General features: G+C 41.7%; 1 protein-coding gene across 1 annotated transcript; it reads left to right on the forward strand.

Moving 5' to 3' along the window:
- The first annotated feature begins 19,431 nt into the window (after nt 1-19,431).
- Nucleotides 19,432-47,878, forward strand: SAMD7 (sterile alpha motif domain containing 7). Its single transcript, XM_025914083.2, has 9 exons — nt 19,432-19,677; nt 25,023-25,128; nt 27,816-27,942; nt 29,204-29,328; nt 33,148-33,226; nt 34,368-34,990; nt 36,021-36,142; nt 42,767-42,877; nt 46,217-47,878. Exons 2-9 carry the CDS (start codon nt 25,026-25,028, stop codon nt 46,382-46,384), a joined length of 1,458 nt encoding a protein of 485 aa, XP_025769868.1. The 5' UTR covers nt 19,432-19,677; nt 25,023-25,025; the 3' UTR covers nt 46,385-47,878.
- Nucleotides 47,879-53,035: the final 5,157 nt, after the last annotated feature.

Genomic DNA, 53,035 nt, shown 5'->3' on the forward strand with positions numbered 1-53,035 from the left:
AAAGAATGAAATCTTGCCATTTACAATGTGGATGGAGCTAGAGTGTATTATGCTAAGTGAAATAAGTCAGAAAAAAACAAATATCGTATGATTTCACTCATATGTGGAATTTAAGAAATAAAACAAATGAACATAAGGGAAGAGATGCAAAAATAATATAAAAACAGAGAGGGATGGGGAACCTGGGTGGCTCAGTCGGTTAAGTGTCCGACTTCAGCTCAGGTCATGATCTCACAGCTCGTGAGTTCAAGCCCCGCATCGAACTCTGTGCTGAGAGCTCAGAGCCCGGAGCCTGCTTCGGATTCTGTATTTCCCTCTCTCTCCCTGCCCCTCCTCTACTCTCTGCCTGTCTCTCTCTCAAAAATAAAAACATTAAGAAAAAAAAAAACAGAGAGGGAGGCAAACCATAATAGACTCTTAAATACTGAGGGTTGTTGGAGGGGTTGTGGGTGGGGATATGGGCTAAAGGGGCAAGGGACATTAAAGAAGACACTTGTTGGGATGAGCACTGGGCATTATATGGAAGTGATGAATCACTAAATTCTTTTTTTTTTTAATATTTATTTTTAAGTGACAGAGAGAGAGCAGTAGCAGGGGAGGGGCAGAAAGAGAGGGAGACACAGAATCTGAAGCAGGCTACAGGCTGTGAGCTGTCAGCCCAGAGCCCAATGCAGGGCTCAAACCCACAAACTGTGAAATCATGACCTGGGGTGAAGTCAGACGCTTATCTGCCTGAGCCACTCAGGCACCCCATGAATCTCTAAATTCTATTCCTGAAATCATTATTACACTATATGTTAACTAACTCGGATTTAAATTTAAAATAATAGGGGCGCCTGGGTGGCGCAGTCGGTTAAGCGTCCGACTTCAGCCAGGTCACGATCTCTCGGTCCCTGAGTTCGAGCCCTGCGTCAGGCTCTGGGCTGATGGCTCAGAGCCTGGAGCCTGTTTCCGATTCTGTGTCTCCCTCTCTCTCTGCCCCTCCCCCGTTCATGCTCTGTCTCTCTCTGTCCCAAAAATAAATAAACGTTGAAAAAAAAATGTTTTAAATTTAAAATAATAATGAGGAGGACGAAAAAGAGGGAGAGGGAGGCGGAGGAGGAGGAGAAAATAATAAACTCATTGGTCACCACTGAAGGATATTCGTAAACCAATTATTCTAAAATGAATCAAGCATTGAACTTGTCTTTCCTGTGTGAGCTGTACCCTCACATTCAAGGAATAATAGAATTAGAATACCATCATTTGGCAAATCTCAAATGAAATAAAATCTAGGTTATGGCTCTCAATAGCCACTAACATCAGAGGAGAGAACTGAACAGGTTGTACCTCCTGATGGAAAATCCAGCACCACCTTTAAACAAAATTGTCTTGCCAAAATAGCAAACCTAAATCAGATCAAGCATCTAAATCTAATATTTAGGAAACATGAAGGACTGGGGAACACGTTAACAACACAAGGAGAATACAATAATCAAAACAGAAAAGACAACCTGTTTTCTTAAATATATTTCAGGGAAAAAGAAGGGAGAAGAGAACCAAATGCAACACAGGAATGTTTTTTGGATTCTCAAACAAACCAACTTTTTAAAATACTATGAGACAATCAAGGAAACTTTTACCTTAACTGGACGATACACGATGTTTAGAATTGCTGATGTTCTAGGTAGGGTCATGGTCTCATGATAATTTTTTAAGGGTCTGTCTTTCTTAGAGATATATACTGAAATATTTGTGGATAAAATGAAATTATAGCTGGCATTGGTTTCAATACAATCCAGTATGGGGAAAGAAAGGCAGAAGGCCAAATGAAACAAGAGCAGGCAGGAGTTTGTAATTGTAGCTACATAATTGGCACGTTCAGGTTTACTGTTCTTGTCTATCTCCTTTAGTGTATGTTTGAAATTATCCATAATGAGTTGTTTTTTTTTTTTTTTAATTTTTTTTTTTTTCAACGTTTTTTATTTATTTTTGGGACAGAGAGAAACAGAGCATGAACGGGGGAGGGGCAGAGAGAGAGGGAGACACAGCATCGGAAACAGGCTCCAGGCTCCGAGCCATCAGCCCAGAGCCTGACGCGGGGCTCGAACTCACAGACCGCGAGATCGTGACCTGGCTGAAGTCGGACGCTTAACCGACTGAGCCACCCAGGCGCCCCAGTTTTTTTTTTTTTTTTAAGGTTATATCCAACCAACATCCTCCTCTGTATTCCTAGACTACACAACAGAGAAAGTGTTCCTCAGTAACAAGAATTTCAAATGCTCTAGTGGAATCCAACAAAATTAATTTAAATGAAACTAAGATCTCTGTTCTGATCTCCCGTCTAAGGAAAAGCCAAGCAAAGGAGGCCATGATTATCTCAATGATTGTTCCATACAGCATTTCTACTCTACAAAGGTAAATCCTGTAGCATTTAGTGTGTTCAAGTAAACATTCTGATAGGGAAAAATCTGTTATAAGATGGCCGACAGGACTGATAGGGGAATTCCAGTCCTTGCCCGAAGACTCCCCTTCCTGGTTTTTCTTCCCACCCGGCTTGCTGTGCGAACAGACTACAAATTGTCTCCTCTGCTTATGCTCGGGACTCAGACCTCTGGAGAATGATATCCTCTGAGCACACCAGTGTAAAATAAACCTCCCGCCTTCCAAGATCTCCAAGTGCCACTTGGTTCTTCCGCTGGGTGATCCAGACCAGTTTCTGTACCTATTCCATACAGGGACCATGAAGGGTTGTTGAAATAAATGACACCTTGTTGCATGCCCAGATGTGCTAAGTCAGTTCTCCTTTCCATCCCACCTTACTTCTGGAGAAGTGGCCAGGGTAGCAGTGTTAGAGATGGGTTTCAATAAATCTGTTCATTTAAATATTTTTTAAAGGAGGGGCACCTGGATGACTCAATCAGGTAAGCGCCTCACGATTCATTGTTGGATTCTGTCTCCCTCTCTCTCTGCCCCTCCCCTGCACACTCTTTCTCTTTCTCTCAAAAATAAACCTAAGAGGGGGCGCCTGGGTGGCGCAGTCGTAACCGACTTCAGCCAGGTCACGATCTCGCGGTCCATGAGTTCGAGCCCCGCGTCGGGCTCTGGGCTGATGGCTCAGAGCCTGGAGCCTGTTTCCGATTCTGTGTCTCCTTCTCTCTCTGCCCCTCGCCCGTTCATGCTCTGTCTCTCTCTGTCCCAAAAATAAAAATAAACGTTGAAAAAAATAAATTAAAAAAATAAAAAATAAAAATAAACCTAAGAGATATCTATTAAAAAATGCTTTTAAAAGGAGATGAGTGTTTAACCTAATTTCATTTGTCATGTTTTAAAATCTGCAAGGTTGCTGGGCATACAGTGGTTGCCTATAAGTGTTCTTCAAACGAGTATTTGTGCATACGGTGTTTTAAAGGATTTACACTTACACCACAAGAGAGGTCATTCTGGTCATTCATCAGAACATGGCCTGGATGGAGAACACAATTTAAAGGGAATAACTTTATTGTGAGAGGGGGACCTGCCATCCCTTTGGTTCCCCGATATTGTAACTTAAATATTCCAATACCTTGCTCTGAGGGCTTCACTGGGAATGTTAGTTATCTAGGGATGCTCTAACAAAGTTTCACAGCTGGGTGGCTTAAACAACAAAAACTTTTAGTCTCATAGTGCTGGAGGCTGAAGTACAAGATCAAGGTGTTGGCAGGGCTGTTTCCTTCTGAGGACTGTGAGAAAAAGTTAGTTCCATGCCTTTCCTCTAGCTTGAGATGGTTTGCTCCCAATTTTTTTTTTTTTTTTTTGAGAGAGAGAGAGAGGGAGAGGGGGAGGTGGGAGAGAGAAAGAGAATCTTAAGTAGGCTTCATGCTCAGCCTGGAGTCCAACATAGGGCTCAATCCCATGACTCTGGTTTCATGACCTGAACTGAAATCAAGAGTTGGACGCTCAACCAACTGAACCACCCAGGCACCCCTGCTCACAGTCCTTATAATATGTTGGCTTGTAGAAGCATCATTCTGGTTTCTGCCTTCAGGTTCACATGCCATTCTCCCTGTGTGTCTGTGTCCAAAATTCCCATCTTATAAAAACACCAGTCATTAGATTAGAGCTCATTCTAATGACCTCACTTTAACTTGATTACTTCTGTAAAGACCCAATCTCCATGTCAGGTCATGTTACGAGGTCCTGGGGGTTAGAACTCAACATATAAACTTTGGAGTGACACAATTCAACCCATAACACTAGGAGGCCCATATCTTCCTAGGCCTCCCTATCCTTGAGGACAACTGCACTATCTTGGACTGAGTTTTCCAAGGAAGTCACCAGGCTACCAGACCTCAGCTCCCCTTTTCCTATTGGCTCCACGGTCTTCTCAGTCTTGCTCCTGAAGCTCTCTCACTATGGCTGTGGTAAATATTGCCTGTTCTGGCTCTTGGTGGCTTGGGTTTGTGGTTGTTACTTCCCTATCATTGGAATATGGTTCCCCACTCCCTCTTCTTTGACTGTAATGATCCTTAAAGCTGAAGAAGAGTTTCTTCCCTACCAGCAAACTACTTTTTTGGCTTAACTTCCTGTCGCCTGGCCTTATACTGGCTATTCTATTCTTTGAGCTCTCTTTGAAAGGTAGCCTGCTCCTTTTGGAGGAACTTGGGATATATTTCCCAGGTCTAGAGAAATGTGGGCAAATAGACTATTTCTCTCCTGTTGACCTTGAGCTCTCCTCTAGGATCCAATTTTCATTCCCTCATTCAAGACATGGTACATGCTCTGCTTTTCAGGGTAGCCATGTCCCCCTAAATTGAGGGCAGCCTTCTTCACATCTTTGAGATTCCTCATCTTAATGTTTCAGGAGTTTATATCTTCTCAAAATTCACTGCCCCATTTTTCCAAGACCTTGAAGGGTTCTCATGCAACAGGAGTTCCAGTAACCTGCCATGATACACCAGGTTTCCCATGGCCAATGTACAAACCAGTGTCCGTCCAGCTCTCACTATATGATTACATCTTTGTATAACTAACATTCTTGCTGTTTGTAGTCTCTGCCCAGAGCAAGCAAGCAAAGGAAAGCCTTATCCTTTTAGATATATAGACTTCCAACGAGATTGGCTACATTCTTAACTACAGTGCTTCCAAAATTAGAGCTAGAAAGATGACAGCTGTGGACTCATGTTCCCTTAAAGAGTGCCAAGCATCATTAACATGGAACTTTAAGAAACATATACTTCCCTTGTGTTTTCTGAGAGTGGACAGTTATACTCCAGGGCACAGACAATAGTAATCATTGTATGCTGAGGTTTCAATTGCAAGAAAAAAAAAAATGAATAGCTTGGAGACACAGGTCCAGGAGCAGAAGAACCAAGAAAAGGCCCAGAGAGTTCCTTGACACAGACCTGCGGATGGGGAATGGGAGGGAAGGCTTTCGGCTCCAGTCCACTCACTTCCAACCTAAGGCCGTGTGTGAGGGTGAGAAGCCTGTGGAGCCAGACAAATGTGGGTTCAAATCCCAGTTGTCTCTGGCAGTGGGAACCTACCTGTATCTGTGCCTCAGCATTCTCCTTTACAAAATGAAAGTCACAATAGTACCTTCCTCACAGGTTTGTTGTGATGAAAACATGAGACAATGTGTGAGAAGTACGAGGCATAGGACTTGATATAGAGTAAGGACTCAATAAATGTTTGCTTATTCTGCTGAAAGAACAGAGATGACTCCTTACAGCTGATGAGGGAGCATAAGGCAAGCTGACAGTCGCAAACACCCCCAGCCACCCCCACTCTCAGGTGGGATATGTGTGATATTCCTCAGGCACTCCTGGCTGCCCCCCCCCCCCCAAAAAAAAAGGAAAGGGGGAAAACAAATGGTTACTGATAAGAGTTGTAGTCCCGCAGGACCTAAGTCTCCATCACCCCTCCATAGTGATGTGGGAAACAAAGGCAGAAGGAAATGGCAGATCGAACTAAATTTCCTTATAACCTGCATCCCATTGACAAATACTTGAGGCTAGCAGAGTAAAATGTTCCTCCAGGAAGTCCCTACTGTCTTAATGCTAATGCTTTGTAGAGGGAAAAACAACCTCAGCTAGACAACAACTAGGCCTCCAGTATCCTGTGAGTCTTCTTTAGCATATGAAAATCTCACTGGAAACTTCCCCCGGACTTTACCTGCCCCAACCCCAGAGTATATAACTAGTCTCTCCTCATGGCCCCGGGGCAGCTCTTTCTGCCCACAGGTCCTGTCCCTGTGCCTCAATAAAACCATGTTTTTTTGCACCAAAGAGGTCTTCAAGAATTCTTTCCTGATTGTTGGCTCTGGACCCCACAAACCCCACAAACCCCACTATCACCCCCAAGAAAAACCTCATCATAGCCTGAGCCACCTGCATTTATGGATAAAGAATTTCCTCTCTAAACTAATCAGCACCATGAGGTCAGCGTCACCCTGTGAAAAACATGCTGGCACATTTCTCCCAAAGGCCAGTGCAGAACCACCCAACTTCTTTGGCATTTTGTAAGGTGTAGGTTCATCTTCCAAAGTTACATTTCATCATCTCCCTCTCTCTATTCCTTGGACAATTCAGAATGTGGCTAGCTCATCAATCTCACCAAAGAAAATGAAACGTGTGCAAAATAGAGAACTGTGCCAAAAGGCATGCCTGGAAGGTCATGAACCTGTAGAGAACTGTCCCAAAAGGCAGGTCTGGAAGGTCATGGACTGAAGGAGTGCTCTCTGAAGGAAGGCAGCAACACAGGCAGCCTTGTCCCGAGTGAGGAGAGGGAAACTCCAGCTGCAGGTGCCCAGGTGGAAAAGCTGTTGCCATGGTTTCAGACAGGGGTAGAGGCAGCAACACCATTTTTGCACCAGTAGATGGAAAAGATAAGAACTCTCTCTGGTTCATCTTATTGCGTCATTGGAAGGGTAACAGTAGATGAACAAAAGAAAAACTAGCACCAGGAAAAGATGACTAATCTTTAGGAACAAAAGGAAAAAGTTATTATTTTTTTTTTTCTGTCGTACCTAAAGCATAAGTCATCACAAAATTACCTGATGCACTCGCAGTTGCTCATATCTACAGATGACTTCTCTCCCGGCTTCTCAGGCAGGTCCACTGATTGCCTCAGTTGTCTCCAGCCGGGGGCTAAGAGGAGGAAGCCACGCCCCCTTAGGGAACCAGCCGCAGTTTGCTTTTGGCTTAACAACGTGTTTCTCGCATCCAATCAGAATAACCTAAGTTTGCAGCATCGAGTATGGGCCTCTGCGCGCGCTTGCATCTGGTCAGCCTCAGTCCCTGTTACGCCAAGGGTGATTTTGTTCAGTTAAAAATTGGAGATATCTGATTATCAGTTTTTTGTGTGAATTTCTGCAGCACTTTTGCCCGGAGATCTAAGAGAGGGACACTACCAAATAAATGAAAACGCAACAGTACTTGGGTGAAATGGGGACTGACGTGTTTAAGTGTGTGAGTTGGTGGGAGAGCGGGGATGCATGGGAGGAGGCTGCGTGCGATGCCTCTGCCGAAGAGCAAGTCCGGGGCTGTTTTTCCTCGGCGCTTCCAGTACATTTTCAGGCATTTCGTCTTTCTTTTCTACAGACCTTGACTCAAAACCACAAGGTTCTTTAGGCCTTTCCTTTAGGCGATGGGTTTTTAGAGCTCCAATATGGGGTTGCCTGGTGGCTCAGTCAGCCGAGTGACTCTTGGTTTCAGCTCACGATCCCAGGGTCACATGAGATGACTTCCGTGGGGCTTTGTGCTGACAGCGGGGAGCCTGCTTAGGATTCTCTCTTCCACTCTCTTTCTGCCCCTCCCCCGCCTGTACTCTCTCACTCAAAATAAATAAACATTTTTTTTAAAGGATAAAACCTCCATGATTTAGCTTGATTCCCCTGGGGTTTGAACTCTAGCTCTTAGAACTACACCCAACACCAGAAACATTATTTCCTTTTGTCATTATTAGCTTTTCCAAATACCATCCTTATGAGCATCTTTAAAATTACACTGTAGGGGGGCACCTGGGTGACTCATTTGGTTAAGCTTCCGACTTCCGCTCAGGTCATAATCTTGAGGTCAGTGGATTCCAGCCTGTGTCCAGCTCTGTGCTGACAGCTCAAAGCTTGGAGCCTGCCTCAGATTCTGTGTCTCCCCCTCTCTCTCTCTGCCCCTCCCCAGCTCACACTCTCTCTCTCTCAAAAATAAACACTAAAAAAATTTTTTAAGTCGTAAAATTAATAATTTAATTTTTAAATTAAAAAAATTTTAATATGCAAATAAATAGCACGGAACTACCCTGTAAGACATGAAAAGTCAGCTGCTTGTATCTGCTTATATTGGAAATGTTTAATTTTTGTGTGTTTATATTACTTTATTTAATATTTTAATGGATTATACATTAATATATTTAAATTGTATTTAATATAATAATATGTTGTTATTAGTATCCAATGGAATATTTTTGACTTTTAAAAATACTTGACATTTTGGGGGCAACTGGCTAGCCCACGGGTAGAGCATGTGACTCTCAGTTGTGAGTTCGAGCCTCACGTTGAGGGTAGATATTCCTTAAAATAGAATCTTAAAAAAAAACAAAAAACTCGACATTATGAAATCAGGACTAAATTAGGACTAATCAGTACTGTACATATTGGTATATTATGAGATTTTATATAGATTGGTATATAATGACTAGGACTACAGAATGATATCAAGTATTGATTTGGTGACTTGAACAGCATAAATGGCATTGCTGTTCATGATGTGTTTTTCTTTTTTCTTTCTGTGATGATGAACAACTTTCAATAAAATTTGGTGCAGAAGAGAACATTTTTTTCTCAACTTAGTTGAATACCTGGAAAATTCAGTGTATTTCAAAAACCACACAAGAGAAAGCTTTATGTTTCATGTAAAGTGGAGTTCTAGTTCTAAGGTTTGCTAATTATAATTTATCTTCATGAATTCCCAGTGAAACACTTAAAAATTATGTGTGAGGTAATACAGTTCTTTGTTGAATGGAACTGTCCACACATTGCCGGATGTCCGCTATCCCCAGAAGCACCCATAAATCCCATAATATTCTCAAAACAACTGAACGACCAAAAACTTTCAACGTGGCTCCACAAAGTCTCTGTGGAGATATCATTGTCCCCAGTGAGAATGCCTGGCCTAAGATCCCTGCTAGCTCTAAAATTTCATGGTTCTGTTTATATACTTTATTCCAAAACTTAATTTAATTATTTTTAATGTCTAGTGTGTACTTTTTAAAAAAAATTTTTTAATGTTTACTTGTTTTTGAGAGAGAGAGAGTGAGCAGGGGAGGTGCAGGGAGAGAGGAAGACACAGAATCCGAAGCAGGCTCCAGGCTCTGAGCTGTCAGTACAGAACCCGATGTGGGACTTGAACTCATGGACTGCAAGATCATGACCTGAACTGAAGACAGGCGCCTAACCAGCTGAGCTACCCAAGCGCCCCTCATGTGTGCTTTTTCATTGAGGTTGGCAAAGATAGACTTATGTCTTGTTCCTTTACAAAGACTTACAAATTTATCCCTAATGTCTGGCACAGCCCTTGATACACAGTGGGTGCTCAATAAATAGTTTTGAATGTATGAATACATGTGGGGAGGGTACTCAAGCAGTATGAAACCCGAGTCTTTCCCTGACATTCTAACTGGAAATGTCAGACATTGCTAATACATTCTAGTTGGAAAATGAAGAATGGCATGTGCCAACAAAATAATGTCAGTGCGAAATAATACTTCATGAAGGATGTAGCTTACGGTAGAAGCCGTCAGTGCAATAAAGCAATATGAGAAATTACTGAGGCACCCAGGGAAGGTTCTGTACAGTCTGTGGAATCGGAGCTGGTCCCTGAAGGGTTGAACTTGGGTGAGAAGGGACGAAGGCTTTCCAGAGAAGTGGAGAGGAAGCAGGACCGAGAGTCAAGAATGAGCAAGGTGTGGGTGAAGAGCCGGACAGTGAGGTCGCCTAGAAGCACAACTAGGTTCTCTCCTTCACGAGGTGTGGAAACATTGTGATAAGGTGTGCGGGGGCCAGATGTAGAAGGACTTTGAGCAGCAATCAGCGGACTCTTATTTAAAAGGTTTCAAGGAGGGGTGCCTGGGTGGTGCAGTCGGTTAAGCGTCCGACTTCAGCCAGGTCACGATCTCGCGGTCCGTGAGTTCGAGCCCCGCGTCGGGCTCTGGGCTGATGGCTCAGAGCCTGGAGCCTGTTTCCGATTCTGTGTCTCCCTCTCTTTCTGCCCCTCCCCCCTTCATGCTCTGTCTCTCTCTGTCCCAAAAATAAATAAACGTTGAAAAAAAAATAAAAAAAAAAATAAAAGGTTTCAAGGAAAGGCCAAAGTGATACACTATTTGGGGAACCCAAGCAAAATGTTGGGGGGTGGAAGGAAGGTGGACATTTCAGGGCAGAAGTGGTCTAAGCAGTGTTGTGCTGGGCCAGCTGAAAACACTTCACAAAAGCTGATTAAAAGAGTTTTAGGAATTTTGCAAGCTGGTTGTTAAACATAGCCACTGTTAAAAACTGAAATATGTAGACTCACGATTGATTCCATTATCTTAAAAATAAACGTAATACAAAGCCTATCACTTCTTAATCATTTTACCATGTTTTACTATTTTCTATGTTTCTGAGGTTGTTGACATCTATTTACCAGAATGATGGAAACAACATACAACCACGTCCTGCTGTGTGTCTCTTGAGAGATGGTGGTGGCTTGAGATCTGTCATGTGGGAGTACAGATGCCACAGAAATCAAAATGTTAGGAATCAGAGACATAGATTGTTTTGTTGATTGCGGACTTAAGAAGGTGGTAGAGAAAAGGTTAATAATCCAGATGTCCTGCCTCTAAGCCATTACTTCGAGAATAGCACAAAAAATTGAGGAATTAGCCTTCTAATATTTATACACTTTTTATAGAGGCAGAATTGACAAAATTATAAGATCTTTAAGTGTACAATGTGATGATTTGACATGCACACCTGTTGTGCAGGTATTCTCCCCATCGAGTTCCTTAATATATCCATCATTTCGCATATTTACCTTTTCTGGAGGTGGTGGTGAGAATATTGGAGTTCTACTCACTCAGCAAATGCCAACTATACAATACAGTGTTATTAACTATAGTTGCCATGTTTTACATTAGATACTCAGATCTTATTCATCTTAACTGAAAGCTTGTACCAAACTTTGACCAAACTCTCCCTATTTCTCTCATCTTCCAGCCCCTGGCAACTTTTCTACTTTCTGTTTCTGTGAGTTTGATCTTTTTTTCTTTTTCAATTCTACATCTAAGTGATACTATGCAGTAATAGGAGAGAGTCATATATCTTACAGGCGGCTAATATCCAGAATATAGAAAGAACTCTTCCAACTTAACAGCAACAACAAAAAAAAAAACACAAGCAACTTGATTGAAACTAGGGAAGGGAGGGGCACCTGGGTGCCTCAGTCAGGTAAGTGTCTGATTTCGGCTGAGGTCATGATTTCACAGTTCCTGAGCTCCAGTCCCGCATCAGGCTGTCTGCTGTCAGCAGAGTCCAGCACGGAGCCCAGTGCAGAGCCTGTTTCCGATCCTCTCTCTCTGCCCCTCCCCTGCTGGCGTGCTGTCTCCCTCTCTCTCAAAAATAAACATTTAAAAATATGGGCGAGAGGGGCGCCTGGGTGGCTCAGTCGGTTAAGCGTCCGACTTCAGCTCAGGTCACGATCTCGCGGTCCGCGAGTTCGAGCCCCGCGTCGGCTCTGGGCTGATGGCTCAGAGCCTGGAGCCTGTTTCCGATTCTGTGTCTCCCTCTCTCTCTGCCCCTCCCCCGTTCATGCTGTGTCTCTCTCTGTTTCAAAAATAAATAAACGTTAAAAAAAAGAATTTTTAAAATATGGGCGAGGGACTCGAACAGACATTTCTCCAGAGAAAACAAACAAATGGCCATCAAACACATGAAAAAATCGTTCAACATCACTAATCGCAAGAGAAATGCAATCAAACTACAATCAGATACCACTTCACACCCAGTAGGATCACTATTGTAAAAAACACACACACCTCTTCACACACAAAACAGAAATAACAAGTATTGCATAGTCTTGAAGAGATATTTGCATACCCATTTTCATGGTAGCATTATTCATGATAGCCAAGGGGTAGAAGCAACCCAAATAGACAAATGAATTTGTTAACGTTTATTTATTTTTGAGAGACAGAGTGCGAGCGGGTGAGGGACGGAGAGAGAGAGACATACAGAATCCAAAGCAGGCTCCAGGCAGGCTCCAGGCTCTGAGCACAAGCCTGATGTGAGTCTCGAACCCATAAACCGCAAGATCATGACCTGAGCCGAAGTCGGACACTTAACTGGCTGAGCCACCCAGGTGCCCCTAATTTTTTTTTTTTTTTTACATTTATTTATTTTTGAGAGACAGAGAGAGACAGCGTGAGCAGGGGAGGGGCAGAGAGAGAGGGAGAGAGACACAGAATCAGAAGCAGGTTCCAGGCTCTGAGCTATTAGCACAGAGACCGATGCGGGGCTCCAACCCCCCAACCGTGAGATCATGACCTGAGCCGAAGTCAGACGCTTAACCGACTGAGCCATCCAGGTGCCCCGACAAATGAATTTTTTTTTAATATTTTATTTATTTTTTGGAGAGAGAGAATAAGCAAGGGAGGAGCAGAGAGGATTCAAAGCAGGCTCTGTGCCAACAGGCTGAGAGCACCTGGCCTGAGGTGGGGCTCGAACTCATGATTGGTAAGATCATGACCTGAGCCACCCAGGTGCCCCCAAATGAGTTTTTAAAAGATGGAAGGGGCGCCTGGGTGGCGCAGTCGGTTAAGCGTCCGACTTCAGCCAGGTCACGATCTCGCGGTCCGGGAGTTCGAGCCCCGCGTCGGGCTCTGGGCTGATGGCTCGGAGCCTGGAGCCTGTTTCCGATTCTGTGTCTCCCTCTCTCTCTGCCCCTCCCCCGTTCATGCTCTGTCTCTCTCTGTCCCCCCCAAAAAAATAAAAAAAATAAACGTTGAAAAAAAAAATTTAAAAGATGGTATATACATACAATGGGATTTAATTCAGCCTTAAAAAGGGAGGAAATTAAACTTGACGACATTATGCTAAGTGAAATAAGCCTGTCACAAAAGAACAAATACCGTACTGACTCCACTTATATGTGGTACCCAGAATAGTCAAAATCGTGGACACAGAAGTAGAAAGGAGGTTGCCAGGAAATGGGGAGAAGGGGCAGTTATTTAACGGGTACAGAGCTTCAGTTTTGCAAGATGAAAAGAGTTCTGGCAACTGGTTGCACTACAATGTGAATGAACTTGCTACTGAACTGTATGCTTAAAAATGGTTAAGATGAGGGGCGCCTGGGTGGCTCAGTTGGTTGAGTGTCCAGCTTTAGCTCAGGTCACGATCTCACAGTTTGTGGGTTCGAGCCCTACATCCATCGGGCTCTGTGCTGACAGCTCAGAACCTGGAGCCTGCTTTGGATTCTGTGTCTCCCTCTCTCTCTGCCCTTCCCCCACTCATGCTCTGTCTCTGTCTGTAAAAAATGAATAAAACCTTAAAAAAATGTTTTAAAATGGTTAAGATGAGGGGCGGCTGGGTGGCTCCTCAGCTGAGGTTATGATTTTGTGGTTTGTTGGTTCGAGCCCCCCCCCATTGGGCTCTGCGCTGATGGGCAGATCCTGCTTGGGATTCTCTCCCTGTCTCTGCCCCTCCCCTGCTCATACACACACACTCTCTCTCTCAAAATAAATAAAAACATTAAAAATTTTTTAAATTAAAAAAATGGTTAAGATGATAAACTTTACGTTATATGTATTTTACCACAATAAAAAAAAAGATACGTCATGCCATGTGGCACTCATAGAAGGGTGATTCATTCTTTAGATACAAAATATGGACATCCAAGATTTCTTTGCAATAGGACGAGTCAGAGCACCAAGCTGGAGGAGTGAGGGAGCCTGGGGCCACTTCTGATTTCTCCAATGCATGTGAAATGCAGTTTTTGCATTATTGTACCTTTTGAGGATTGGATCAAATGCTATTATTGCTTTCTTAAAAACTAGGTGTTTTAGGGGCGCCTGGGTGGCGCAGTCGGTTAAGCGTCCGACTTCAGCCAGGTCACGATCTCGCGGTCCGTGAGTTCGAGCCCCGCGTCAGGCTCTGGGCTGATGGCTCAGAGCCTGGAGCCTGTTTCCGATTCTGTGTCTCCCTCTCTCTCTGCCCCTCCCCCGTTCATGCTCTGTCTCTCTCTGTCCCAAAAATAAATAAAAACGTTGAAAAAAAAAATTAAAAAAAAACTAGGTGTTTTAGGTATGAATAGGATAATATTTATAAAACTACAGAGATGCTTTACCAAAAAGAAGACATTAAGTAAAGAAAAAAAAATACATCACTGGTGTTATTATGCTACTTCTGTAAACATTTTTACATTGTTAAAAAGAAATATGTCCATTTAACTAGTCAGGGCTAAATAACTATGAACGATAGGCTCTTTGTCCCAGCAAATAATATTTAGTTTCCAGAAACCAATCTTTAAAAGCCTGCTTTGTACAACTGTTGAAGTCTATCATTACAAGGATTTATTCTTGGCACTGAATCCTGGAGCTTTGGCTAATAGCAGTCAACTGAGGTAATTCTAGCTTAATTTTGCAAGTGTTCTAATGGCAGTAAAAATGTGTTACTCATGAATCATAGTGACACTCAGCAAAAGAGCTCAGTATTTTGTAAAGCCATGAGAGCATGGCAACTGTAGTGCCATTTTCCATGATCATCTTTTGTGGGAAATGTTTTTATTATTTAGAGAAATGCAAACAATTTTTTTGAGATCAAATTCCATTATAACTAATACCCATGTACCAACAATGCGTTCAATTCCAGAAGTTTTGTGACATGGCCAAGTAGTCTAGATCCAAATTCCCTGGAGGAGTTTTCAATCCTATAATCGTGGTGCCAAAGAAAAACAAATTGTTAGCAAAAACCAGTTTACAAGTGCAATTGTTTTAATGACCCTTCCAAATTAATTTTCCTGTTTGAAGATAAAATGTCACCTCTCTCTGTTTGCTAGTCTACTCTTTTTTTCTATGCCTTGCCAATTATTTTCTGTACTTGGTTTTTATGCTATGTCTATAGTGAAGAGGGAGGAGCAGGGAATCATGTAGGAGAAACGAGTCTTTAACAAAAAGAGGGGAGGGGCATACATATGCTAGAAGCAAGAACCACGTCTTTGGCATACAGTTCTCCTGGTGCTTGGCTTTTTATGGCCATGAAAAAAGCATTATTGAAGATCAAATGACCTTTTTTTTAAAGCACACTGGCATGCAGAAAGTTTTTTAATAATATTTTTATTTTCAGCGTTCATGGCCTTCTAAATCTTAGTGATTATTTTTTGAAGGGGATATTAAGGAAATTTAAAAATTGATAAAATGAAGGAAAATGGAATTAAAACTAGTATCTGAAGAAATGAAAACCTCTGTTGATTATCTTACCTTACTGTTTCCAAATTGTTGTCCACTTATAAAAATACATAAGCAAGAATGGAATTGCCATTATAATAATAATATATTTCATAGTCTTCAATATTTGCACATTGGTGTAAAGTATGTTTTCGATTTCTAGCTCAGTTATTTGCATAAGCAAATACTTTTATTCATACAAGGCTTATACCAAATACAGTCTTAGGTTAATTTTTAAGCAACTAAATTATGAAGCATTAAAAAAATAGCACATAACAATTTCAGAAGAATTTATTTAATGCTATCATATTTTTTTAAGTTTATTTATTTTGTGAGAGAGAGAGAGAGACAGAGAGACAGAACACATGAGCAGGGGAAGGGCAGTGACAGAGGGAGAAACAAAATCCCAAGCAGGCTCCGTGCTGACAGCACTGAGCCCAACACAGGGCTAGAACTCGTGGACCGTGAGACCGTGACCTAAGTGGAGATCAAGAGTTGGATGATTAACCGACTGAGCTATCCAGGCACCCCAGTGCGACCATAGTTTCAATTAATGAATCACAATCTCATAAAGCTAGGGATCTCAATTTTTCACAATTTCCTTAGACCATGCAATAATCACCAGCTACATTCTGGGCAAGGAAAGGGAAGGACAGATAAAGAGAGAATATTTCCTATTCTTTCTCTGGAAGTCTTTGGTTTGCATGGAAAACATGTCTTTAGAAAACTTCTATTACATTCCACTTCTGTGCTCACATATACTATTACATATACCTTCCTTATCTTCCAGAAAAAGAGCTGTCATCGCTATAGAAGAAAACAATTTCAAGTGCATGGTGGATCAGAAGTGCATCAGTATCAAAACAAATTATATAAAATAGTTCTAAAGCAATCTTTACATTTCAGTGTATCCTTTCCGCATTTAGAGAGAAGTCACTGATGGTCAGTCAGTAAGAACTTTAGTCATCAACAAAGTTTGAAAGCTAACATCATTTTTTAAAAAATAGATGGCGATAATACAAACATGTGATGATATAAAGGCAGCAGCCACTTTTTAAGGTGGCTCAGAGGCAGAGCCATGAGGTTTGTGGAGGGGGAGACCTCCCATCATCAGAGCCTGGGGCGACTGGTTTTGAGTTCCACACTGCCTTTTTCCCCCTGCTTTGTTGAGACGTTTGTCCTTTTTTTTTTTTTTTTTTTTTTTAATTTTTTTTTCAACGTTTATTTATTTTTGGGACAGAGAGAGACAGAGCATGAACGGGGCAGGGGCAGAGAGAGAGGGAAACACAGAATCGGAAACAGGCTCCAGGCTCTGAGCCATCAGCCCAGAGCCCGACGCGGGGCTCGAACTCACGGACCGCGAGATCGTGACCTGGCTGAAGTCGGACGCTTTTACCGACTGCGCCACCCAGGCACCCCGAGACGTTTGTCCTTAAAATTAGAGTTTGTGGAGAGAGAATGGATAGCCTAATTCCTGATCATCCGCATTGGCTAGCATATCAAGAGGGAGCACTGGGGACCCCAAGCACAGTTGCACCTGAGGGAAGTCCCAACAAGTAAGGAAGAAGGTGGCCTACACTTTGATTCCAGGGACCTGAGTTAGCTTTCGTGAGTCACCCTGAGTGGTGTGGAAGGCAAGACCTAGAAGTGCCTGCCTCCCCTCAGTTGATATAAAAGTAGCAGAGACTCTGGGAAGCTTGCTGGAGTGGGTCACCAATCCCAGGGCAAAGATAACTCTGTGGTCAAGCAAGGGCTTACAGGGAGGACCACCTAAGCCAGAGGATGAACTGCCAAACCTCAGAGGCTCTGCTGTGTCAGATGCTGAGTCAGCAGGTAGGGCCTCCTGGCGAGCCCTAGGATGTCTGCATGGGAAGCCAGCTGGAGAGGCAGAGGGCAGGACCTGGTCCGTTGACACTCTCTGGGATCCCTTCCCCCACTAGGACACTGCCCACACCCAGCCCATGCGCCATCTCAAGGAAGAAAGGGAGATGGAGAAAAGATCCAAAGGAGACAATTTAGTCTTGGAAGGGACTAAATTCCCCAAGAAACACTGTCTCTTTACATTGTTGGGTAGCTTTGAATTTACCAGATTGGACTAAACATAGTGTCTCAGCTCTTATTGAGAGAACAGGACTTTTGAAAGAGACTAGACCAACTGCAAGGAAACAACGAGGCTTTTCTTCACCCTGGGCATGCAAATTTACAATACTTGTGAACACTTCACAAATAACTTCCAAGAACATTGCTGGTCTTACCCTCACCTGTTCCTCTCTGCCTGTGGAACTTCTTCCAGCCATTCCTCAAATAGCTGGGGCCCTGCCATTACTCCTTTTCTCTCTCCTTTGCTTTCAGAGAACCTGCTCCTGGTGTGGCTGATGATACCAGAAGTTGCTACCTGTTCTCTCCCCCTTCCCATCAGGCCCCAGACTCTCCAGAAGCCACTGTTTCTCCTCCTTGCCACATTCCACCTGTCAGACCTCCTCATCTTTCTTCCTTCCTTAACATAGCAGGAGCTGGTGTTAGGAGTAAATGGAGTAACAGCTGCTAGTGCGGTACAGGCACGCATCCAGGGGAAACCGGGTCATTCGTGAACCCTCCTGGGACTCTGATCATATTTCCAGAGAACAGGACTATAAACGGTAGCTCTATATTGGAACACATACTGCTGTTACCCTGTTAGATGGATGTTTATGGGCTGGCCAGGAACTGAATTCTCCTTTAGGATGTTGCTTGTAGCAAAGCAGTGTTTAGTGATATTTCGGCAAGCCAGGCTTTTCTAATTTGAGGCCTATCAGAGTGATGAAAATCTATATGCATTTATTATTTATTGGCAGAGACTTCAATATACACATACAATACAAAGAGACAGACAGTTTAGTAAAGAAATCAAGGCAAAAGGAAAATAGCATTAGGAAAACTGAGATGAAACCATAGAATATTTGTAGTTTTAAAATGCATGCCTAAAGGCAGGCCATAAATTTGGCCCTGAGCTTCCTACTAGCCAGTGCAAAGCAATTCACTAGTTATGTGATTCCTGAGATTTTGTTTTCACTGGATTTCTCAGGGAAAAGTCCAATTATTCCTAGCGCTGCAGGCTGAGAAAAATTTTGCCCATAGCTTTTCAACAGAGGACTCCATATGATGTAATTATCTAACAAAATAATTAGCAATTGGTGGAAACTATCCAAATACTTTGTCTACACGTTGCCTTCATGTCTCAGAAAAGCTCTATGAGACTCTGAGAAGAGGTAACTGAGGCTCAGAGAAGTTCAATAACTTGGCCAGGTTGTAGAGGTCACACACAGCGGGCCTGGGACTTGACGGGGCCTGTTAGCCATTAAATCGCTGCTGCTGACCACTGTTTCATGAAAAATAACCCCAGAGTGAAATCAATACTTCCCATATGGTATTTTTTTAATGACCTCAATAGCTAACAATAAAAATGTGTGTCGACAAAGAAGAAAGTTATCTTCAGACGAGAAGCCTAAAGAGTTACTTGTAACACAACTTTAGTTTTTTGTATTGAGTTCTTATTTTGCACTTTCCATTAGCAAATTACTAGGAATACAAATGATTGAGGTTCTTTTTTAAGGCTACAAATGTTTCACTAGTAAATAAAACATCACATCTTCAGAATTCCATGTTTTCTCTTTTATATAATTCGCAGTTCTCACACAGACCATGAAGGGCTTTCCCCCTGTCAATTCTAGAAGCTTCTTCCTTAAACAGACTGCCATCTTTTGTTTAATTTTGCAGCTCTGTGAAAAATAACTTAGTTTTTTTCCCCTACTTTCAAAGGAATCTTCCCACTCAAAACCTGTTGGAAATATGAAATAGGTCATATTCCCATCAAAGAAAGCTTATCATTCTCCTAGTATTTTCCTTTTGTGTCAACTTGAAGAGCGGCATTAAGTGAATGCCCACAAAGCATCTTAGAGGCTAAGGAAGGATTAAACTAAAGGCTAAACTCTGAGACAGGTTTATATACACTGCAGTGCACTTTCCTAGGGCTTAGCGTCTTTTCGCCTATCTGTAGAGGATATCAGAGGGCAACGTTTCTGCCATGAAATAGGACTAATCAACTTAGTTGAATTCGTATTTAAGGCAAGGTGAATTAATTAAGACGGTTTCTGAAACAGTCGTCAGATGTGCTTTTAAATCTGCATCCAGAGGAGCTTCCGCAATTGAAAGAAAATCTTTGGATGGTTCTTCCACAAGCAATGTCAAAACCAGGAAGACTTCAGAGAGGATGTAAGTATATATATCTACCCTTAATGAGTCCAAACTCAGGCTAGTTACTTTTAATAAAATGTTTGCACATATAAAATAAATGGACACTTTCATCTTAAAAGGAATGCGTGTCTACATGGATTGAGTGCACAATGGAGAAGTAAGGAAATCATCTTGTATAAATACCATCAACAGCATTCCTGCCAAAGTCGCTGGGTACATTATAAAAATAAAACACATTAGACTTTGGAAAAATGAATTTTTATAAAGAAAGGCTTAGATTTATCTACAAATTTGGTTGGCTCCCTTATTGCTAACAACATGTTAGCTAATAAATTCTTATTTGGCTGAAACTACTGAAGCGTTGCTAATGATACACTGCTCATGTCAAATAAATAAATACTATCTGTCACACCTTAATTGTATTTTAAGTAAAAGGAAAGGGAAATTTATTTAAAATAAAGTCGGCTCAAAGTTGTATATAAATTTATCAAGTGTTTTCTTATCTTCAAATAGATTAAGTACCTGCCTCTGTGTGTTGCTCCTATACATTTACTAAGCGTTATTCTTCTAATGGCCTTTTGTTACTGCAGATAACTATATTCCAAAAAGAATTACGATGTGCGGACTATGAAATGTCAGAGTAGAAACTTTGAGAAAAAAACATTGAGGAGCAGTCAATGATAATCATGAAAAAAACCCTATGTTAACTATTTCTTAACTCATTCTTTCGAACAATCTCACTAAAATATCTAAAATTCAGTTTAGTTATACGGGTACTACTAGATGTCACTTTGACCTACGTACAAATTTATATACAATGGGTTTTGCCTCACGATCATTTGGAGAAAGTGAACGTAATTTATTCAAATTATAGCAGTGCATAAGTTATATTGAATTCAAGTAGTGAAGATATTACATAATCTCTACTTGCTTAATGATGAAAAGGTTTAGTCTTTTTCATTACAGTATTTGCAAATGTGTCTAGAACTTTACATCTCAAGGAAGCATAGGTGGCTCTAATGACAACGAGCTTCCAGAATGAAAAGAAGTGAGAGGTGAGGGAAGCATGCACACCCCATATGCCTTCACCGACACTTTCCAGGGGTCGCATTGTGACGCAATGCATTTAGAACAGTGCTTTAATAAAGTATATGCCTTTAGGGAAAGTGAAATATATTTCAGGGCCACTGCCAAGTGCTTCAGTACTAACTGCCTTTGTGGACAGTGATGCTTACTACTACAGTGATACCTCATTTCATTTATATTGTGCTTGTGTATGCTTATTGTTATTTAAAACAAAAATTAAGTCTAGCTGACCTCCAAAGTGGGCTGTTAGTGACACAACTCAAGCCAGTAGAAAAGAAGCCTCTAAGTTCCTTCCCTACCCTCGGCAAGGCTGGGGAGGGGCGGGAATATGCAGAGACCCAGAGTCAAAGTCCTCTTGAGGAGAGGCTCAGAGCGGAGTCAGGAAGAGGGTACAGAGGCCCTCTGCAAAACTAGGTGGGAGGAATGTTTTGCAATTATTGGGGGACCAACTGAGAGAAGGTCAAGGAAAAGAACAAGAAGCCTGGGCTTGAAATGTCAAAATTCCCCCAAGGGGATGTTTCACAATGGAGAACTTTAATGTTCAATTTGAAATTGTTTTTGACACTGCCCCCTCCCTCCCAATCTGATTGGCCAATTCTCAGTCAAGTTGGCTACACAACACGTTTGCCTTGTGTGAGTGCTTTTTTGTGGATATTGAGGGAAATGGATGGCATTCGGAGTCAATGTAGAGCAGAGAGGAAGGAACAGCTGCAGGAGGTGGGCTGTCGGCCAGACTGGGAACCCCGCAAGAGCAAAAAGTCAGTGCCTGACCACCCATGAGGATGAAATCCTTGAGGAAGAGGTGGGGTGGGGCTGATGGAGACATCAGCCACTCAGATTTTTTTTTCAATATATGAAATTTATTGTCAAACTGGTTTCCATACAGCACCCAGTGCTCATCCCAAAAGGTGCCCTCCTCAATACCCATCACCCACCCTCCCCTCCCTCCCACCCCCCATCAACCCTCAGTTTGTTCTCAGTTTTTAAGAGTCTCTTATGCTTTGGCTCTCTCCCACTCTAACCTCTTTTTTTTTTTCCTTCCCCTCCCCCATGGGTTTCTGTTAAGTTTCTCAGGACCCACATAAGCAGCCACTCAGATTTTAAGGAGCAATGTCTTTTGTCTTTCTTTCTGTTATAAATGGCCATGATGCACATTTGGGGTAAAGATGTTTTAAATGTAACTATTTCTTCCACTTGAAATAGGGCTTGGATAATTTTAGAATCACCTTGTAATCTCAGGAAACTATGTATTTGGAATATCAGTACAATTATTTACATTTCACAAACTGTTTTATGTAATTATTTTCTAAGCTTTTTATTATTGGATATAAAAATAAACTTTTCACACTTCTAACTATAACTGTGAAATTAGCATGATCTCTTTTCTCACCGTGAATTTTTCTGCTAGGGGTATTGATAATGAAATACTTTTGGACAATTTATTGGTCTTCCTACTTTTTTTAATGTTTTTATTTATTTTTGAGAGAGAGAGGGAGAGAGAAAGAATGCAAGTGGGGGAGGGGTAGAGAGAGAGAGGGGCACAGAGAATCCAGAGCAGGCCCTGTGCTGAGAGCAGACAGCCGGATGTGGGGCTCAAACTCACCAACTGGGAGATCACGACCTAAGCCGGAGGTGGCCACTGAACTATTTTTTTTAATGGTCAGGCACCCCAGCCTTCCTATTTTTTTTAAAAAAATTTCCTATTTATTATTTTTCTAAACTGAAAATGTACTTAAGGAAGTGTGAATTATGCTTTAGCACTAACATGCTTTTCAGAACCCAGATTAATATAGGACACCTAGAATAGCGAATGTGTGAAGCTACTAAGGATTGTTTTATACCTTAAATAAAAGATCTCTGTAAATATCTCCCACTAGTTTTCATTTAAGAATTTATATTTTTTTCTCAAGATTGTAGAAACATTTAATTCTACTGATCTACTCTTAGAATGTAAAAACTGTATTTGTAAAAACTTACAAATACAGAAGTTATTTAAAAACTAATTTATTTCAATGAGTACAATCCCAGAAGTCATGCATCATAATGCAACACAACAAATATTCCATATGTAATTGCTCAAATTCAGGCTTGGCCAAACTCAGATTGCACCGACTTTAATAAATGGTCACAGTATAGCCAATGAGAGACTGAAATGGAATCAAACTGACACCTGGCTACTATGCACCAGGCAAGCATTCAGTGAAAATCTGCTGATTTGGCAAGGGCTTTAGTTCATGAACTTCATGTCTTACTACTACTGCCCTAATCAGTTGAGACAGAATTAGCACTACCTAAATCGTCTGTGTGCTGCCTGGAGGGGTTTGTTGAGGGTAAGAGTCTGAAGATAGAGATTAAGGAATCCTCATCCTCCTAAAGTGCTGGCCATCCAGGATTAGAGCTCTGGGTCAAAGAAATCCACGCTGAATGCAAACCTAAGCACCGTTACACTCCGCACTTGGGATTACCAGACTCACTGCATTTAAAATGGATATCCCCGTCTGCATTTTGACTCAAGAGCATTTCGTCTGCCGTGCCAAAGTGACCTTGGTTCACTTCATTTGTCTAGATGTTTCTAAAATAAGAGGATACCCTGAAAATGTAAAAGTTGATATTTAAAGACTCATGGGTTGATCCTATGACTCCCCAAATGGTGAGATTATAGACACCTAGATTTGGAGCCCAAGCATCTACCTTGCTGATGAAGGGAAAGATCTGGCCAACCCCAGAACGTTTCCTTGGAAGTCTCCTGATAGTATTTGCTTTGAAATATAATTTGATTTAGAGCCGGGAAACCATTCTGTGTGACTATAGTGGTAGATGCATGGCATTCTACGTTTCTCAAAACCCATAGAAGGTACCACGCTAAAAGTAGGCACACAGGTAAACTGTGCACTTTGGATGATAGTGACATGTAGGTATAGGTTTACTGATGTGCCACATTCACAAATGTACCGCTCTGGTGCCAGACATTGATAGCGAGGAAGGCTATGCGTGTGGGGCAGAGGGAAATATATGGGAGCTCTTTGTACTATCTACTCAATTTTGCTGTGAACCTAAAACTGCTCTAAAAATAAAGTCTATTAAAAAATAGACTGCATAAAAATTTGGCACATTCAAAATATAACAACAGAACACAAAAAGGGTATCTTGGTCCATTCAGGTTGCTATAACAGAATACTATAGTCTGGGTGGCCTATAAATGCAGAAATCTATTTCTTGCAATTCTGGAGGCAGAGAGTCCAAGGTGAAGGCGCCAGCAGGTTCGGCAGATGCAGTCTGCGAACCAGATACGGTCCAGTGAGGACCTGCTTCCTGGTTCACAAATGACCACTTTCTTGCTGTGCCCTCACATGTCAGAAGGGGTGAGGGAGCTCGCTGGTAACTCTTTTCTTTCTTTCTGTCTTTTTTTCTTTTTTTTCTTTCTAAACTTTATGTATTTTGAGAAAGAGAGAAGGGGAGGGGCAGAGAGAGAGAGGGAGAGAGACAGAGAATCCCACGTGGGCTCCGCACCATCAGCACAGAGCCCAACATGGGGCTCAAACCCACGAACCGTGAGTTCATGACCTGAGCCGAAACTAGGCACCCCTCTCTAGTGTCTCTTTTCTAAGGACACTAATCCCATTCGTGAGGGGGTAGACCCCCTCGTGATGTAACCACTTCCCCAAATATTTACCTCCTAATACCATCATATTGGGTATTCAACATATGAATGGGAGGAGGCATAAAAATCCAGGGTATAGCACCAGGCAATTAAACTTCTAGAAGAAAATTTGGGCACCAATGGATATGATGGTGGTAAGTTAAAAAGCACTCGCTTACAAGTATAAGGATGAAAGGAAACAAGGGAAGCCAAGTGGAGCCCAAAACCGTAACACTGAGATGTGGCAGATGTCACTGACTCATCTTTCCTGGGGACCTTCATGGCGTACATAGAGATACTTCTCTAGACCTCGGAAATAAGCTTACATTTTAGGTGCAAACTTGGAGGATTGATTAAAAAATAATAAACTACTATATCAGATGTGTAACAAAATTTTATAGATCACATTCAATCTCCTTGGCATTACAAAAAGAAAAAAAAAAAACCACACCCAAGAACCATAGGATCCAGAACAGTTATGTTACCAAGAAGAGTTTTAAGCAGATTTAAATTAGATCAGACTTGTCTTTGATGCTCCATTTCTTCATCTCTGTTAACCTGATAGCCTTGAGTTCCCTGCTTACTTCACTAAACGCGTGACTAACAGTAAAAAAACAATCCTGCTGTGTTGTTGCAGACAATGGACCCTACAGAACCTCGTAAATGTATTCCTCTGTCTGGTGAACCTGGTTCTCCGGAAGAAAGGCATTTGTGCCAGCTCTCTACTGGAATGACATTAGAAGGTAATCACCTTGCCTCAACAGCCCCAGACACTGTTGCTGCCAGTGGGGCAGAGGGAGATATATGGGAGCTCCCCGTGGCCCCCTTCCAAGTTCATCTTCAACCATGGGGAAGTCCTTCCCCATCTCAAGCACCTGCCCCTCTCAGCTTCTTGGTCTGAAGGCTCCCTCCCACACCACAGGAGTTCCTTGCATCTAGAGGAGGCATAATCCAGGGGCTGTTTACCCGTCTCTTTGTCTTTCATTGGGACAAATCCTGAGGTGTGTTCCACAAGATGTCTTAGCAGCATTGATCCCCAGTTGCCCAGAGTAGTAATCCACACATTAACTCTCCCTTTATCAGCTTTTCCCTTCCTGATTTCACTTCCCCACTCCCCCTTGTGAGCTCCTTGGGACCACTACCTGCATTCAAGTCCTTGTCTTAAGGCCTTCTTAGGGGGAATGCCAGAATAAGACAGCCTCATCTGTTTTTGGTGACTAATTTTTATGGCATTTCCCTCAGGTGACGTGTGTGAGGAAGAGGGGTGGTCCAACATCTAGGCAATCCTTGCTCTGGAGGGATTCTGCACCTCTCCCTTTCTTCCTTCTTTTTCCTCCTCCTTCCTCCTGATTCGTCTCCAGCATCACATAAAATGCAAGATAAACATTATATTTTATAATTTTAAAGGTGCTATCTCATTCGTGGGTAAGGTCAAACTTCTGCCAAAGACAGTCTTTTTATGACACAAATGAAAGTTCAATAACACCCAGTTGTGTCCCACATTGTTCTGTTGTGTAATGGACTAAGGGGAGGAAGGGGGCTGTGTGCCAGATTGCACATGGAGGACCTGAGATTTCAAGGCACGATAGTGTCCTTGCCAGAATTGCAAGCCCATGTCTGACATATACCCAACCTTTGTTCTTTGTTGGCATTCTCACCGTGGCTGGCAGTTACCTGGCAAATATTTTTATTTTAATCCTGACTAGTCATAGACTCTCTGAGGTCACTATCAGAGAGGAAACTATACTGACCTCACAGAAACCCAGTGAAAAGAAATCAACATAAAGACATTTTTTAAATATATGAATGGCAAAAGCCAATGTTAGGTGAACTATGGACTATGATCATTAGGTTTCAGTCTTAAAAAGAAGCTAAAAAAGGGATTGTTTATTTAAATACCATTATATTTTTAGTTTTTGGTCTATATGAGTGTATTAACTGTTTTAACAATCAAATCAAATATACAAGAAAGGAAAAAATGAAGATCACTACTTTGAAAAGCAGAACATTTTCTTCCCAATTTCCTAATTTTTCAAGTTTATTTCTTTATTTTGAGAGAAGGTGTGCACAAGTAGAGGAGGGATAGAGAGAGAGGAAGAGAGAGAGAATCCCAAGCAGGCTCTGCACTGTCAATGTGGGGCTTGAACTCACCAACCGCAAGATCATGACCTGAACTGAAGTCAGACACTTAACTGACTGAGCCACCCAGGGGTCCCTCCTAGTTTCCTTTTTTAAAAAACACAGTTGTAGGTATCTGGGTGCTTGGGTGGTTCAGGCAGTTAAGCATCTGACTCTTGATTTTGACTCAGGTAATGATCTCACAGTTTGTAGGATGAAGCCCCCACTTCAGGGATTCTTTCTCTCTCTCTCTCTCTCCGCCACTCCCCCACTAATGCGTGCATGCACGCACACTCTTGTTCTCTCTCTCAAAATAAATAAAATAAAATATTTTAAAACCATACTTGTAAGTATCTTGAATTTTTTGAAGTGACAATGGAGGATGAAGGAAAAGCGACAATGACCTGCTTGACTAGTATTTGTTTAATATTTAAAATTACTCAAAAGACATGAATAATTAACAGGAAGATGTAAACCAAAATATTATCCTTTTAACAACAGTCCCTATTTCTGGTCATTAGGTTCTTCAGATAAAGTTATGCATCCTGTGTTTATGTATATTTGGATACAACTTGCTCACTTGTTCTAATTAAACACAGTCCTAGTCTATATCTACTTTAACTAGATGTATTTTTAGTCACTATGATTTTCCCCTTTTCTATTTTAATCTTAACAATTAAAAAGGAAGATTTTGGGGCACCTGGGTGGCGCAGTCGGTTAAGCGTCCGACTTCAGCCAGGTCACAATCTCACGGTCCGTGAGTTCGAGCCCCGCGTCAGGCTCTGGGCTGATGGCTCGGAGCCTGGAGCCTGTTTCCGATTCTGTGTCTCCTCCCTCTCTCTCTGCCCCTCCCCTGTTCATGCTCTGTCTCTTGTCCCAAAAATAAATAAACGTTGAAAAAAAAAATTAAAAAAAAAATAATAAAAAGGAAGATTTTTCTAAAGATTGAACATATGGGAAATAGACACATTCGTACCCCTGGAAATATAAAAATCAAAGTAAGTTGTAAGAAAGGAGGTTGGTATTTCTGGAATCTTGCAAGGCTGGTTTAATTTTATTATTGCTTGTAATATGGTGTGGTATTTCCTGTGAACTCATCAACGAATTCCAAGGACAAGCTGAAAATCACTGAGGTCTGCAGTTGGGTCGGGGAGCTCACAGTGAAGGGGGTTTTGTGTAACTGAAAGTTTGGTATAGCTGGTCTCCCCAGATGTTGGGGAAATACAAAAGGTGTTCGTTGTGTTCAAGAAAAATTCAAATAGTTCACTAAAAATGTAGTTTTTTGTTTATATATTTATCTGATTCTTTTTAGAACTCCATCAGTGGCGAGAGATATTGATGATAAATCCAACGATGGCCATGAATCCTTTACTGACGGCACCGGGGCAGCAGAGGATGCCATTGGTTCCTTCATCATTTGAACCTCCAACGGTGGATCGGTATTTCTTTCCAATATACTATTCTGTTCGAAGGAGAAAATGGGTGACCATTAATGTTTCAAATGATGGTGACTCCAGTTTTGTGTTCTTGTCTAGTGTCACTTCCATGAACTGTGGCGCACAAATGCATATCAAGATGCTCTGCTGGCCACACGTTCAACACACTTCCCATCACCTCCCATCTGGGGCCTGCTTGACAGACACACTCCACACATAGCTAACAAGCACTTACTATGGGACAGGCATCATACAGGTATAAACATTGATGTAATCTGCAAGGACTGCCCTAACAAAATACCACAGACTGCATGGATTCAGCGACAGAATTTTATTTCTCCTAGTTCTGGAGTCTGAAAAGCCATAGATCACGGTGTCGGCAGAGTTGATTTGTGATGAGGCCTCTGTCCTTGGCTTGCAGACAGTCGCCTTCTTGCTGTGCCCTCACCTGGCACTTTTCTCTGTGCATGCACTCCTGCTTCCTCTTCCTCTTCTTCTTCTAAGGACACCTGTCCTATCGGATCAGGGCTCCGCTGTTATGGCCACATTTAACCTTACGTACCCCATGAAAGGCCCTATCTACAAATATAGTCACAGTGGGAGTTTGGACTTTAACCTATGAATTTGGGAGGAACACAACTCACTCCATAACAGTTGAGTACCCTGGTTTTCTCATGATAGAACAATTTTTTTCTTTCAATAAAAGTGACAGTATCAGTACTTAGGTTGTACACTCTGGTAGTTTCTTATTTTCCTCTCTTTAGAATATTTTGACATTCTGAGAGGAAAGTAATGTCCATTATTATTGTTGTTGTGGAGTGTGAACAATAAATTTTGACTTCTCGAGACCACTGAAGTTTGGCAAAACAAACAAACTGCCCACAACATAGTCAAACACTGATCCCAGATGGCAAAACCCAAGGCAAAGTGTGTCCATTACATGAGAAAAGAATGTGGTCAGAATAGTATGTTGGTCATGGGAAATCAGAGAGCAGTATTAATTTGATTAGATTTTTTCCAGACATTTCTAAAACATTTTTTTTTCTTGATGTTTCTGTTGTGTTGTCAGCTGGGTCAATCCTTCCTTAGTAGATGTTTCTCACCACATTTCTACTGAAACCAAGAGGCTGCAGGATTTTTGCATCTTATTTTTGGAAGAGATGATAGAATCTCATCTGGCAATTAGAAAATCTCACTGCCTATGCAATGGAAAATTTGTACTGTTCCATCCTCATTGTATCTATTTTATATCTTTTTTTCCTAGAGATTTATTGTCTTCCACTGTAGCTCCTGCTGACCCAAGACAGTTTTGTGTTCCTTCCCAATTTGGATCCTCTGTTCTACCAAATGCAAATATACCGAACGTGCTATCCAATCATGTCTACTCAGGTATGAGCAATAGATGGTCTGTGGCACCAATGTGACCTGGATGGCTGCATTAAGTTCTGCCATTGTGCCATTGCATTTACTGCTAAGTTTGGCAAAGCTGTGTGGCAGGTGTGCTTGTAAGTTCTGCACTTGCTACCTAGGTTTCAATCATGGTTCCACCACTAAGTGACCACGTGTAAGTTGCTTAACGCCTCCAACCACCAATTTACTGAGGAATAACATGAAAAGTTGCAATATCTCTGTCTTATCTTACACGTGAGGAACTAAAGGGGTCATGAGGAGATGAGATCTGAGAGTTAAGGGGGCTTGGGGCTGTTTATCTCTGGCCTGATAGGTCAAAGTGGAGGCTTTCCTTTTATCCTGAGTAGGAGGGGAAGCTTTTGAGGAGTTTGCACAAAGGAGCGACATGGTCTGACTTACATTTTACCAGGATCGCTCTGGCTCCTGTATTTGAGACAAACTTGATAGGATCAAAGCTCTGAAGATAAACTGATGGGAGTTAATGGGCTATCAGAAGAGCCAAAAGATTATGATGTGTTGGCTCTGGGTGGTGGCAGTTGCATAGTAACATGTAGTTGGATTCTGTAATTATTTTGAAGGTAGAAATAACAGATTTTCTCACAGTTTAGATATGAGCTGTGTGAGAGAGAGGTCTTAAGGAGGATAGCAAAAATTTTGGTCTGAACAATAGGAGAGGTAGAGTTGCTATTCACCGTTGAGGAAGAGTGTGAGAGGAACAGAGTTCTTGGGGTGGGAGAGATGTTATGGGCTCTGTTTTGCTCCTGTTACGTTTGAGGTACCTAACAGATAATCAGTGGGAGATGGCAGGAAGGCAGCTAAAGTGAAGAGAGGACTTCTGGAGACAGCTTGGAGATATAATTTTGGAAGTCATCAGCACAGATGAGACTAAATGAGATCATCTTTAGAGTGAGTGTTGATAGAGGTTAAACGAATGATATCTAGGACATACCAACAAGATCCAAAAGATGAGAAGGATCAAACAAGGGAGAAACAGGAGAAAACAGTGTGATGGGAGGAGACCCAGGAGAGCCTGGTGGCCTTGAAAGCAAGGGACGAAGTTTTAAGGAGAGAGTGAGCATCTGGGTCAAGTATGCCTCTCATATGGGGCACCTGGGTGGCGCAGTCGGTTAAGCGTCCGACTTCAGCCAGGTCACGATCTCGCGGTCTGTGAGTTCGAGCCCCGCGTCAGGCTCTGGGCTGATGGCTCAGAGCCTGGAGCCTGTTTCCGATTCTGTGTCTCCCTCTCTCTCTGCCCCTCCCCCGTTCATGCTCTGTCTCTCTCTATCCCAAAAATAAATAAACGTTGAAAAAAAAAAGTATGCCTCTCATAGATGAAGTAGACGAAAACTAAGAATATATGATTAGATTTAGCTGAGTGGAGCTCATTGGTGATCTTGATAAGAGCAGTTTCAGTAGAGGGCTATCAATGAAAACATGACTGGTGGGGGCTCAAGAGAGATTAAGAAGAGAGAAATTCCTCATCATATAGAAGATCAAACTGATGTATCTTATCCCCCAAAACTGTATTCATGAGTTTCTGTTTGTCCCTGCTCTCCAATTCCAACAACTCTCAATAGATAAGAACAAGTAGGAGTGAAAAGCCTGGCACAAGAAAAAATATGATTGGTGCCAGGGCCAGTGAAGACACCAGTCTGCCTGGATCTGAGCATGTTGTGCATGGATCCAGTGCAAGGGGATAGGGCGTAGAAGCCAGGGCCTGACTGAAACTGGACACACCCACTAGAGTGTTCCAAGGACCAAAAAGGTTGTCCCAAAGGCTAATCCTGGATGAAAACCCCATCTGGCGTCAAGAACCCAGTAAATCTATAGCCCATGGTTACAGGCAACACATAAATAGACCAGTGAAATAGTTGCATTGCTGACTCAGAGCCCATCTTAGTGATAAAGAATCTGGAAGCTGCCAATGTTTGGATACAAGCAAGCAAATTCACCACCCATCTCAGGGACAGAGGTCAGGTCTCCTGCCTCAAGGCTGATGTGTAGGAGAGTAAGCAACGGAAAACTAGGGCCTCAGTTCTATAGAAACTGAGCTACTAAGTTAGCAAAATAGAAACCAAGACACAAATCTATTTCAAAAAATTGGGTATCAGGAAGAAAGTAGGTTATTACAGCTGGACTAGCACTAAGTTTGATGTCATCTATTTAGGAAAGAGAAAGAAACTTGGAATAAGTTTGGGGATTCCAGATTTCAGAGGGCCCTAAAATCCAGGTAATTAAAATTGTGCCCTCTAAACTGGACTTCTCATGAGAAATTTCTCAGCATTCTTTTGCAGTCAGTACCTCATGGGTTGATAGTTTCACCCATGCTGGCTCTCTAGAGAAGAATATTTTGACCCCCCACTGAATTATAAAAAATATAAAGCGTTAGCATTAGGAGGATTTTAGAGGTCACCTCATCCAATCTCTGAATTTTACAAATGACAAATAATCTCCCTTAAAAAAGATATAGCATTATTTATTTTAAGATGGGTTATTAATAGGAGTTAATGAGCTCTTCTAACTTAGTACAAAGCATGTGCAAGAAGAAATTCTCTCATGATACTGACCCCTGTGTTAGGGAGAACAGATTTTCACATGTAAAACTACATAAAACAAGTACAATTTGTATGTCTATTATTGTTGAAGAATTCTCTGTGGACCTGTGCTGGTCTATGAAGAGGTTGTGCAAATAAATGCATAAATAGATAAACTTTTGCAGCAATTTGACAGGGTAATTCTATGTCTGTTAATCTGATCATTTTTTACATTACACTTGTATTTGTCCTTGTTTTCATTTCAATTTTATAAAAGTTTGTTTTATTGTATTTTTAAAAAAAATTTTTTTATGTTTATTTCTGAGACAGAGAGAGACAGAGCATGAGCAGGGGAGGGGCAGAGAGAGAGGGAAACCCAGAATCTGAAGCAGGCTCCAGGCTCCCAGCTGTCAGCACAGAGCCCAGGGTGGGGCTGGAACTCACAAACCGTGAGATCATGACCTGAGCCGAAGTTGGTCGCTCAACCAACTGAGCCACCCAGCCTGTTTTATTATATTTTTAAAAATGTTTTGGCCCATGATAGGCGGAAATTTTAAAAGAAAAAAAAATACTGCTTTACCATAGATGGTTTAAAAAGCATCAGTATAGACTTTAAGTGCATTAGGAGTACAGAGAAAGAAAAAAAAATCAATAGAGCATAAAGTTACCAGGCAAGAATAGAGCCTTGAATTCCATAATGCTGCTGTTATTTCAAGACACTTCAGAAGATTGACACAAAGAATGTAATTTCTACCAACTTCATTGAAGGCATTTTGCAAAAAGTATCTTCCTCAGACACACCACGTAGAGAGCTTTATATCTTATCCATGAAATCATTGCATTTATTTCCAGGGGTTTTGGTGCACAAGAAGCACTTAGTTACTTTTTTTTTTTTTTAAGGTCAACTGATTTCTCTTGCAGCAAAAGAAAAGAAAAGAAAAATTATCAGTTTTTGCTTCAAAAGCTAGAAACAAAGAGATCCACAGTTCATTTCATTTTTTTTTTCCTTTTCAAGTATGGCTTCAGGAAAATGTCACCAATCATGAGACCCATACTTAAAGAAAAATAAAATTATCTAGTGTTTTATCATTCCATCACCAAAGTAACTCTAAGATGCTGAACAGCAATTATCTGATATTGTTTCCAACACTGTGCTCTACTGGTGGGTGGATGTTCTTTTAAATCATTGTATTTTATTTTTGTTATCTTTAAATGGACATTGTTAATTTGTCTGTGGGGTGGGATGGTGGTTTTCTTTTTTAAGGTTGGGGCATTTTACCACCTGAATCCATAAAGGCAATGGCAAGAAGGAATGAAATGATTCAAAGGCAGCATACTGCCAGGTAACATAATGGTGTTGTTTTTTATTTATTTTCTATTCACTTGTTCATTGGTTTTAGATGGATAGATAGATAGATAGATAGATAGATAGATAGATAATAGATAGATATAGAGATACTTTTCATATGCATTCATTATATTTGTATTTTGTGTTGTATACATATACAAACTCTAATTATATACATATTAGATAGATAGATAGATAGATAGATAGACAGATACCTAATTACATACAAAAAGCACTTCAGGAATATTACAGAAAGAAATATATACAAACATATATTTAAGTTAGTTACAGATAAAAGTAAGATTAGAAATTACATAGTGAATCTATGTCTGTAGATCTTAAGAGTTTAATAATGTCTCATAATTAAAATGCCTAGTTGTGAGTCCCCTGAAATTCATATTTGCACTTCTGTTTTAAAAGACTTCAGTTCTGCCCAAATATAGGAGCTAAGCTTGCCAACCCCACTTCGGACTCTACAAGCAGAGCCCAGGCAGCCCCATGTCAGTGGCCCCAAAAGTGGACTTCAGCTGTAGCAACTAGGAGAAAGAAAAGACAGCAATAATGACTAGGGCATGGCCCCGGGGTACAAGAAGGCCTCAGACTCAGTTTTCCATCACTGAACCCTAATGAGTCCAGGTGATAACCAATAATCAAAATAAATTAAGCAAAACCCCCAACAAATCCTCCCCCACAACTCCTGCCAATTGCATTGATTTGTGACAGTTGAGACTTGCGTTGACTTCCTTGAGTCCCACTAAGATTATACTTTGGGGTTTAGAAAAGTCTTTCCAGAACTTTGATTTCTTCGAGGATTAATTTCTGGCAAGAAACTACCCTGTGCTATGTTATTCCCATTCCTGCGAAATTTGCCAGATCTATTAGAGCTAATGCTTTAAAGACAGGCCTTGGACTTCCATTGTGAGATTCGGCCAAACCTTTCATCCTCAGGTCTCATTCCAAACTCTCCTTCCCGGTGATTTTCAAGGGAATTCGTGTTTCCACCCAACAAACTTCTGACAAGTAGGGGGAAGACCTGGGAAAAGCAGAGGTTCCATCGCAAGGAACACAGAGAACCATTAAGATTATATTTCTAGCAGTTTTCTTGGGGTGTATCAAATATATTGTTTTGTTTTTAGGATGGAAATGGAAATGCATGCATTTTACCAGCAAAGGAGAATAGAAAAAGTGAATCCCAAGGGACTAGCAGGACCAGGGATACCATTCCTCTATACCTCCAGCATCCCTCCTGGTCCAGCCAACTACCATGGCAGGAGCATGCTCCCTGCCAGTGACCTGCATTTTCACAGAAGCACCCTGAGAAACCTTCAGGGAACCCCCACGCTAGTGGCAGCTGGTCCACATTTTCTAGAGAGCTGGGGTCAGAAATGTCGTCGTCTCAGGAGAGGTGCTGGGAATCAGAAAGTTCTAGACAGCGATATTGAGAGCTCTAAAAGTCAAGGAGAAGAAAAAATCTTAGGCCAGACTCATGTGATTCCCTACGAAGAGGATGAATTTGCAAAAGAACCAGAAACCGAAGCTCTCAACAATCAGAAGTCAAGGGAAACCAATGAAAAGCCAGCTCTTGGCAACACCTGTGGGGAGCTCGAGCCCACCCATAAAAAACCTTGGGGAGCTCATGGTGCTCCCCTAGAAGCAAAGGCCTGGGATGGTGCAAAGGAGAAGACTTCAGAGCAAGGCTTTGCAGCCTGTGGTGAAAAGAATGGGGTTTGTCCCCCAATTCCTCGACCGTCTCTGCCAGGTGGGTGTCAGGGGCCAATGGCAGATTCTAATGAGCCACAGGTCACCACGTCTTTAAGTTATTACATAATGTACCATTCCCATCGTGTTTCCTTTTATTCTTCTTTTTCTTAATCCTATTTAGGACTATGTCTTCTTGAAGTCCCTTTATTATGTTTGTTCCAATAAGCCACATTAGTGAGACTTGTCTCTATTTATATATTGCTGTATAGAGAATTTCCAGCCAAAGCTAGGAAGGCAAGAATGAGGAAGGATGGGGAAACCTACCAGAATTTTAAATTAAACTTTTAATTTAATTTGCTATTAATTTCTTCAATACAAAATAGAGGGACTTCTTCCTTAAAAGTATGAATTCCATCTCCCCTGTATTTAAGTGCAGAAAACAATAGACAGTTAAACAAAAGCATTAACTTTCAGTGCCCATTCCAGTTACGATAACTTATTACCTAAAAACATTAACATACTACCCTCCCAAACAAACACTGAATAGTTTCTAGAACTTCTTTTGGTAAAAACATTTTAAAACACAGGTATTTGGGGGAGGTGGTTGTAATCTCGTCACCAAACCAATTGTGTTGGTGACTTACCCTTACAAAGCGTTAATTTGCCATTTCGATGAATATGTGGCTACATTCTCATGTCACCTAGAGAGCATGATAATTCATAGAACATCATAGAACATGACAGTGTTCATCTGGTGAATGAAATCCACAGGGCATGTCTATTAGAACCTGAGAGAAAATGAAGCAGTATGGAACGTCTTTGTTTATTTACGATAATGCTGTCGTTAAAGATCCTTTAGAAGAAGGAAAGAAAGGAGATTGCTAAATTTTTCAGAAAATATCTCTCAGTATTGTTTAAGGAGCTTGCACATAGATATTAAGGGACCCTCTGTGGTATATATATAAAGGGACCCTCTGTGGTAATAGAATATAAGGAAATTAATGTAACTATACATAAAACCGTGCTCTTAGTTTCCCCTTTTCCTGGAAATTATATACCACAAAATAATTTCCTTTCCACTTTTAAAGGAGCGCACCCACTGGTTACAATTGGGGAAAATCTGTCTTTGGATGAAGATATTCAGAAATGGACCGTGAATGACGTGCACAACTTCATTAGGGGCCTTCCAGGTTGTTCAGATTATGCTCAGGTGACTGAACATTTAAGTACTTGCATAAAAATAAGACATTTTGAAATATGTTTCCTTCAACACGGGTTCTGCCAAACTTGCTTTTTTCTCTCAGAGAAGTTTGCTTCTCTGAGTTTGCTTCTAATCTACCCCTTGTATGTCATCGACTGACCGGGGACAGGAGCCTCTGATTGCTGAATCTTGGGTCATGTCCCCACAGCCCATCTGCAGGGGAGGCTGGGAAAGCCAATGTCTGGCATTAGTTTCTGTTCCATCAAGATTCCTGGGAGATAGGAATTTACCCAAAATTAGGAGATTCAGAGGCTAAACATCCAAAAATATTGAGAAATGATGAGTACTTTCCCTATTCTTCCATATAGCAAACATTGGGGGGCACATACTTCTGTACCAGAAGTTTTAGGCTATTCATAATAGGTAATAGAAATACATTCTTTATTCTAAAAAGAATAACAAGCCTATAGATCTGAAAAATAAGAAATTAACTACTTTAAAATTCTCTATTTATGCCAGGGCAATATGCAAAAGGGAATACACACGTATAATTCAGTCTGGTAGATAAAATACTATTTTTTTGAATCATAATGAACCATCAGGACAGTTGGAAAGAAGACTAGCTCTCCTCATATGGGAAAATGGTGACAAAAATAATGGGTTGGCCGGTTTTTGAAGTTTATGTCAATACTACATTTTCATATATAAAGTTTATTTTTTCAAGTGATTTAATAACACAATTTTAAGCTGCAATTTGCTTACTAAATCTGGTGTCATTATCTTTGGTTTATATATTAAAGGGAAAAAGGGCAAGGAAAGGACATTATAATTTAACATAATTAACTGATGTTAGAAATGACTGTTTTCAGATCTTGGTTTTATGATCATTTGTTTTTCTTCAATTTAATGCCATTAATTCTTCTACTTTTTCTTTTTTTTTTTTTTGTTCTGTTTATGGGACTTATGGAAAATTAGATAGAAGAGCAGTTAAGAGCATGGCTTATGAAACTAGAAAGTACATGTTCAAACCCTGGCTTTTCCGTTATCTGGACATGTGACCTAGGACAAGCCGCCTGTCTTCTTAGTGCTGTTTTTCATCTGTAAAATGGGGATAATTATATAATTTATCCTCAAAGGATTGTGGTAAGCAGTAAAGAGGGCCTGGCACCTTATAAGTTCTTGACGAGCGTTAATTTCACCATGCTATCAGAGGCTCCTCAAGATAACGGGTTCCTTATCAGGCAAGTTGTATTCTTTCAGTTATCCACTTTGTCTTTTTGCATACTTTGTAAAAAAAATTTGTCCTATTTTCTCCCATTCAATGAGTCTAACCTTATTATTTTCTTATTAGTCATTGACCATGGGGCAATCCCTTTTTAAATTTATCTATTCCACTTATCAAGTGCCGCACCAACTGCCAGTACAGCAAAGTTACCAAATTTTGATAACAGTCCGAAATAAGCAACAGTTGAAATCAGCAATAAGCAATGAACATGTGATCGCTGGCTTCTGGTGGGCCGAATCTGTTTGGCCCCTCATTATTCTTCATCAGCCAGTGATCCACAGGCATGGAAGTGCCGCGTATGAGACCCGCTCTTGTAATAAATGATGCTACATGCATTTCATACTTTATCATCCCAAATGTCTTCTTGTGGGTACGTAGAAGTCACATAAGCACGAATACCCCCACACTTTGCTGACTCATTATCTCTCACCAACAGGATGTCAGCGCTCCTTTCCCCACCCCAAGAAATGGAACAGTTATTTCTAGGTGTTTCTCAAATGTGGTTAGGGTCAAGTTCTGCTCTTGTTTCTTCATGAGTCTATTCCCTCTCAGCTGGTGACTGCTGGTGAAATCAACAGCAAGAAGAACACTGCCCTGCTGGGCGTGCCCCTGCCGTGTTAGGGACAGTATTCTGTACAGAAATGGACAGAGTCCCCTTGGATGCAACTGAGCGCAACAAGCTCAGAAGCAGCACAGCTCGGGCACAGCTGTCCCTGGAACCCTTGTCTAGTATGTCACAGCCTGGGACTAGTCAGGGTCACACCCACCATGTCTCCCACACCCACCCTGCCGTCTTCTTTTTCATCTCTGCCTTAGGTGGCCACTCAGCTACCTCCTACCAACTGCCTCCTGTAGGTATAAAAAGAAAGCCAGAAAAAAATAACCACAAATAAACCTCAAAGCTCCTATGCAAATGAATTCTTTTAAATAGATAGAGAGAGAGAGGGTTGGTAGCTCAATTGTTCAGGGACATCCAGGAGAGCCTGTGACACATCTTGTTTGTTCTAAGTAAATGTCTCATTCAAGGAACTCAGCAGATAAAATATTCTCTCCCTAAAAGAACTGAAATTACTAAAATTATGTGTACATTTATATGGTGCTCCTGGCTTAAACTGCTGTCTTGACAATGAAGTAGGAGGGACATGTGAGTGACACTGGCATATTCTGCAACTTTGCCTCAGGCCCAGGTTCATCCGTCAGGGCTGAGGCTTGGGTCCTCATGCAAGTCAGTCTCAGCTGCCAACCTGTCTCTGTTTGAAAAAGTATCCTGGGGCACCTGGGTGGCTCAGTTGGTTGAGCATCTGATTTCGGCTCAGGTCATGATCTCACAGTTCGTGAGTTCGAGCCCAGCATCAGGCTCTATGCTTACAGCTCAGAGCCTACAGCCTGCTTCAGATTCTGTGTCTTCCTCTTTCTCTGCCCCTCCCCCACTCACACTCTGTCTCTCTCTCTCAAAAATAAGTAAACATTAAGAAAATTAAAAAAGAAAAGAAAATGCATCCCTTCATTGCTCAATGGAATCCCTACAAAGGAAAGAGAAATGGGCCAAACCTTCCCACCATTAATACATTTAACTGTTTTCACCAGTGCCCCTTTCTCTGAATGGCAGCAGGATTACATAGCGAAAATCCTGGATCAGAATGAGAAACCTTTTATTTTCTAAGTTCTCTACTTGGCAAGCTCAGCTTCTTGGCAACTCACTTAACCTTTTCTACACTGGTTGTCTCATTATTATAATAATGCCTACTTTTTGCTGAACATGGACTATATGCGAGGCACTGTATCAGGCACGTCGTTTAGATTATCTTTTAAATTTAATGTATACCAATTCCATGAAGAAGATATTAACTCTATGTTGCAGCTGAGTAAAACTGAGCATCACAGTGGCTAAGAGAGTGAGTGCTTAAAAAATGTGTATGAGACTACAAATCTAGCTCTTTCCACAATTACTTTACGCTGAAGATATTGGGCCATATGGGTTATAGTCAAGGGTACCTGGGCCCCTAGGTATTGTCAAAGGTGGTAAAAGGAATCCTTAATTTATTCCTAATACTTCAAAAAACGTTAAGAGAAATCATACGTTTCCCTAAGATAAGGTTACAAGCCTAACCAAAGTGTCAACTTTTTCACTTTAGCCTAAGATAAGTTAGTTCATGTTAGGCATTCTATAATTTCCTTAATTAAAGTAGGAAACGAAATAATTACTTAGCAAACACAGTTTATAAATAACTAAAATCTATTAGAACAAGAATTTCCTAGTATAGAAGCTTCCCCAAAAGACTTGACTTTTCAGTCAGTCCTGAGGCATGCCCTCCAATATAGTGGACACAAGGCAAATATGGTTCCCCTTGCCACTGAGCTTAAAGTCCAGAAGAGGGACACTAGTAAGGAGTTCCACATCAATGTGGAGATGCTACGAGAGAGCAGGTACGGAGCATGGTGGGCACACACGGGAGGGCCTTGTGGCTTCCTGAAGGGAGAGGCATCTGTAAGTGAGATTACTAGCTGAGGGGGGAGGTGAGGTGGAAGAGAGGCAAAGGAGAAATTTCCAAGTGAAGATCAGGAACCAGAAAGAATTTAGCACAGTTGGGATTTCGAGATAGCTTCCAGTGGCAGAGAAGGCCAGGACCAAGTGAGAGAGGGGACAATGGCAAGATAAGAGGCTGGAGGAGGGGAGGGGGTCGGGTCACAAAGAGCTGTGGAGACCAGGGAGGGACTGTGGCTTTATCCTGGAGGCAGTGGAGGTTTTAAGCGTGAGTGGCATACTTAGCTTTATATTTCAGAAAGGTCACTCAGGTTGCTCTTATGAAAATAGGTTGAGGGCAGCAAGACTAGTGGGGAAATTCTAGATCCAGGACAGCACCAGTGGGGCGGGTAGACAAGAACATTATGGAAAAGGCAGAACTGGCGTGATTCAGCTTGTGAGTTTAAGGTATACATCAGGGAGCCTTCGGCAGAAAGAGATATTCACTGAAGCCAAGAGAGAGACTGAGACGAATCAGGAAGACCAAAGAGCACCGGAGGCGGAAGCCTAAGGAACCCTAACCCACAAACATGGATAAAGAAAGAAATGATAGTCACACAAGTGACTGAGAAAGAAAGGCAGAGAGTACCCAGGAGGGAGCGCCTTGCAAAGGCCAGGAAAGAGCTTTTTTTTTTTTTTTTTTTTTTAATGAAAAAGTAGTCAACAATGTCAAATACAGCCAGGAACACCAGGAATATCCATGCACTTGGTAACAGTAGAGTCACCGGGGACCCAGAGACAAGCAGGTTTAGTGGACTAGTGAGGGTAGAAGTCAGAGTCCTTGAGACTGAGGAATGACTGGACAGTAAGAACATTGAGGCAGGGAAGATCAAAACTCTTGAGAAACTGGCCTGTGAAGGTGATGAGAGGTATGGGGCCGTATCTAGAGACGGAGTGAGGAAGTGTTTGTGTAGGTGCCTTATTATTGTTTGCTTAATGATGGAGACTTGGGTAAATGCCAACGGGAAGGAGCCAGCTCAAGAGGGGAGACTAACACTGAGAGAGGGGGTTATCTACTGAGTGAAGCCTGAGGTGGGAGGGGTGAGGACACACAGTACACATGAAGAGATTGTCTTCAAACACTGAGAGACCCTCTTCCACCATATCAGGACCAAGGGAGAAAATACAAGTTTTTAGGTTGCTGGGCAGAATTAGAGGAAGTTCTTGTCTATTGGTTTCTTTCCTTTCCTTTTCTTTCCTTCCCTTCCCTTCTCTCTTTTTCTTTTCTTTTCTTTTCTTTTCTTTTCTTTTCTTTTCTTTTCTTTTCATTAGGAAGTTATATAATCTGCTGAAAATGAGGGAGGATTCTGTAAGATCTTAAGTTTGAAGAGCGTGAAGAAAGCTTGAAAATAGAAAAAAGAGAAAACTTATCAGTAAATAGAGGATTGCCGGGCAGATGGAAGCAGGAGATCATGAAATTACAGCACTACCAAATCTGCCCAGATTTTTGATTCGTCTCTTTATCTGCCTGGAATCTTTGTCCACCAGTGGCCTTCCTAGTTTCCAGAAGAAAAGAAGGCACAGTGGCATCCACTACACAGGCAGAACAGATAGGGCCCCGGAAAGGCCGAGCGCCACAGCATTTGCCTGCATTTCCCTCTCCTCCCCTTGCCATGCACGCAGGGCAGTGGACCGAGACACTGCACCTGTCAGCGTGAGAGGTAAAATTTGTCTGCCATGGTTTCCACCCACCACACTTTACTCAGCCTATTTGTCCATTCATTGGTTTGCCCAGCAACATTTATTGCACATCTACCATATCCCAGCCACAGCATTATAGGGGCACCGGTAAACAAGACACGGGCCTGCCCTCAAGTCATAACTATTCCAGGTTGGAACTGAGTTCCAGAGACAGAATTACAATGTACTCCAGAGTCATTAAAGAGCACAGACGTGCTACTGGAGCACAGAAGAGAGAGTAACTGAAAATAAGAAACTTTATGACATTTTGTGTCATCCTCAAGCAGTCTTAATGGTTCCTTCAAAACTAAAATACCTATATATGAACAAGAATTTGGGGGGTGCCTCAGTCGGTTAAGTGACCGACTCTTTTTATTTGAAAGAGAGAGAGAATGTGTGTGTAAGTGGGGAAGGGGCAGAGAGAGGGAGAGAGAGAGAGAGAATTCCAAGCAGGCTCTGCACTGTCAGCACAGAGCCAGATGAGCGGCTCAAACCCACAAGCCGTGAGATCACGACCTGACTGAAATCAAGAGTCGGATGCTTAACCGACTGAGCCACCCTGGCGCCCCAAGTGACTGACTCTTGATCTTGGCTCAGGTCATGACCTCACATAGTGAGTTCGAGCTCCGAGAAGGGCTGCACACTATCAGTGCAGATCATGCTTAGGATTCAATCTATCTGTCCCTCCCCCTCTTGCATTTTCTCTCTGTCTCTCTAAATAAATAAATAAGGAAAGAAAGAAAGAAAGAAAGAAAGAAAGAAAGAAAGAAAGAAAGAAAGAATTGGGGGGGGCACCACCTGGCTCAGTGGGGAGAGCATGCAAGTCTTGATCTCAACGTCATGAGTTTGAGCCCCACATTAGGTGTAGAGATTACTTTAAAAAATTGTTTATTTTTATTTATTTACTTATTTTATTTAAGAGAGACAAAAGGGGGGTAGGGAGAGGAGCAAAGGTAGAGAGAGAACCTTAAGCAGGTTCCACACTCAGCAGGGAGCCTGACACGGGGCTCCATCCCACCACCGTGAGATCATGACCTGAACTGAATCAAGAGTCGGATGCTCCGCTGACTGAACCACCCAGCTGCCGCACACAGGAATTTTTTCCAAAGACATGCAAAGTTGACACCTTTTGTTTTTGATAAAGGTATTTAAAGATCATGCCATTGATGGAGAAACCTTGCCATTACTCACCGAGGAGCATCTTCGCAGCACTCTGGGATTAAAGCTAGGGCCGGCACTCAAGATTCAGTCACAGGTATGGTGAGTTCTCATAACCAAATATGTATTAATGGTATGAGGCTTAAGAGAAATATGTTACTTTTCTCCTGTTGTAATATGCACAATACCCACTTAACCTCTTTATTAAGCTTTGCCCCTCTGTGGGTGGGGACCTGACAGAAATGGGGAAACCTGAAAGCTTTGGGTGGGGTAGTGGTACTCATTCCTAGCTATGGTTGGGAAGGCACAAAGCGGTGGTGTGCTGGTGAATGTTTAACAACTGGTTCTCTTTAAAAAACAAAATGAACGCTGACTTGTAGCATCTGTTAATTTCTGTAATGTAAATACGCCTACGATGGCTGACAAACTCCTAATGTCATGTCCCCGAATTCAGAATCGGGGAGAGAGGCGCAGCAGTGCCCCATTTTAGAGCATGTTCACCATATGGATACACATAACTGACCTCAGGAGCAGAATAATAAGAATTAATAGTAAAATCGTTAGGTAAAAACAAGTAAGGAGTGATGAGTTTTGAGTATTGATGACTCGAGTTTTCAATATAATGTATTTAATTGTAAATTTATATAATTTAATTTTTCAACGTTTATTTATTTTTGGGACAGAGAGAGACAGAGCATGAACGGGGGAGGGGCAGAGAGAGAGGGAGACACAGAATCGGAAACAGGCTCCAGGCTCCGAGCCATCAGCCCAGAGCCTGACGCGGGGCTCGAACTCACGGACCGCGAGATCGTGACCTGGCTGAAGTCAGACGCTTAACCGACTGCGCCACCCAGGCGCCCCTAAATTTATATAATTTAATTTTTAACAATGCCACATTTAGCAACTGCTTTGCAAACTTCCAGAAAATGTAACGATTGGCTCTTGAGACTGGACCGAGCCAACTCCAGTTCATGACTTCTCACCATCTCCACTGCTTCCTTCAGGACTAAAGCACCAGTATCTCTCATTAGATTACTGCCTTAGCCTTCTGTTTGCCCTGCTCTGCCTTTGCCCTCCCAGCGCCTATGCACAAAACAGTTCAGGATGATCCTCCTAATACATAGGACAGACCATGTCTCCCTTTGGCTCAAAAGTCTGCAATAGCTCCCCATTTCCTCCAGAGTAACCGCCCAAAGTTTATATCATTTGTGCTCCTCCATTATCCTTACCTTCCTGACCTCATCTTCTACTTACCTCCCCTCTGCTCCACACCCCCCAGTTACTGCTTTTGACCACTGGCCTCTGGATGCTGCTTAAACTTGTCGGCAAGCTCCACCTAAGGGCCATTCCCTCTGCCTGGGATGCTCTTCCCCTGATATCCTCATGCCTTGTTCCCTCACCTCCTTCATCTTTGCTCTGCTATATCTTCTTAATGAAGCTTGCTCTGATCGCCCTATTTATAATTGTACCCAGCTCAGGATCCATGCACACTACTGCTGTTCCTTTTCTTCTCTTCTTTTCTTCCCCAACAGCACCTATCATCTTCAATCATACAATGCAATGCATTTATTATATTCATGTTTATTGTTGATTCCCCCCCCCCAAACCCACTAGAATGTAAGCTCCATGAGAGCATAGGTCTTTGTCTGTTTTGTTGACTAATGTATCTTTAGAGTATACAAGACTCATAATAGGTCAAAAGTTATTTGTTGAAAGAGTGAGTTTCCTGAAAATGAAACCAAGAATCATCAACTGATTCTTCCCAGAATTTATACAGAACTGAACCACTTTACAATACATATTTACACAAAGAACAATGAGACTTCAAAATGTCCTTCGAAAACCATTTTTCTCTGCCAAAAAAGTTTAGGGTAAAGAAGTTCTTTATTTCTAGTGTAAATACCTTAATGTTTCCATTGGTATTCTTTTTTTTTTTTTTCAACTTCTTATTTTGGAATGATTTTAGGTATAGAAAAGTTGCAAAGATAATAGAGTTCACCCAGCTTTTCTTAAGGCTAACATCTTACATAATGTGGCACATTTGTCAAAACTAAGAAATTAACATTGGTACAATATGGTATTCACTTTTAAATAATTTATTTTCCTTTTAATTTTTTTTTTGTTTATTTATTTTTGAGAGACAGAGAGAGAGCACGAGCAGAGGAGGGGCAGACAGAGAGGGAGACAGAGAACCTGATGCAGGTTCCAGGCTCCAAGCTGTCAGCACAGAGCCCGACACAGGACTCAAACTCACGGACCTGAGCCGAAGTCGGATGCTTAACTGACTGAGCCACCCAGGCGCCCCAACAATTTATTTTTCTTTAGTGAGGATACTATCCCTCTTGGCATTCTAATGACACTGCATGGTTTTTTTTTTCTCAAATCTGATTTACTTTGGCTCTAATTTATCACTCTGGCACTTACTTTTTTCTGCCTTAACAACATGGCCAGCTCTAAGCCTTTCTTTTTTCTTTTTGAATATAGTTGGCATACAGTGTTACATTCTCCAAGTCAGTCTTCATCTTGTCCTCACTTGCCATCACTATTAGCCCCAAATCATTTTCACAAGGCTGTAGTCATTTCCTGTGCTCACACCTAATGTGTATAAGTAACTCTATGGAGCCCAAGTGAGCTCTAAAGTCCAGGCTCCATCTGCCTGCACAACAGGACAGAGCTCCCCAGAAGCTGTGGGGGAAGATCTCAATCTCCAAAATGGGAAGCAGGGGCAAAATTCCATTATAGTAAGCCCTGCTGAGAAGAAGAAAACCCACCCGGATGACCAGAAACTTAGAAGGTGGACCTGAACAGGACATACAAGGCATACAGGACATTACTGGAATCTGAGAACCCAGTATTATCAGAATGGAAGAAGCTGGGTTTGAGCTGTGATAATGTGAACGACGTAGAAATCCCCTGGGTCCCATGGAGGGTGAGGTTTGTGTAAGAGTCCAGTGGTTAATGCTGGGGCACCGAGGCCCAAAGCGGCAATGTTTATGTCTCAACACTAAGGCAACTTGAAGCCACCTGTGTGCTGAATCTCCCTAAAGAATTGCAGCCTCAGCTTAGAGAAGTGCCAGTTGGGCATTGGTAAAGGTGGAGTGGGGTGTCTGTGGGATCTGTTGAGGGACCCTTAGGAAAGGGTGAGGTGGAGTAAACTCAGAGTGAAATGATTGTGTCACAGATGAACCACGGCAGACCCAGAGCCAGGAATTACAAAGTTACTACCACGGTGATATCCAGTTTTACAGTAATAAATGCTGGATGTTTCTGAGAGAAAGAAAAAGCCCCCACATCCTAGAACGGTGTCCCTCACAACTATCTAGATGCCCCATGCCTGAAATTACCTATCCTTCCTGCCATCTGTGCCTAAGCAGAGGATGCTGGGTTATTGAAAGAATCTATAGACTTAGTTGTTATAATCATTTTGTCTCCAAAGGTATCTCAGCAAGTGGAAAGTATGTTGTATAAGAAAAGTCTTCTACTTCCTACCCATACAAAACAACCATTTGATCAACCAGCAGATACATCCCCTCTTTTGGATTTTAATTCCTGGGGTGATACATTGGATGTTCCTTGTTCCCAGGATATAACAATTCCTAAATGAAGCGAACAAGATAGCATGAGAAATGAAAACCCTCAAGGAGCAAGAACAGTCTTTATCAGTTTTCCAAAGAGTCCAGGACATTCTGAAGGGCGTGTGAGGGGTTCCCAAGATGAGATGGAAGCTGGGAAGAAGAGAAAGCCAGCCCTCCTGGAGCCCTTAAGGAGGCCTTGCCCGAGAGCCTTCCTAATGTGACTTCAGCCCAAAGTGGCTGCAGGTGTATCCTGGGAAGCAAATGCTGAATGAAGGAGAGCATTTGCAAACACCAAAAAAGCTACAGTTGGGTGATTCCATGAGGAAATCTCCGAAGAAGCCAAAAGAACCAATACTGAAAAAAAAAAAAAAAAGAGGAGTTCCTTATCTCCCTTCACTCATTTCCCATCCCCCACCCAGAAAGAGACCAAGGCAATCCCATGGAGTTGAAAGATGTAGAAGAAAAAGTGGCAAAGTACAAAAATGAGAAAGAGAAGCTGACCACAAGGCCTCCACTTTTTCTCACTTCAGGCTTCCAGGCTGAAGAAGGACCAAGCCAGGGAAGAACAGAAGGTTTAACCTTTCAGTTCAGAGAGACTGTTATTCAGCATTTTCTTTCTGACATGAAATTGTCATGACTCAAAATAACTCCTAATTATCTGAGACCGAGATGAAAAGTAACAGTACCCACCTCAGATTTCCCACAAAGGGTGGGGATAGAGTTATCTCTGCAAAGCAGGTTTGAATTGGCTGGAGGGAGGGGAGAAGATGAAGGTGACTTTCTGCTTGTCCCCGTGGAGTCCCTCTCAACTTTACACTTAACAGAAAGCCTCTGAAAAGATACACAAGAAACGGCTAGGAGTTTGCTCAAGGAAGGGACTGGCAACAGGGGCATGAGGGAAACTTAGCACATACCCTCCTGTACATTTTAAATGTCCAACGATGAGAATGCATTTTCTATTTTTAAAATTTACATTTAAAATGAAGAAACTGTAGCAGACAGCCTCGAAGGTAGCCCCCAATGATCCCTGCTTCCCGGTCCCTGTGCCCTCGTGTAACGCCCTCCCCTCTTAGGTGGGATGGACTTACTGACTCTTTTCTAGTGAACATAATATGAAAATCATGATGGATGTCACATCTTTGGTTCTTCTGTCTGGGATGCTCTTTCTCTCTCTTTGGAATCCCTGCTCTTGAGGGAGCCAGCTTCTATGAGTCCAGGCAGCCCTGCGGAGAGCCTGAGTGATGGAACGTGGAAACAAATCTTCTGAGGCTTGTCAAAAGCCACATTAAGGAACTTGAACGTGGCTTCTCTTCAATGAAGCATTGAGATAACTACACATGCAGCTTCTGCCTACAGCTTGATGGAGGGCCTGAACCAGAGGTCCCCACTGAGTCGCTCCTGGATTCCTGACCCACAGAAACTGCAAAATAATAAATGTGTTGTTTTCAGCCACAAAGTTTTGGAGTAATTTATTTCACAGCAATAGATAACTAAAACAAACCAATAAAGTGCATTGTACAACATGTATAGGCTGGTACCCACATTCACTTTTTGGTTTAAAGGTGGGTTTTTGAAGTTATTTCCCTACAAGCCAGGCTAACATCATCAAGCTTTGCTCTCTTCCACTTTTAATCTGAAAACAGCAAGGGGTTTTTGCCAACATAAAATTATATTGTACTTTCAAATATCCTTGTGGATTTGCTAATTTACTTCCTATGGAGAGAGAAAGAGAGACAGAGAGAGACGGAGGAGGGAGAGAAGGAGAAAAAGAGGAATAATCTGGGAAAATTTCAAAATTTTACAAAGTTTTGTCACATGCCCTTTCAACGGTTACAATTCTCAGCATAGAGAAGTTTCACAAGATAGCAAATGTGAGTTAACATGTTATGGTGGGGGATAAAAAGGAAAGTTTAATTAATATTTTTAGTGGGAAAAGGATCGTGTGGCTCAATCCATATGACAGTTTTAAATTTCTTATCCCTGCTAAATGAGTCAATCGAGTTGGGAACTGATTCACTTGAACACATGTGTCTCAAAGTCGCACTAAGGAAAGTGTTCTGACATGCCTTCCTGGCATATACTATCACCAAAAAAAGCACTGTGCTTAATCTTAGATCCATGCATAAAAAAGCAGAGGATGTAGGTGAAGGAGGGTCCTCAGCTCCCTGCACTCTTCTGGTGGAAGCGGGGGTGGCAGGGAAGGAGGCTGGAGTTGGTTGTGCACACTAAGGTTACTTTCTTTCCAGATGAATAACTCCGGGGTACTTTTTAACAACAAACCCGCTTTAGAGACAGAAATGGTATTGGGGAATGAATATTTCACCCACATTATCATATAGAAATAGTGTTTACCTTTTCGGCAAATACTACTTTAGTCTTGAGCATACTCTGTACCCTTTGTGAGAATAGAAGAAAGGACAGCAACAAAAAGAAGTCTCTCCTATGTTTGAAAACCAATCACAATGAAACTGTGTTGGCTAATTAGGATCTTCAACTTATGAAATATTCTGTGTAGACAGACTGAATAAACATCCACACAATGGAGCGCTATGCAACTGTTTCTACAATGGAAGTATTTATTATAGCTCTTAGAAAGCAAAAATAGAATTTGCATATCATCATTTTGCACCCCTAAAAAATAAAGATCTAGCTGATGACCATGAGTGGCTGGTACCCTTACGAATAGAGAAACAACCAGACAATACATGCCTCCTTACGGAAGTCCATAACAAAATCCAAACTGTGGGAAACTGCATGGTAGAAACTGTTTTAGTAACTATATAGTAGAAATGACCTGATTTTCTTCAACAAACAAATTGCAAAGAAAAACAAAGAGAGAAAAAGGAAAATCAATAGATTAAAAGATACTAAAGATTCAAATCACATAGATGTAAACATTCTGGAAACAGGTAGTTATGATGGTTGCACAACATTGTGAGTGTAATTAATGCCACTTAATTGTACACTTAAAAATGATTTAAATCACACATTTTTTAAATTAAATGGAGTCTGGCAGAACACTCAAGACTCTTGAGTCAGAGACAAGGGACTTTATTACTCATGATACAACAAGAAGCCCAAACATTAGCATATTTGTGTTGGTTTTCCTTGCTCTCAAGTGCCGCAAGGGTAATAAAGATGGGCCTAGAGATTGCCTGTACATGCAGTGTCTTGCATCACAGCTGAAGAGCACTGAGCTTGGGAAACCCACTAATTTTATAGCAAGCAGTAAGCAAGCCTGCTCTTTGGGCTGGGGATGGAATGTTGGAGGGGAGTGGGGAAGAGATGTTATGTCATTTCTTAAGGCTACCAGTACATAATTAACCCTGAAAATTGGCCCTGATGAAAGAACAGTCAGGATCTTGCGATCTTGGCCCACCCAGAAAGATCTGTAGGAATAAAGGAGACCCAGAAAAGAGTGTCTCTTCCAACAATATCATGCCATGGATTTGCTTCAAAAAATCCATTGAGAAGAGAGGGTATTAGTCAGTGGGAGTATAGGTGAAACAACTTTGACCATGAGTTGATACTTATTGAAGCTGGGTTATGAGTACATGAGGCTCACTAAGCTGTTCATTCTTCTTTTATATATGTTTGAAAATTTTCCATAATAAAAGTTTTTTTAATCTTATTAAGAGTTATCATATACATTATGTGTGTGTTCTAATATTTTCTGATAGTATATTTAAAAATGCATATTTGCTATTTAAAATCTGTGGAACATTTATGGGGCACCTGGGTGGCTTAGTTGGCTGAGCACTGACTTTGGCTCAGGTCATAATCTCATAGTTTGTGGACTTAAGCCCTGCATCGGGCTCTGTGCTGACAGCTTGGAGCCTTGAGCCTGCTTCAGATTCTGAGTCTCCCTCTCATTCTCTGTCTCTCAAAAATAAATAAAGTGTTTAAAATTTTTAATAAAAATAAAAAATAAATAAAATCTGTGGAATTTTTTATTCTATCAATTAATACTAAGATAATAACTTCAAGCAAATGCAGTTACTCATGATGGTAAATATTTATATTGTAATTTTATTACAGCTATATGAAAGGTCTGTTTTATAGAGAGTTGTAGGCAATTTATTGTACTTGTCCATCCTGTCCTGGGGAAAATGAATGTCTCTTCACAGAAGCCAAAAATACAAGGTCTGAGGTCTTTGATATATCTGCTAATAGTCACAAGATGTCATTGTGCAGCCATGAGAAGTAATCTCCCCAGAAATGTAATAGTTTGCCTAACATGACTGGGTGTCATTTTGGAAAAATCAGAATGCTTTTAGGCTGTGCACATTTAAAAAACAAAATGCATTTCTAGTATATTTCACCACTACCCCTTTGGCTCATTCCCTACTAGGTAATTTTATTTTGCTGGCTAGAGTGACATAAAGTTTATTGACTGATTATTACATTGAATTCAATGCCTACTTCCTTTCATCCTGCTAAGAAGTCCTTCTCATCAAATAAAACATAAAAGCAAGAGTTTCAAACACCTTGTTGCTATAAAAATTTTTTATCACCTCTTGTCTTAGTCGGTTTGGGCCACTATAATAAAATGACACAGACTGTGGCTTATAAACAAAAGAAATTTATTTCTCGCAGGTCCGAGGCTAGAAGTCCAAAATCCAGGTGCCAGCATGGTCGGCTTCTAGTGACAGCCTTCTTCCAGGGTGAAGCCTGCCGACCTGTCACTGTGTGCTCACGTGGTGGAAACCAGAGACAGCAAACTCTTGTGTCTCTTCTTAGAAGGACACTAATCCCATTCACGAGGGCACCATCTTCATGACCTAATCACTTCCCAAAGGGCCCTCCTCCTAATAGCATCACAATGGGGGTTAGGATTTCAACATATGAATTTGGTGAGGGGACATTCAGTCCATTCATCAGCCCATTTGCTGTCAGTCCCCTCTCAACATTTTTCAGCTCTTTGATGCCTAAAAAAATATTCAGCAATTTCAGCTCCGCTTCTGGGTCTTTGGGGGATGGGGTGGGTGGCAGGGAGTAGCCAGGTTTCTGCACTTTTTACTTCTGCAGTTGCATTCCTATATAGAAAACAGGAAATTTCACATTAAAAAGGATGAGAGAGTTACAGAATTTATCCAGATGATCAACCAGCTGTTACAAAAACTTAGAAACCCTGCTTCTTAACTATACATCTTCCTAACCATACCCCTCCTAAGAGCATGCCTTGGGAAGCACAAAACTAAAGAGTATATTTCCCTTTTGGGGATCACTGTGATGCTCCTGCACTGGAGACATCAGTCTTCATACTCATCATGGGTCCTGCCATCCCACCATTCTTGCAAAGATGGTTCTTCACTGGGTACCTGAAGATCACTGTCAAAACCCAGCCTGTGCCACTGATGTGTGGCACTGGAGGATGTGGGCTACGAGGGGCCCAAGCATTTGCGTCAAGGGGGAGAGGCCTTCAAGCATAGGAAAATGTATAATGTATTCTGTTTAAAGTAAAAACTACCGAGGAAACCTCTCATCAGAGCAAATGTCCCAAAGCGCATCTGTAGCCTGACCAAAAGCTCTACCGGAGAGAGAGCGAGAGCTGTGAAATCAGAAGAAGGAGAACAACAAGAGGAAGAATCAAGGGAGAAGATACAACCCGAGTCTACTGTCCAGCAACTCACCACCCATGGCAGAACAGAGTTAGGGTAGTTATGTTTCCCACCATACAAGGCACCCATCTTTTAAGCTAATTCCAAACACCAAAGGGAAAAACAACACTGACTCACACATACAGTCCATTCCTGACCAGAACCTTGGCTCATAGAAAGAGAAAATGTTTTACTGTATTCTGGGTGGAGAAGAAGGGACATCACAGACTGTGATGGATTGCACTCTTTCTAGTCACACTGCCAAGGAAGATGCCAGGACACTGGCAGGACAGCACCTGGCAGATGGTCATCCATTGTTTGCTTAAGTCCCCTCCCCCTTTCCAGCCACTTCCTCCTACTGAAATCACTTCAGGGTCTCCTAAATTAGGGCTCTGGGTTTGGGCTCTGCCTTTCCCAGGTAAGTAAACTCACCCCCAAGAGTTCTGCCCACTGTGAGAATTTTTCAATCCTCAGAAGTCTCACCCGTCCCACCCAGGAGGGATGACCCTCCCAGTCCTAGGGACCAGGGTAACAGCATCCTTTGTTCTGCTTCTTGGCTCTAAATTCCTTAGACCACCACCCCATCCATTCTAAATTCAGCCTACCTCACTTCCTGAGCACTTCCTGTAACAGGAGGATATCCATTCTTTCTTCCAAATTGTTCAATTCTCCTACAGTGGTCACCTCAAGCAGTCTCCCACTCATAGCCCCAAGGTCCTGGGGAAATGACTCCAGAGAGACAGAATCAGAATCTCCTCTTTCTCCTAGGGTACAGGCCTCTTCACACACACACTAAGATACAGAATCTAGGAGCTATATTTGTCACATAGCACTGAAATAGTCTTCCTTTGGTGTCTGCAATCTATTCTGCTTCTTCTCTCTACTTATCTGGGTCCTCAAATTCTGCATTAAGCACTTCTAAGTCTTTATTCCATACTGTTATAGAGCTCTTTGATGAACTTAACTGGACACATGGTGCAGAATCCATAAGGCAAAGTTTCTGTATCTGTTGTACATCGGAAGCCTGTTTCTTTTCTAAGATAGGCTGTGCCACCAGCTGCCTTGAATCACAAACTAGAA

This window comes from Puma concolor, chromosome C2 (assembly GCF_028749965.1).
Source record: "Puma concolor isolate L17-30 chromosome C2, mPumCon1.1.hap2, whole genome shotgun sequence".
Classification (NCBI taxonomy): domain Eukaryota; kingdom Metazoa; phylum Chordata; class Mammalia; order Carnivora; family Felidae; genus Puma; species Puma concolor.

What these genes read in the sequence shown, in the direction of transcription:
- SAMD7 (XM_025914083.2), top strand. Translation starts at nt 25,026, where the DNA reads ATGGACCCTACAGAACCTCGTAAATGTATTCCTCTGTCTGGTGAACCT. An exon ending in ATCCAATCATGTCTACTCAG is followed by an intron (nt 29,329 to 33,147) that starts GTATGAGCAATA and finishes TTCTTTTTTAAG; the next exon opens with GTTGGGGCATTTTACCACCT. An exon ending in CACTCAAGATTCAGTCACAG is followed by an intron (nt 42,878 to 46,216) that starts GTATGGTGAGTT and finishes TTGTCTCCAAAG; the next exon opens with GTATCTCAGCAAGTGGAAAG.